Consider the following 72,089-nt stretch of genomic DNA (forward strand, 5'->3'; position numbering starts at 1 on the left):
ATTGTCTTCTGATAAAGAAATTACAAATTGGGTTAGTGCTTAGGCTAGATTCTATTGAAAGACTATTCTAATTCATAAATTCCATGAATCTAGTAAACTCTTGCAGTGAATTCATTATGTTATTTATTACAAGCCCAGAACTGAATTATGAAATGAGCATCATTAAATTTGTCATATCCTATTAAGAAGGACAAAAACAAAATGAACTTAAGGAAAAATATATGAATCTTGAATAATATTTCAGTTTAGTGAGTTTGATGTGGAAATGTTGGGGTTCAGAGCCAATGGCCAAAAAACAATTATTGATGCATCTTCTTTTCAAAAAGGTGATTTCATTAAAGGACCTATGGGCAGGGGCGCCTGGGTGGCTCAGTCCGTTAAGTGTCTGACTTCGGCTCAGGTCATGATCTCATGGTTCGTAGGTTCGAGCCCTGCATCAGGCTCTGCTGGCAGCTCAGAGCCTGGAGCCTGCTTCAGATTCTGTGTCTCCCTCTCTCTCTGACCCTCCCCTGCTCATGCTGTCTCTCTCTCTCTCTCAGAGATAAATAAAAAACATAAAAAATTTTTGTTAAAGGACCCATGGGCAGAAACAGCTCCACTGGGGTTTGTGAACGGAGACTGATTATATACTTTAAAGCTGGGAGGGATTAGGGACAGTATAAGCCTCCAAGGAATTTTGGAAACAAAGTTTCCTTTACTCTAAGGGGTCTACGTACTGTTAGGAAAAGGTCATTTATCATTGATTAGTAAGCCCTCGGTCATGAGACCTTTTAGATTTCTATCAGTGAGCCATATGCTTGGAGGACAATTACTAACATATATCTTAGGAGGTTAGAGATAAAGGAAGTTTCCAAAGGAATTTCTGTGTTTAAAGTAGACTCACAGGATGCTGAGATATCGGGATAATGTTAAGCTAAGACTGCCTTTTGCCCATAGCAAGGTGTCAACATGGAGGCAGCTTAGCTCCCAGAGAAAGGTCACTGCCTATTTCAAGGACTTGTCAGTGGCCTGTAGATAGTAAGGAAATTTATTTTTTTCTTTTGCCTTTGTTTCCCACTACAAGTTGATAAAGGGCTATAAGTATTGTTAATTCTGTCCTTTGTTTCTTCTTTCAACTCACTCAGGAAAGGTAAACACATATTTGACACTGAATTAGAATTTTGAATGAGTTTAGTCAGTTAAGATAATTAAACTGACCTGAAAAACAAAAACAAAAACAAAAACAACCCAGAACAACACAGATTTGAACTGTGTGGGTCTACTTCTATGTGGATTTTTTAAAACAGTATAGCACTCTGTAAATGTATTTTCTATTCCTTATGATTTTATTAACATCTTTTTTTACTCTAGCTTATTTATTGAAAGAATACAGTAAGCCATGCTTCCTTTTCCTTATATCTTATATATCTCTGTATTTTTATTGGATAAAAGATAATGTTTGGTATAAGAAAGTAACAAAAAAATACACAGAGAAAATACCAATCATCTGCTCTCTCTTTATTCCTCCAATCCTATCTCTTTCTGGTTAGAAGGGAAAAAAAAATGTCAATCTGGTATATTTACTTTGGAATTTTTCTCATGGTTTTATGTATGTATTATTAAATGCATGCACATACATATTTTTGTTGCAATTTTATTTCATTGTAATATGCTTTCATTTTAACATAATTTAACAAAACATCATAAACAAAATTTCAATTGGGTAGATACAGTGATAATTTAATTATTATTATATTAATTAATTATATTTATTTATTTATTTGAAGAGAGAAAGAGTAAGTGAGGGGGTACAAGTAGGGTGGAGAGAGGATCCAAAGCACTGCACTGACCGCAGAGAGCCCCATGCAGGGCTTGAACTCACCAATGGTGAGATCATGACCTGAACTGTGATATCATAACCTGAGCTCAAGTCAGATGCATAACCAATGGAGCCACTCAGGCATCCCTATATAATTTTTTAAAAAGACAAATATAATATTATTCAGATACAGTTCCTCAACAATCAGTTGTTCCTTTTTTCCCCACTGAAAAAAGTTCCATACTATGCTATTTCTGTTAGTCTGAATTCCAATATTGGGATTATTTGGTCATAGTATACGTGCCTTTCTAAATTCTTATTATGTCCATTTTGTTTACAAGTGTTTTAACTTTTTAATGAATCCACAAACACCTTTGCATAAGTCCATTTGCCCTTTTTTCTTCAATAGAACATATGGTAATCTGAAGCCAACAGAGAATTTGATAATGGAGCACCATGGTAAGCTTGAGCATACTATTTTTTTTTAATTTTTTTTTTTTTTTTTTTTTTACAAATAGTTTGTCAAATTAGTTTCTACATAACACTCAGTGCTCATCCCCAAAGTGCCCTCCTCCATGCCCATCCCCCCCCCCCCCCCCCCCCCCCCCCCCGTTTTTGTCAGCATTCAAGAGTCTCTCATGGTTTGCCTCTCTCCCTTTCCCCCACCATTTCCCCCCTTCTTCTCCCCCTTGGTCCTCCGTCAAGTTCCTCCTAATCCTCCTATATGTGCAAACATATGGTATTTGTCCTTCTCTGCCTGACTTATTTCGCTCAGCATAACACCCTCAAGGTCCATCCATGTTGCTACACATGGCCAGATTTCATTGTTTCTCATTGCCATGTAGTATTCCATGGTATAGATAAACCACATCTTTTTGATCCATTCGTCTGTTGATGGACACTTAGGCTCTTTCCATGTTTTAGCTATTGTGGAGAGTGCTGCTATGAACATTGGGGTCCATGTGCTCCTATGACTCAGCATTTCTGTATCCCTTGGGTAAATTCCTAGCAGTGCTATTGCTGGGTCGTAAGGGAGTTCTATTGTTAGTTTCCTGAGGAACCTCCACACTGTTTTCCAGAGGGGCTGTACCAGTTTACATTCCCACCAACAGTGCAGGAGGGTGCCCGTTTCTCCACATCCTCGCCAGCATCTAGAGTTCTCTGATTTGCTCATTTTAGCCACTCTGACTGGCGTGAGGTGGTATCTCAGTGTGGTTTTGATTTGTATTTCCCTGATGAAACGATGCTCAGCATCCCTCCTCATCAGGGAAATACAAATCAAATTTTTTTTTTTTTAATGTTTATTTCTGAGAGAGAGAGAGAGCGTGAGCAGGGGAGGGTCAGAGAGAGAGAGAGACACAGAATCTGAAGCAGGCTCCAGGCTGTGAGCTAGCTGTCAGCACAGAACCCGATGCAGGGCTCAAACCCCTCATGACCTGAGTCAAAGTCTGACGCTTAACTGACTGAGCCACCCAGGTGTCCCAATGAGCACACTATTTTTAATGCACCTTGCTGACATGGCTCGGGTTTAGATGTGAATTTCTGGATATGCTATCAGCTGGAACTATTTTCTCTTTAATTACTTTCTGTTATTCAAAAGCCTTGATAATGTCTTGCATGCAGCAGTTGCTCAATAAACTCCATTGAATTGCTGAAAATTGATCACTTGCCCTTATTGACCTTAGATTACAAACAGCCACAGTTTATTATGGCCAACTGACTAGGCTGTTTTGACTAAATGTATCTTGGTAATAAGTTGTAGGCTCTAAGTGCCTTTTTCAACGTGAAGGGCTACCTTGATCGATGAACCTTTTAGTTCATCTTGCTTTAGTCCTTTATATAAAATTGAGATTATCATTTTATTTCTATTTACTACCATATATTCTTGACTGGGAAATATAATCTTGAAATTTTATTTTGAGAAACTTAGATCATCTCTGTTTCACTTTACTTTTGTACGTTTGTTTTTCTCATTGACAATAATTAGTCACTGGCAAATTTTCTAAGTACATTGATGGGAGGAAATGATGATGACTATGTTAATAAGCACTTCATTGAATTTTTGAACCGGCAGAGCATTAGCACTTTATAGCCTATCTGTGGAAGAAATATGTCAAAACCACAGATTATTGGTGTCAAAAGTCAGCAAGTTTTGGTATTTGTTGGTTTGTTGTGGGGGATGGGAGGAGGGCATGAATAGGGATAAACCAGTTTACTACTCAAATGTGATTTACCACTGAGAGCGAAGCCTCCTGGATTCATGAATTTTCAGCCAAAGAGAAATGAACTCCTAAAATAGAGATGCTGTATCAGAACAAAAATGGCTCTGGACAGAATCTCCCTCCAGTAAATGTCTGACCTAAGGCAAATTATTGTGATAATTTTCCTCATTGTGATTCTGAGAGCCCTGTAGACCATTATAATTCTGAGTTACCTAAAATCAGTAATTACATTTTAAAAGTCATTTTCTAAAATAGACCTAGAGTAATTAAGCCTCTTTTAAGAGCAGGCATAGTTATGATTTATACAGAAACATTATGAACTAAAACTTTTTCAGGAGGTAAAATGTTATATTCTGTGAACCTGTTGGAACCCAAAAGCTGCAGGTGCTTCTTTGAAAAATGACATTTCCATCATTTACTTGACAAGCAGAGCTGAAATATCAAAGTTATAAACATTCTGCTTGCGTGCCAGCTACTGTTTCTGTGGAAACAGCCTGAGTTGCAAAAGGAAGGTAAATGTCCTTAACATAAAATCGTGAGGTTCTGAATATTTTACTAAATATGTATTTGGGTATATCTGACATTTCTGAGATAATTAAAAAATCCATTTTGATTATTCATATATATGTATATGTACATATATAATGTTATTAAACTATGAAATAATACTTGCATTTAACTTTAATCTTGCTTGATTTGATGTTCTAACTTCTAAAATGAATTATACTTATCACAAATGTTATGGTTATTATTTAAACATTAATGAATATTGATCAAAATCTTATAAAACAAAAAACAAGGACATGCATAATGTTTTATTTTTTTCATATTATCTAGCAACAACTAAACCAAAAGTGAACATTATTTATTAATCTAAAAGTAAACTAACTTTATTCTGTATTGTTGATAAACCTAGATTATTTTTATGAAGAAAGAATCAAATACATTGTTGGCATCATGTTAATGTATTCTAACATTTTTATCTTCTATCTCTCTGCCAATGAACAGTTTGATATAAGCAAAAAAGTTATGGCATGATGTCTGATGCAAAATAGCAGTTAAGTGTGGAGTAATCTTATATTTCTTAACCTGGTAATTTGTGCTATGTGATAAGTCAGTTAAAGACATTTGTCCTCTTCAACATATCTTCCTATACATGGTATTTATAAAGCCATAACTTTTATAACTTCAGGAAAGAGTATAACTTTATGATTCCCTTTAATTGTGTAAGAGCCAATGAGATTTAAAATAAACATATATTCTAACCTTTAAGGTCACAGCACTAAGTCATATTAAAAGATATGCTTTATTCTATATCAATAAGGCATTATTAAATATTGCTTCCACTATTGCAGTTACTTGGGAGATAAACTTTTTGAGTAGCAATGACAGTTATTGCAAGAGTTTCCTAAAGCCCAGTGGATTAAGTTGAATTTCAGAAATATGTAATCATAGACTGGCTGAGTCACTGGCAGAATCTCCACTATCATCGATTCTTACTTAACTTTTGTATAATCCAAATCTGTGATTTGATAAGACACTACATGTGTTTATCTCATAATATTTGGAAGCAAATTGGTTCTGTTGCCTCTTGGTAGGTAAACTAAAATATTGATCTTGGATTATATTCTATAAGAATGATTAAAAAGCAGATAATAGACATACACACATATAAACATTTTCACTACATATGGGTGATTTTTTTGTGGCTATGTTAAAGATATAGTTTAAAATAAAATGTTTAGGAACATCTGGGTGGCTCAGTTGGTTGAGTCTGACTCTTGATTTTGGCTCAGGTCATGATCTCATAGTTCCTGAGTTTGAGTCTGTGCTGACAGCGCAGAGTCTACCTGGGATTTTTCTCTCTTTCTTGCTCTCTTTCTGCCCCTCCCCTCCCCTCCCCTCTCCTCCCCTCCCCTCCCCTCCCCTCCCCTCCTCTCCCCTCCCCTCCTCTCCTCTCCCCTCCTCCCTTCTCTTTCTGTTTCTCTCTCTCTCTCAAAATAAATCTTTAAAAAACAAAATAAGGTGTTTAGATTAAGTACAGTTTATAAACTTTATACCAATGAGTTTTCTTATTCTTCAGGTTATCTATCATTCCACGTAATTCTGAAAGTGGTAGAAGTCAATGTTTCTGTATTAACTTTGATTCTTTTCTTTAGTACATTAACAAGTGGTAGCCTGGATCATAGGCTGAAAAATAAGAATTCTTTGTGGCTACAGCATATATGTCAGCAGTAGTATTAGAAACTCAGTCAGATTCTACATGGACTGTTATTTTTTTAAACCAACTTGAGTCTTCTTAGAAATAAATGTCACAGGGCGCCTGGGTGGCTTAATCAGTTAAGCGTCCGACTTTCGCTTAGGTCATGATCTCGCGGTTCGTGGGTTCGAGCCCCGCGTCGGGCTCTGTGCTGACTGCCAGCTCGGAGCCTGGAGCCTGTTTCAGTCTGTGACTCCCTCTCTCTCTGACCCTCCCCTGCTCACGCTGTCTCTCTCTCTCTCTCTCCTAGAAATAAATAAAAATATTTAAAAAAAAGAGAGAGAGAAATGTCACTACCTTTTTGACCATTTCCATGCTTTAAAATTAGCTAAGATCTATTTCTTCTCTTCCCTTTCACTTTTTTTGTATTTTCCCCCCCACATTATTCTTTGACCCTACTCTGAAAAAATAAAATAATACTACCCACTCTCAGTCTATTATATTTCATATTAATGATAAAAATAATTTATAAACCATAGAGCTGGTGGAATGTATAAATTGCAAGTCTTCATTATCATCCAGTGTTATTATATATTAAATATGTCACGTGGCTCAGTCAGTCACAAACTATTTTTTCCTGCTATGCCCCTCCTTCTCTAATATTACTCTGTATCATAACACAGAAAAGGTGTAGCTAGAGTGTAGATCCTGAGAGATTAACCCCTTGACCCTGATAACCTAGTTACTTAGAGATAGAGCTAAAACTCAAACTCAGTTTTATCTGTTGACCTTTATTAATGGCACATGATTTTGTACTGAAATTGTTTCAGGGTCCATGTTTGTTCTCTACAGTTAAGAGTCTGTTCCTTGCTTTGTCCCTCTCACATTCCTTTTTTTCCCCTTGCCCTTTTGTTTTGTTTCTTAAATTCCACACATGAATCAAATCATACGGTATTTGTTTTTTTCTTACTGACTTATTTTTTTAGGCTTACACTCTCTAGCTCAATCCATGTCCTTGCAAATGGCAGGATTTTATTCTTTTTTATGGGTGAAAAATATTTGTGTGTATATGTGTGTGTGTATACATACATACCACATCTTCTTTATCCATTATCTATTGACAGACACGGACGGGGCTGCTTCCATAATTTGACTATGGTAAAAAAAACAAAAAGAGGCTGAAATAAACACAGGGGTGCATGTATCCCTTTGAATTAGTGTTTTTATGTTTTTTAGGTAAATACCCAGCAGTACAATTACTGGATCATAGGATAGTTCTATTCTTAACTTTTTGAGGAAACTCCATGTAACTTACATGTGTATCCTTTCTTTTCAGTGAAACAACAAATTATTGAATTTGATGTGGACAGTCTAGGAAATCAAATTATAAAATTTAGATTTAAATAGCCAGAGGAATATTGATAGAGAGCAGTCTATTTTTGAGCCTATTGTGTCTTTTAAAGTAATTTTCTCATGTGATTGAAACTGTTTCTTCATTTTCCCGTGTCTCTAGTTAGTGGTAATGATAACAGCACATAGTTATGAATCACTATTCTGTAGCATGCATGGAAATTTCTATTAGACAGTATCTTTTAATTGTTAGCATATATTAAAAAAATAATCTAAAAACTCATAGGCTGGAATGGCATTTCCACATATTATTTCATATGCCTAGATCCTTATAAATGGCTATTTAAATAGTGTGAGAGTGTAATCCATGACAATTTGAGTTTCTGTTTGATATATTGAATATCATAGATACCAATGGAAACTACCAATAAACTCAGAAATTAAAAATAAATAATATATATTTATTTCTTTATTTCTTATTTCTTTATTATCTTCACCCTGAAGAGTGACTTCAGGGGTGATAGTGTGAGGAACTCCATGAACCCTCTCCCCAGTGAAACTAGTGAAAATAATTAAAAAGAAAAAAAAAAACATTGAAAGCCTAAATAGCCCTAAAGCTAAATAGCAAATGAAGAAAACCTATGAAAATTCAGTAAGAAAGTTTAATTGCTGGAATATGAACCAAGACCACTTACCCTCTACTTCAGCTCAGCAAGGCAGAGACTCCAAACTGGGGTGCAAAAAAATTGCACGGGACTTTCTTTCTCCTCATATCTCATTTGGAATCTTTCTTTTCATTGAGAGGATGATTTTAATGTTTCTTTTCATGCCTCCAGCTGTGTGTTGCTGAGGCTAAATCTTAGGTAAGTTCAGTTAAGAGGTGTTCTAGCCATCATTCAATGAATGTAGGCTCTTCCTTGGGTATGGTGCACTGAGATGCGGGGGGCTCTGATCTCTCTTGATCTTGCTTGTGAGACTGTGGTTCCATACCAGGTGAGGTGAACTAGCAGGACTGCAGACTAAAGGTTTCTCATCCTCCATTTAGCATTCAGCCCCTGGAGCAGAGGTGACACTCAGAGGGGAGCCTGCCATTGTTGCCAGCCCCAGTTCCAGAGCCCTGGCTTAGTGATTTTACTGGGAAGAGAAGAATGCCTTAAAAGAGAGAGTGCCTAATCTTTTACAAAAGGAACTGATTTCATTTTCATCAAAGTATGGTGAAGTGTAAGTTTAAGGGCACACTCAAGGATAGTTAAGATTACTGTGAAAGGCAATTGGGAAGGGTTTAAGAGTCCTGTGGTTCTCAAAAGAGAACTAGGGAGTATGACAACGGAGAGGAGCCCTTCTGTGTCAAAGCAAATATCAAACACTGACTTCAGAAATTGTATCTTCAAAGGAATCAGAACTTGATTGGATTACTTTTAAATCTATACCAGAAGGTATTGTTGAAATTATAGAGCAACCAGCTGGCCAGTAGTGGAGATTTGCAGCTGGTCAGGGTCAGAGAAATGGAAGAGGAGCCCTACCAAAATCACTGTCAACCAGGATGAACTAGGTCCACCAACAGGTCATCTCCCGAAGGGACGATACCAGAGGCTGTGTGTGGGGGGTAGGGTGGGATTGAATAATACTTCACTAAAACACTTCATCCAGTGACTAAACAAATAAAAAAGCAAATAACAGTAAAAATACTGGAGAGAATGACAGTCCAGTACCCAGAGTGACTACAGTGTCTTATCTAAAGTGACCTATTTCTGGGGGGAGGCACCTGGGTGGCTCAATTGATTAAGTGTTCAACGTCAGCTCAGGTCATGATCTTGCTGTTCATGAGTTCAAGCCCCACATTGGGCTCTATGCTGACAGCTCAGAACCTGGAGCCTGCTTCAAATTCTGTGTCTCACTCTCTGTCTGCCCCTCCCCAACTCATGTGCGGGCATGTTCACGCTCTCTCACTCTCTCTCCCAACTATAAATTTTCCTCTAGTACTGCTTTAGCTGCATTCTGTAAATTTTATATCTTCATTTCTACTCATCTCAAATGATTTTCCTTTGTTGTTTGTTTTTTTGTGTAATTAGCATACAGTGTAATATTAGTTTCAGATGTACAATATAATGATTTAACAATTCTGTACATTACTCAGTGGTCATCAAGATAATGTACGCGTAATCCCCTTTATCTATTTGATCCATCCTCCCATACATGTTCTCTGGCAACAACCAGTCTGGTTTTTGGTTTGTCTCTTTTATTTGTTCATTTCTTTTGCTAAAATTCTACATATGAGTGAAATCATATGGTATTTGTCTTTCTCTTTTGGTCTCATTTCACTTAGCAATATACTCTCTAAGTCCATCCATAGTGTTGCAAATGGCAAGATCTCATTCTTTCTAATGACTGAGTAATATTCGTGTGTGCGTGTGTGTGTGTATTTGTGTATATCATATCTTCCTTATCCAATCATCTACAGATGGACACTGGGTTGCTTCCATATCTTGACTATTATAAATAATACTATAATAAACATAGAGGTGTATATATATTTTCAAATTAGAGTTTTATTATTTTTTCTATTTGGTAGTGGGATTACTGGATCATGTGGTATTACATTTTTAATTTTTTGAGGCACATCTGTGTTATTTTCCACAATGGCTTGCACATATTTAGATTCCCACCAACAGTTAATGAGTGTCCCTTTTTCGCCACATCCTTGACAACACTTGCTATTTCTTATGTTTTTGGTTTTAGCCATTCTGACAGGTATAAGGTGATCTCATTGTAGTTATGATTTACATTTTCCTGATGATGAGTGATACTGAGCATTTTTTCATATGTCTGTTGTCTATCTGTATGTCTTCTTTGGAAAATAAATAACACTTGTTATTTCTTGTCTTTTTGATATTAGTTATTTAGACTGGTGTGAGTTGATACCTCATTAGGGTTTTGATTTGCATTTCCCTGATGATTAGATGCTTTTTATTATCCATTGACTGTCTCTATGTCTTATTTGGAAAAATGTCTTTTTAGGTCTTCCATTTTTAAATCAGATAATTATCTTTTGGTGTTGAGTTGTATGAGTTATTTATATATTTGATATTAACTCCTTATCAGATAGATCATTTTCAAATATCCTCTCCATGATAACTACACTTATTGTGGTAAGCATGGTATAATGTATAGAATGTCAAATCATTGTGTACTAAAAATGAAACTAACATTGTATGTCAACCATACTTCAACAAAAACAATGTTATTTATAGTTAAAAGAATAAGCAGAAAATAAATTTACAGTTTCCTACATACGCAAAAAGTATCCATTTCCAAAATGACTCCTCTCCTCTCTGTATAGATAGATGAGGATGAATGTTTTATGAAATTGGGGTCACGCTGTACACAATGTTTTATAATTTGGCATTTTGTTACAATGTAAGGTAGACATCTTTTGATGTCAAATATAGATTGGGCCAAGATAACACTTGTCATGGCTATATGCCTCTGCTATTAAATCTGGCTCTTGTTCTTAGCTGAATTACCAAAAGAGAAAGAATATCTCTTTGAAGGACCTATTTACTTTAAAAGAATATATTAACTATATCATTTAAAATATTTGAGGGGCACCTGGGTGGCTTAGTCGGTTAAGTGTCCGACTTTCGCTTAGGTCATGATCTCGCGGTTCGTGGGTTTGAGCCCCGCGTTGGGCTCTGTGCTGACTGCCAGCTCAGAGCCTGAAGCCTGTTTCAGAGTCTGTGTCTCCCTCTCTCTGACCCTCCCCTACTCTTACTGTCTTTCTCTCCTAGAAATAAATAAAAATTTAAAAAATAAATAAATAAAAATAAAATATTTAATTAAAAGCACTTCCAATGATATTAGCCCAATCTTCTTTGTTACTCAAGTTGATATTACTCTGTGTCTTTGAAAAAATTTAAGCTGATATAAAGCATTTTTAAAAATAGATATAATCTTTGTTGCAAGGATGCGGAAAAATTAGAACCCTCAGATTTTACTGGTGAGAATCTAAAATTTCACAGCTGCTTTTGAAAACCGTTTGGCAGAATGAATAAAAAATTCCACATGAATGTTAGTAGCAGCATTATTCATAATAGCTGGAAGGTGGAAACAACCCAAATGCCCATCAACTGATTAATGGATAAAGAAAATATTCCCTACAAAGGAATATAATTGCACATAGAATGAACTACTGATACATACTAAAATATGGATGATTATTAAAAATAACATATTTTTTAAAAATATATGTTAATTGAAGAAACCAGTCACATATATATATTTATATGATTTCATTCATATCAAATATCCAGAGCATGGAAATATATACAGTACATATGGAAATGTATATGCGATGTATATGGAATATATATAATATATATGATATATATATATTTGTGATATATATGGAATATATGATATATATTATACATAATACATGAATACGTGTATATATATATCCTCTCTATGTGTGCATAGTATGTATGTATATATGCGTGTGTATAGTGTGTGTGTGTATATATATATATATACAGAGAGAGAGAGAAGGTAGATTAGTGATGCTTAGGGTTGGATGGGGTGTGGGTATAAGCCAGGATAGATACAAAGTATGGGCTTTCATTTTGAGATAATGTAAAAGTTTTAAAATTGACTTGTGATGATTGTGAATGCAGTAACCCATTGAATTTTTCATTTTAAATGGATTAATGGTGTGTTATATGAATTCTATCTCAATAAAGCTGTTAAAAGTAAATAAATAATGTGCCAAACCAGTTTTGAAGAAAGTTTATGTCTAATTGTATGAAATACAATGTTATCTGTTTTCAGATAATTGACTGAATTCCTTATCTCAGTTTCTTGCTAATGACATGTATACAGAACTCACAACTATTCCTGAAAGTTCATAGACTTCTTGAATTCTGGGTCCTGGCCTAAGTCATTTGATTTTATGACCCCGACTCATTGTCTACTTGATGCCAAAATCTGCTTACTTGACTTATCAGGTTTCTCAAATACATCAGAGAAAATGAACAGACTAAGCTTGTTAAAAAAGAAATTATAGGGGCGCCTGGGTGGCTTAGTCGGTTAAGCGTCTGACTTTCGCTTAGGTCATGATCTCGCGGTTCATGGGTTCGAGCCCCGCGTTGGGCTCTGTGCTGACTGCCAGCTCAGGGCCTGGAGCCTGTTTCAGTCTGTGACTGCCTCTCTCTCTGACCCTCCCCTGCTCACGCTGTCTCTCTCTCTCTCTCCTAGAAATAAATAAAACATTTAAAAAAAATTTTTAAAGAAATTATAGCTGACTTATTTTAAACTGTTTCACTTCTCAAATTATTGAATCATGCATTCTTTTTCTGATTCGTACTACCATCAAGTAGGGTGATATAGGTAGCTGTAGTTCCATAACTTTTCCCAACATTTTGAAGATTCAGGAAAGAACAAAACCATACATATATAAATTAATATTAGGTGGTATTCAACACTAGTATTTTGCTAGTTGTAATGCTCATTATTAAAAATAACTGAAAAGGAAATAATTGCTATTTTACAAAATGATTATTCATGATGATTCTACTTACATCTTCTAATGGTTCATTGATCATAACTCCTGTTTAGGTAGTAATGTTTTAACTGGATGGACTGGTCTACGCTTGGAGAGGACATCCTACTCTAGGGTGTATAATATACATCCTATTTGGGGCCAAGAGCTAATGAGAAATTGATAGAGTGTAATGCAATGAGAAACTGATATAGAGTAACTGGATTTTCTCATGTACATAAGGAAATGTCAGAACACCTAGGTTGTTAGGAGTAAACCTAATGTATGAAGGAAGTTGAGATATCTGTAGGTATATTAAATTTATGAAGGAGCATAAATTAAGAGTAAATAGAAGCAGGGGTGCCTGGGTGGCTTAGTCGGTTGAGCATCCGACTTTCGCTCAGGTCATGATCTCACGGTTCGTGGGTTCGAGCCCCGTGTCGGGCTCTGTGCTGACTGCCAGCTCAGAGCCTGGAGCCTATCTTCGAATTCTGTGTCTCCCTCTCTCTCTGACCCTCCCCTTCTCATGCTGTGTCTCTCTCTCCCTCCTAGAAATAAATAAAACATTAAAAAAAAAAATTAAAAAAAAAAAGAGTAAATAGAAGCAAGCAGTATATAAAAAGAAGAACAAGGAAGATGGACAAGGGAAAGGAAAACTCAAAGTTCATGATGGGGAAGCCATATGACATCTGAAATAATTATAGCCAGATACATCTTGATACTATAAAGATTATCCATGTAAATCTTGACATTATTTGCACTTCAGAAATGAGCAATAGACTTCTTCATATAGAACCTTGACATTTACTAGGAAAAAAATCTTTGAGAATCATATTAAGTGAACTTCTCAATAAAAACATGTTAAAATTCCCTTTTAAGCTTTTCTGAGATAAATGGATCCAGAAGGTGTTTATTTCTTTAATAGCCTCTCTTTCAGAAGTCCCTAAACATCGCCATGTCATTTAACTTACTCTTGACATCTTGACCTTTTTCCCTTTAACAACTGTCTCTATTACCAGCAGCAGTTTCACATCAATGCATTCCTTGCCAGAATGCCAGAAAAGGTTTAAGCTGAAGTTTGATTGTTTTGAGAGTGATGGTTACAATTCTGTAAATGATACAGATCTTGAGCCTTCATTTATGAAATAACATTGTCCTTCTCAGGTGATATTTCTAGTTAAGTATATACAGTGTCAGTGTTCTCCATACATCTTGCTAATGTCAGAATCCTTGCATTTTTCCACCCATAGATTAAAGTAGTGCTTGAGAAACAAATCACTGTTTTTATGGAACAAAAATTAAAAATTGTCTTGTTCATAAATTTTAATAGAAAATTGATCAATTTGAGTGGTAATAATTTGACAAGATTACAATGTCTAATATATTTTCTCCCATTCTTACTAAAATATCTGGTAATGTATATATTAAAAACTAATGAAGTAAAAAATTGAATGATATGTGTAAAAATAGAAATATGGGCTTTAAAAGTAATATTAGCCTCAATATTTAGGCATTTGCATATTATATCATTTTTAAATTTATTTATCTTTTTACATTTTATTTTCTGATTTTTATTTATTTTAGAGAGAGAGAGAAAGAGGGAGAGAGATGAAGGTGAGTGGGGGAGGGGCAGAGAGAGAAGGAGACACAGAATCCAAAGCAGGCTCCAGGCTCTGAGCTGTCAGTATAGAGCTGCTGTGAGGCTTGAACCCTCTAACTGTAAGATCATGACTTGAGCCAAAGTCAGACACTTAACTGATTGAGCCACCCAAGCATCCCCATATTATTTTAACTCACAGTAGTGAAATATGAATACAGTGCACCTCAACCAGAGTAGCTGCAGGACAGCTGAGGATGGAGATGAACAACAGGAATAGACTAGAGACTTACTTACCCTTTCTTTTTCCAGTTCATGGATATAATACCTACCTATTTCAGAAACTAGGATATCAACTCTATAACTACAGTTAAGCTAAAAAATAAAAAGATCAACAGAATATTTACCATATCATCAATATATAAAGAACCATAAAATACATACATACTAGAGTGTCATATAAATGAAGGATAAGGAGAAAAAAATACTTTTCCAATTCCCATCCTGTACTTAATGGATCTTCAGAAAGTAGAAGAAAGGAAGAAGTAATAAAAATCTATAAAAACTATTTCCTAGGACAGAAAAATAAAAATTCAAGTTTACAAATGGAAATATTTGCTATATTGTGGGTTTTAAAGAGGAACAAATCTAGACTATTATTTGAACATTAGAAATTTAGAGTGAAGAATCATGACTTGGGGTCACCAGGGTGGCTCTGTCAGTTGAATGTCCAACTCCTGATTTCAGCTCAGGTTATGATCTTACTGTTTCATGAGTTTGAGCCCCATATCATGCTCTGCACACTGAACATGCAGAGCCTGCTTGAGATTTTCTCTCTTTTCCAAACACATGTGTTGTCTCTCTCTCTCAAAATAAATAAATACACTTAAAATTTAGAGTGAAGAAAACATGTCCCAGAAAATTTCCAGAGAATTGAAAATAAAAATGTAATGCCACCTATAAATGAAATTCAGTTTGACTACAGATTTCTCACAATTAACAAATTAGGAAAGAAAATAGTAAATTAATATCTTGAGGAAGATCTCTTATAGTCTAGAATCTAATACCCACCCAGGGTTACATCTCTGAAGAAGAGACAGAACTCCAAATGCAGCCTTATTAAAAAGCTGCAGCATAATCCCAGAATTATAGAATAGTCTCTCCTCCATATGTTAACCCCACACCATTAACCTCCACTTAATGATTGTGGGTTACATTGAAAGATTTATATCACATACACTCTCTCTAAGTAGCAATACATACATATGAGCATCTAAAAGCCTACAAGTGAAAGAAAAATACCATAGACAAATATGAAGCCTGTGGTACTTATAGCTGCAATAAATGTTAAACATGGCCCAAATTCTAGTCATATTATCATAAACCCTCACACTAAGGGTTCATTTACCTTAGTGTCTATTACCTTATATAACACAAATTACCTTTAATTTTAAAAATTATAATGGTATACCAAAAAGTAAGAAAAAATTACACTGAAGAGAAAAAGCAAACAGAACACAACTCAGATATCACATATATGTTAGAATTATTAACCGGGAATTTAAAATAATAATTCTTTTTATAGATGAATAATGAATGACACTAGAGAGATGGGAACTCTAAGAAAGAATTGAAATGAAATGCTAAAAATCAATAACATAGTAACCGAAATGAGCAATCCCTTTGAAGTGCTCATTAACCAAGTCAAATATCAGGGAACTTGAAGATTAGTCAATAGAAAACTCCCCAGCTGAAATGTAGAGTAAAATATGTATGAATGAAAAAAAAAGAATATCCAAGAACTTTGGAATAATATTAAAAAAATGAAATATGTTAATAATTAAAATCAGAGAAAATAGAGAGTGCCACAGAAGGAATATTTGAAGTAATAATGGCTGAAATATTTTCAGCATTAATGACAGGAACCAAAATATCCCAGAAGTTTAGAGTAGATAAAGAATAAATGTAAAAACAAAACAAAACAACACATAAAACACATACATTCTTAGGCATATCATAGTAAAATTGTGCAAAATTAAAGATGAAGGGAAAATATTGTTGAAGGAAGGCTGGTGAAAAAGAAACAAGTTAACTGTAGAGAAATCAAGATAAGAATTACAGTGGCCTTCTAATCATATCCCATGCAAATAAGAAAAGAGTGCAATAAAATATTTGTGTTAAGGAGAAGAAATGGCCACCTAAAAGTCTACAGCTAGTGAAATAATTCTTCAAAAATGGAGAAATAAATATCTTTTCAGAGAAACAAAACTTTATAAACAGACCAAAAATGTTAAACAATGTTATTTTTTCTAAATGTATTTATTTATTTTTGATAGAAAGAGAGAGAGAGAGAGAACAAACAAGCAGGGGGAGCACAGAGCCCAATGCAGGGCTCAAACTCATGATCCGTGATGTGAGGTCATGACCTGAACTGACGTTGGACACTTAACCGACTGAGTCACCCAGGTACCCCAAAAGAAGTTCTCTAGATGAGAGATAAATGATTTAGATCAGAAACATTCATCTACATAAAGTAAGAGTGTTGGATTCAAGTAAGCTTTTTTAAAATGTCATCAAATTGATTCTAAAATTTATATGGTGAGGCCAAAGATCTAGAACACCCAAAACAATTTTGGAAAAATGAGTATTTTTAATCCTCACATTATTGGACTTAACACTATAAAGGTATTATAATCAATACAGTATTGTATTGGTAAGAGACACATTGACCAATAGAATAGGTAATTCAGAAATAGACTCCTAAAAATATAGTGACCTGATTTTTTGCAAGGGCAATTCAGTTAAGAAAGGGTAATCTTTTCTACATTATACTGAAACAATTGGATGTCCATATGCAAAAGAAAATTTAAAAAAGAACTTGGATTTTATAACCTAGAAAAATATTAACTCAAAATGGAATAAAGATCTAAGTCCTTTTATTAAAATTTTTAAATGGTAAAATTACTTTTTAAATGTTTCAAGTTTTCCTTTAGAGATCTAAATTAAAATATAAATTCCTGAAACTTCTAGAATAAAATATATGAGCAATTTGTATAAACTTCTGTTCGGTGATGAACTTTCAGATGTAATGACAAATAAAAAATTGAGAGGAAGTTTTGAAAAGTTGCACTATATTAATATTGAAAACTTTTGCTGTGTTAAAGTTACTGTTAAGAGAATAAAAAGTACATCATATACTGGGAGAAATCACTTACAAAGTTTACGTCTCATAAAGGACTTGTCCTGAAAATAGACAAAAAGCTATAAAATCTCAACAATAAGAAGGGTGACTGGGTGGCTCAGTCCGTTAAGCGACTGACTTTGGCTCAGGTCATGATCTCGCAGTCTGTGGGTTCGAGCCCTGCATCGGGCTCTGTGCTGACAGCTCAGACCCTGGAGCTTGCTTTGGATTCTGTGTCTCCCTCTCTCTCTGTCCCTTCCCTGCTCATGCTCTGTCTCTCTCCGTCTGTCTAAAATAAATAAATGTTAAAAAAATTTAAAAATCTCAACAATAAGAAATGAAAGCCCAATTAAAATAGGGCCAAATGATCTGAACAACTCACTCATAAAGATAAATCAGTGGCAAAGAAGCATATTAAAAGGTACTCAACTATATTTGGGAAATGCAAATGTAAACAGCAGTGTGCTATTACTAGATGTCTATCAGAGTGGCTAAAAATTTTTTTTTAATGAAAATACAATTACTCACAAGGATACAAAGTACAAAAAATCTTTGTCATTGCTGGTGGGGACAAACAATGTTATCGTCACTCTGGAAGAAAGCATTCTTACAAAGCTAAACATAACATTACCAGTTGAACCAGCAATTGTGCACCCTGATATTTGCCCCACTTATCTGAAAAACTGCATTGGAAAGTTTATAGTAGTTTCATTCTTGATTGTTAAAAGCCAAACCAACCAAGACACCCTTAAGCAGGATGGATATATAGATGATGGTATGTCTATAGAATGAAATACCATTCAAAGATAAACATTAATGAACTATCGTCACATCATCAACACAGATGAAGCTCAAATGCATATAGCTGTGTGAAACAAACCTGTCTGAAATAGCTGCGTACTCTGGAAAAAAACAAAACAGACCAGTTGTTGCCAGGTGCTTGGTGATGGTTTGAATAGATGAAATTTGAATAAATGAAGCACAGAGGGAATAATTGTTGGTGTGGTGAAGTTACTGTGATACTGTAGTAGTGATTACAATGACACTATGCTTTTGTTAAAACTCACAGAAATTCACCGCCCAAAATAATAAAATTTATTATATGTGAATAAAGCAAAATTAATTAGGGAATTGAGAGACCTCAGGATAGAAGGTGGAAGATAACAAAAGAATTTAACTGCATTAAAAATATATGGAACAACCTCACTTAATAAGACTGTGGAAACATTTTTATCTAAGTTTGGAAATAACAATACTTTAAAGACAAGGAAATATGCATTAACAATGTACTCTAGTTGATAAGGTTATGTCTCATGGGGATATAGGTTTACATGTTATATGGATACTGAGATTTTAAGTGTAAGTAAATTGATGGAGGATGGTGGGAGCCACATTCCTCACTGGTGACATGGGAGGTAATAAACAATGTAGGAAAGCTAGAATGAACCATGTGATACTAGATTAGGGCTGGATAATTCCAGTATGAATTCATTCTAATTTAATTCTAGACTGAGATAAACATATATGGTAGCATATTAGATAGAAGCACACCCAGTGCCCAGATCTTGGTTTCTAATATCAGTATGAAAAGGGAGGAAAATTGTCAGAGACTGGCTCCAGCTGGGGTCCAAGAGTCCCTGAAGGATGGATGGTGTCGGTGAGGGAGGGGTGAGAGAGGCCCCAGAGTCTTTCTGGTCACCAGGCAGGCTTCTCCGCTATGACTGGGGCTCACCTTTTATTTATAAGTGTTTGGGGGACTGCACAGAAGTGGCATTTGCCTTAGACAATGATTTCTGATAACAAACTTCTTTGATATGTAAGAATTTCCCATAACATAGATTCATCTATAGTGATTGAGATGCTTATCCTATGGGAAAAAAGGTATCTTTAGCATACCAAAGTTTTTAGCATAAAAGGGTGAAGTTACTTCTCTAAGAGCAGGGGTCAAACAGGTCTTTCAGGAAACACCTCTGCTCCCATAATCACAAAAGAAGTTCCTCAATAGGTTCCTCCACAGGGAGCAATCAGCATATTCAAGGCCAGAATAAGTCACTCCAAATACTTGATAACAAATGCCTTGAGGTGGGGGGCTGCTAGTGCTCCAGGCAGAAACAATTGGTAGGGGTAGATATCTGCCCTTAACTCTAAATTAGGCTCTTTGTCTCAGGACCAGACTCAAGCCCCCTTGCCCTTAGGAAGAGCCTTTTAACAGTCATCCACAAAGTTTACATCTGAAGTCTCTTTGGAAAGGGCAGAGACATGCCTTTCCTTATGAGCAATCTGTGTGGGAAACATTGGTCTAACCTGGTATATTGTGAGGACTGGTCAATACCAGCAGGCTCATTTCCAACATGAGCCAGTAGTTGCAGAAGGAGATACCAGTTTTCATTTCTCATGGCAGAAGCTGTGCAAAAGCTACCATTTCCTCATTGTGACTGTCATCCAGTGAGGTGAGGGTGGCTCCCAGCAGAAAATGAATATGTGACAGTAGAATAACCTGATGAACACATCCTCCATCTGATCATAGAAGTGATTATTAGTAACCTATATACCAATACAATCATAAGAAAAACATTAGACAAACCCATATTGAAGGACAGTGTAAACATTACTTTACCATACTCCTCAAAATGGTCAATGTCACAAAAACAAGGAAAACCTTCAAAACTGTGACTGCTAAGGAGTCATGATGGCTATTTATAATATAGTAGACTGGATGGGATCCCATAACATAAAAGAAGTATTGACTAAAATTAAGGAACTCTGAATACAAAAGGGTTTAGTTAAGAATCATGTAGCAATAATCTCTATTTATGTCGGGAGCAGCACCGGCCTCTCTGGATGGCAGTCACAGCAAGGATATGGTAGTGTTTGCACAGCTCCTACCATGAGAAAAGAAAACTGGTATCTCCTTTTGCTACTGCTGGCTCATGTTGGAAATGAGGCTGCTGGTATTGACCAGGCCTCACAATATTCTAGATCAGACCGACATTCCCCACACAGATTGCTCATAAGGAAAGGCATGTCCCTGCCTTTTCCAAAGAGATTTCAGATAAAAACATCCTGGATGATCATTAAAAGTTCTTCCTAAGGGCCTTGCAGATCCAAGACTTAACATAACAAAAGGGGCTTGAGTCTGGCCCTGAGACAAAGAGCCTAATTTAGAATTAAGGGCAAATATCTACCCCCACCCATTTGTTTCTGCCTGGAGCATTTTCTGGCCTTGTATATGCTGATTACTCCTTGTGAAGGAAGCTATTGAGGAACTTCTTCTTTTGTGATTATGAGAGCAAAGGTATCTCCGGAAAGACCTGTTTGACCCCTGCTCACAGAGAAGTAACTTCACCCTCTTATGCTAAAAACATTGTCTGGTATGCTAAAGATGCCTTCCTTTCCCCATAAAATAAGCATCTAAATCCCCTACCTCAATCACTATTGATAAAGGTTATGCATGAGTCTTCTACAAATCTATGTTCTGGGAAATTCTTACATATCAAAGAAGTTTGTTGTTAGAAATCATTGCCTAAGGCAAATGCCACTTCTGGGCTGTCTCCAAAACACTTATAAAATAAAGTTGAGCCCCAGTCAGAGCAGAGATGCCTGCCTGGTGATCAGAAAGAATCTCAGGGCTCTCTCACTCTCTCTCTCGCCGACACCGTCCATCCTTCAGGGACCCCTGGACCTGCCGGAGCCGGCCTCCGACACATCTATGTGACAAATATACCATACTAATGTAAGACATTAACAAAGAGCAAACCAGTCATGGTGTGAAAGAGAACTCTCTGTATTATCTTTGCAATTTTCTGTAAATGTAATGCTAGTCTATAATTAAATGTTTATTTAAAAAGTAAAGATGACAGATGTTAGCTATGATTTTAAAATTTTTATATAAATGTAGTAAAACTCATTCCAATTTGTGTTTTTAAAAAAGCATGGTAAGTAGCAGACATAAATTAGTCAGGATTAAGATGTCCAAACCATATAAACAATTATAATAATAGTAAACTTTTAATGTTTATTTTTGAGAGAGAGAGAGAGCACGTGTGTGTGGTGTGTGTGTGGGAGTAGTGCAGACAGAGACAGATGATCCAAACAGGGCTCTTTGCTGAGAGCAGAGAGCCTGATGCGAGGCTCGAGCTAGTGAAAGTCAGATGCTTAACTGCCTGAGCCACCCAGGTGCCCAGTAACAGTAAACTTTTAAAAGAAGTTCTTAAAAGTGGACCCTTTGCAGATTCACTTTTTAAAAGTCAACTTAGTAGATATTCAAGGTTACTTTTGTATGCTATGAAGAGGGCTGTTGACTATCATTTCCAAATTTCAGGAAAATTTAGAGTAAAATTGACAAGGAAATACAAGCAAAGCCTTGGATTGTTAGTAATTTGTTTGCGAGTATTCCACAAGACAAGGAAACATGTCTAATAAATTTTAACTTGATAAATGAGTGATGTCTTGCAATACGAGTAGTATGTAATGCCAAACATCACATGATCACAACTGAGCGAAAGGTTCTTGAAATTTGCTTTGATATACAAGTGCTTTGAATTACAAGCCTGTTAGTAATTCAACGAGTTATGTTTGCAAACCAAGGTTTTACCGTATATTGGTCATTGTTAATGACAGTAGTAGTCTTAGCAGTAGCACTGTGGTATTGTTTTGTTTGGTATTTCATTTTATTTTGCCTGTATTTCTTCCTATTCCTCTCTGGTTTCAAATGTTTATTGCACAAAAAAAGCTATTTCTTCAATTATTACTGAAGAAAAGATGCTATATTTCTGTTTGATATATTTCCTCTTTTAGATCATTACCTTGATTCTCCATTACTCAGTAGTAAACCTCATATATAAACCTGAACTGTGCTTAAAGTTGACTTGAATGTAGGTTTACTTGTGAAGAAATTACTAATGCTAAGTCTTTAATGCGTTGTATCATGTTCTACTTGTCTTATATTGGTTGGATTATTCCAATTAGGTCTCAAACTTATTTTAAAAACATAATAGCCCTTTCCAGTTTGTGCATCCAGTTAAATTTTAGATTTTGGAGAAGAGGGAATGTATTTTAGTATAAAGCCCTCTTTGTACACATCACCTCTTTCTTAGAGCTATAGAAAAGACAGTAGAAACTTTTATTATAAGTAGATAAGTGTGTCATACTTCTGGCATGTAACAGACAAATGTATTAACTTTTCTGATTGGGCAAATCACAATGGAGTTAAAGTGCTGATTTGGGCCCACAACTAAAATGAAATCAGAAACAATGCAGAATATACACAGGTAGTATTCATACACATGTTATAGAAAATCACCACACCTAATAAAAGAATGGTAAAGTAGAGCTCTTTGAGAAGTTTAAAATCTAAAGGCCTATGCCTCACAAATGATGCTAGAATGCTGCTTTCGTTAGAGCAAAAGTTACCTAGAGATTAACTGCTCTGAAAGTTTTATTAACAGAGATCAGGCACCCAGGGGTAAGTTAATTTAAAGAAGCAAAAATACAACTTGGGAAAATTATAAAAGTTTTAATGCATTTGTTTTGCTCTATTTCTTTTCACTTTGTTATACATTTTATTTTTGTAGCTATCTTTATTAAAAAGTATCATTTGCTATCACTGTTATTGCTGTTTGCCTAGCATTAGTGGCTAAACAGAACATGAGAACATTCTAATTAATAATATGACTGATGTCCCATTTTATTATTCTCACTCTCTACCCCATCCTTAGAAAAATTTATCACATTGGCAAAATTGGCAGTTCCTCCATTGCCTATGGACATCCAGTCAGTCTATCTTCTCCATAGTGTCTGTTCATATTTATTCCATTCATTTCCATTCTCACTGATACAGTATTCATAGTCATCATTGAGTCTTTATCTGATGCTCCAGAAAAATAAATAAATAAAAACTAAGGCAAAGATGCTTGTTTGGAAGGTTAAAACTGAGGACAGTGAATATGAGGAAGAGAGAAAATGAGGTGTAAAGGGATAGGAAGCAATGTGAAGCGGTCCAATATAGTTATTTCTTTTGCTTCATAATGAGCTAAAAAGAAAGAAACCAATTTTTTTTTCTTACAGATGTGCATATTTTGTATTTCTTTACGTGGAATGCACAGAAAAACTATATTTCAGATTAGACCCAGGAAGCGGGAGAAATTCATTTGCCAGTCCCACTTCTGTATTCTATTCTCATTTTTCTCTCACTTCTTATAGCAATGTAGCCACTTGGTGGCCAAACCAGACTGCCAGGTCTCCTACTGTCTAATGCAGTGTTACATCTAGGCTGAGAAGGAGCAGGAGAAACTCTAATTTCTAGGTGTGAGGCTGGATGACTTGGCTGCAGAGGAGTCATTAAGGGTAATAGCCCAGCACCTGCACTTACCCAGATGTCATCACATGCACTGCAATCTGAGAGATGGGAAGAGATGTGGGAAGAAATTCAATTGTCAGAACAGTCAGGGCTAAATCAGGGAATCTACCCACAACTAGTATTATTATGGAAAATGGAAATTTATAGTAGGAATATGACCTTACACAATTGTGGGGAGCTTTGAGAAGCTAAAGAGTTTGTCAGAAGATTATAGAAAATGTATGTTAAAAAGACTTTCCATCAACCTGAAGCACTAGTGATGGCAGGCGAGTTGGTGCTTGTAAGGACATGTGGGAAGCCAGGCACCTGTAGCTGCCAGAGTGAGAATGGGAAGAGGAGCTGGGGGGAAAGCCCAGTAATATAGCTAGTGCCTGTGTCTGGTAGTGGGCCTGATGTCATGTTCCCTAGCAGAACTAGCGATCATGTAGAAGTGAACATGGAACAGCATTGGGTAGAGGAAAGCTAGAATATACTAAGACCTCTGTATCTGTCTCTCTTACCACTGCAGCCTTCAGAGATCAAGGACTTCTGTTTTACTTGCACTTTTCAAATCTCAGGCAAAGTCTCCTCAGACTGACTCTCACTCAGAAACATATTAGGAAAAGGGAATCACTAAGGTATACCAAGGAGATCTTCTAACTAATAGACATAGTATGTTTATACCCATTTTGTGGTAACAACCAAATGGATCTCCCCAATTAGTACAATAAGCTCCTGTTGGCTCACTTGCCATTGAATCAAGTAGTTTGGTGATGACTATGATCTCTAGTTTAATAGAATCATTCTGTCGGTTCCTTGGAAACCAAGACCTCTGTATTAGGTTTCTATTGTTGTATAACATATTATATTTAAATTTGTCAGCTTAAAATATTCATTTATTTTAATACACTTTTTGTAAATGACAAGTCCAGCAGGTATCAGCTAGGGTTCTCTGCTTGTATTCTCCAAAGGCCAAAATCAAGTTGTCAAGCTAGACTCTTATATGGAGGATTTAGCAAAGAATATACTTGCATGGTCTTTCGAGTTGTTGGCAGAATTCATTTTCTTATGCTGATTCCTAGCTGTTGGCCAGAGGCTCAGCCTATCCTCCAGAGGACACATGAATTTCTCATCATATGGTCCTCTCCATCCTCAAAGTCAGAAACAGTGCCTTGAAAATTCTTCCTGCTTCAAATATCCCTGACTTATTCTTTTGTTGCTAGCTTTTAAAGGTACACTTTACTGGATACAGTAAAAGCAGATAATCTTCACGTCTTAAGGCCAGCTGACTAGCAATTTTAAGTAAGAATAAAAATTATTCTTTCACTGAGTGCTCTAGTGTTTGCTTGAATAATAAGGGGATAAGAATGTTGTGGAGGGGGTGTCATTTTTATAATTCTGTCCACTATAACCTCTAATCCACTTAACAGAGGCCAAAGTTTAAAAATGAGAAAAAATTGCAGTATAAGGGATAATTATGGGAGGAAGTACTACCAATATTATCTCTCTGTTCACAGACCCATGAAACCAGGGTATGGAGAAAATAGCACAATATAATGATTCTTCGTGTGAAGGATATTGTCCTAGCCCCATCATGTTACTATCAAGCCAGCACCATGACTAAATCTGCAGAAGGTCATTCCAGTATTTATCAGGATGATGGGGAAAAATGGTAATACCAGTGAATTCTATGGGAAGAATTAAAACACTTCATTTTATGAACAATGAGTTCCTTGATAAGAAAAGCAGGGATGTTGGGAAAACACACAACGATCTTGACATAAACTTGATGAGATTTAGACATGCAATAACTATATTGATGATGTATTTTTTCTTTTTATCAGAAGCATTTGAAGCAGAGAATGCAAATTAAAATCCAAAGTAGGTGATATTCCAGTGAGAACAAATCGCTCCAACTTACATTACAGAATTAACCCAATATGGTCAGAAGTTCCTTTCAAGAAATGGTGACATATTGTGACATCAGTGTTAGTCTCTGCTGTTGTCATGTTTGTCACTCAGCAGTGACTGTAACCAGATGATTCTTGCTGAGTGGAAGTTCATGTGCTGAACTCATACCTAACTTCCATTTCTGCCCATGACTACATTACTCATGAGCCCATCAGGCAAGGAAAAATATGGGTTGGAGAGAGGCTGACTAACACTCAACAAACCATTTATCTTGTCCATCTGAATCTTAAGATTTTCATCTATTTCTGTTCTTTTCTTAGGTTGGCATGTGGCACAAGTATCTATTAGAAATGCCTGTCTGTATATCTCTTTTCCGTCCTCCTTGCCAACAGTTTTCCAGCCATGTTTCTTCCAAGTTCCTGACTCTCAAGCCAAACTGTTAACCACTGCCTACAGGTCAATGCAGACCTAAAATTCTAGTCATCTCTTTTGGGCCAAATTAACAAGATACACTGCTTGATAGAAGGATTTTGTCTAAAAATTTTGTTTCAAAGCTATCCCCAGGTAAGATGCTAATGCTGCTGATGTCCATTATTATGCAGAATTATTTGTAAGCCAGGCCAAAGGTTCTGTCTTCCAAAAAGTGTGCATGAAGAGTGCTTCATGGACCGTAAGTGTCAGTTGAGAAAGGGGAGGCAATACACTTGTAGGAGAAGTCATGGAAACATGAACACTTTCTTATGCAACTTACTTCTATTTTCAGTAACCACTTGAGCCTTATTTATTTATACTATCTCTATTTGAAAATTGAGTGCTATTGTGCACACCCAGCTTAAGACTTTATGGATCATTCAACACCCAGTTAATGATGGGCATATGGAATTTCATTGGGAATTGGTGGCCAAAGGTGAAGTGTTTAGTCTCTTATAGGGCCCCAAAATAAGCATGAGATTGTTTCTCCTCAGGAGAATAGTTATTTACAGAGGATGGAATAGCGTTGCTCCAAATTATGACAGTGTGTACTGTGATTTACTCACAGGGGCCTACCAAACATTCCAGTCTTCATCCCTAACTTTTAGTGCCATTAAATCTGCTGGGTCATATGAACAAGTGGCATAGCAATCTACACTGTAGCCTGGACTTACTGTACAACCCACTCTTCTGCTGCATCCCACTCAAAACTGGCATACCCCAGCTCATTAGGTAAATGGGTTGGAATTGCAAACCCAAATGAAGCATATATTATTTTTTAAATCCAAAGAGGCCTAGGAGACACTGCTTCTCTATTAAAGGTAGAAATTGTTGTTTTTAGTTAGATGTACAAGTTCAATTGATACATATTTCTATTTTCTGTATTGTTTTGCAGGAAAGAATGCTGCCAGAATTCCCAACACAGGGTACCTTTTTCTCTAGCCTCCACTAACAATTCCCTCATTTCCCTTTCAGTCTTTGCTAATATTCTCCTCAGGGCCCTTCCAGCTTGCACCTGACAGCTGGTCCCAAAGCTGATCACATTTCAGTGTTTTGTCACAACTGCAACCCACTTCTGGAACCAATATTTGTGTAGGTTATCTATGCTGCATGACAAATCCATTTTAAAACTTGCTAGAAGAAACAACAGTGATTTTTTTTTTTCTATCTCTCATGATTCTGTTTGTTGATTGTAGCTCAGCTGGATGGTTCTTTTGCTTCATGTCATTGTCATCAGGTGCCACAGTCATCTGGATACTATATTGGGCTGGAATGTTCAAGACATTTAACTCATGTGGTTCTAATTAATGCTGGCTGGGAACTCTTTCATAGATGTTGATGAGAACAACACAGTTTCCTCAACGTGACCCCTCCATGTGGCTTGGATGTCAAACAGCATGGTTATTAGTTTTTAAGAGGGAATTTTCCAATACATGAAAGTAGGCACTTCAGATCTTCTAAGGACTTTGGAAGTTACACAATCACTTCAACTACACCTTGCTGATTAAAGATAATAAACAGGGAAAGCCCAGATTCAGTAAGGGGAGACTACACTATTTGTGAATACTAGAAAGTTTCATTCATGGGAGGCCATCACTGTGGGTGAACTATAGTAGAAGAGTTTCAGAACATTTGTTGCCAAATATATACAATTTTAATACCTAAGATCCCTTCACCTTTAAGCATTACAATATGCTCTGCTTATCTGATTTTCTCTTTAGTTTTTTACACTCTGATCAGGTGTAATCTCCCAGATTGTTCTGTATAAAAACAGATCATAGATATCTTTCCAGTGTGCAGTACAATTTAATGACTCCTTCATACTTAGAATAAAGTTTATGCTCCATATCTTATAGTGTTTATGGTTTTAGCTCTTAGAACATGGGTGGGCAGGTAGTCAATGCAAATACAGTTTTATAAACGAATGAATAAATGATGAATAAAGTACCATTTAGTGCAAGACCCTCTAAATTGCAATTCCAATTTTCAAAACCAAGAAGGCATATTTAATTCCTCTACTCTATTAGAATAAGATATGATCAGTATCCTCAAATTCAGGGTTTAGTAAGAAAAACAGATATAGAAAGTGATAAGAAAAGTACTATATGAGTACTATATGGTAAATGACATAAAAATACATTTAAAAAGTGCTTTAAGAGAGAAATAAGAATGTACTTTAAAAGAATATGTAAAAAGACATGTATACATGCAAAACATTTTATTCTCAAAAATATTAAGTGTCCCTTTGATGACATAAATCTTTGCTTTTTCTATAAGATTCTAATTTATATAAAACTGTGTGTGTATAAAGACATGAACTGGAAAAATGAATTAATAGATAAAGAAAATATGGCATATATACTCCTTTTTAAAATGAAAGATTGATAGTTGCATAAGCAGGACTGGCTTATTTCTGTATTGTGCACTCAAGCACTCATATATAATACAGAAATCAATTAGATTAATTTTCATCTTGTTTTGTAAAATGTGTAAATAGTAGAACAAGTCACATGTGTTAGCTCCTGGTAGCAAAGTAATAATAATAATAATAATAATAATAATAAAATATTTTGGTATTTCATTGTATGCATTTTGTTCTAATTACTTCAACACTAATCAAAAAATAAGATGTTGATTTAATCTTATTTTAAGGTATTACAAGTGCATAATAGGAACCAGATTCCAAAAATTCCACCCTAACTTCAACAAATTCATTCTTTAGATTAATGTCTTTAGCAAATATATTTGTAAATATATTACTTACTGTCATTTGCACATTTTTAAATCTTCTGCATTCTTGTTTTACTTATCATGTGAAAATGATATGACTTCTTGATCTAGACATGCTCATGTAGACATCATTTTTGATGGTGTCAAAAATAATCTGTTCTGCATCCTGCTTTCTGGATTAGTTATAAAAATCTTTTCTCCAAGACAAAGTCCACATATTTTAGCTATATTAAATGTTGGTGTAAGCAGTAGGTAATAAGGATATATTAAATGTTGGTGTTAGAGAGTTAAGACAATACTTTCCATCCAGATGCTTAATTTTTATTTTTTAAATTATATTATGTAGAAGTACTTTCTTATCCCCCAACCCTATGTAAGCCTCCCTTTCCATCAAGCATTTGTATCAACAACTGACTATGTATTCTTTCATATTTTTTTCTTTATGGTCATAGGATCAGGAAAGGAAAGATAAACAATAAGGGCATGTCATCAAGCAAGTTAAGCCGTTAAGCCACTGGAGTTAAATGCCCATTGTGGAATTCTAAGGATCAGTGTAGCACACGCACCTCAAATTATCTTCCCAAAAGGGACATGAGAAATGGGGTTCTTATTCACCAGCTTCCATCTGTTATTTGTTGGCAGCTGTTATTGAGGGGCATGCATTACTGAGCAGCACTGCCATCCTGCAGTGTCTGCAGACAAAGTGGGTTCATATTGTCCAAGAAAGCTCTCAGGCAAGTAATGCAAATGCTGGTGGTTGGAGAGTAAGCTGAAATGTACTTCACTGGTAGGTTCCCTGAGGCTGTGCACAAGATAATGCCAACAGTTAAAGAATGGAGACTAGGGGTTTATGTGTTAGAGCAGCTGATGCTAATAAATATCTGATGCTTTTCTGACTCTGAAAGACTCTAAAAATGAAGAATCATATTTTTCAGGCACCTCAATCCTTTGTTTGAATTCAGGATACCATCACCTCTATTTCAAATATTTTATTTAAAATTCTTCAAAGGGGTACTGAAATCTCTTTGCTTTTTTTTTTTTTTTTTTTTTTTAATGCTTATTCTTTAAGAGAGACAGAGACAGAGTAGGAGTAGGGAAAGAGCAAAGAGAGCAAGGAAACGTAGAATCCAAAGCAGCTCCAGGCTCTGAATTGTCAGCACAGAGCCTGACACAGGGCTGGAACTCATGAACCGTGAGATCATGACCGGAGCTAAAATCAGATGCTTAACCAACAGAGCCACCGAGGCACCCCTAAAATCTCTTTGTAATCCTCATACTATATGGAGTAATGCATAAGACATTATATATGACTTGTTTTGAACATGACAATATCTTGTCTGCTAATATGTTATGAGAATCATCAGAACTTTTGAACCTGACTATATTTTCACTAATGATAAAGATATCTATAGACCTCATCATCAATCAATTAAACAGAAACTCTTCATTCTCTATTGTTTTACCATTTCTTTTAAAATCACTTTAACAAGAAATTTTTAGCACCTTCTAGGCATAATGGTAAGAACAAACAGGAAAATAAAGATTTTTAGATCTTAAAATATTGAGAAAAATCCTTAATGATTTACTCTCACTTGGATTTTTAGTGATTTCTGATTTCTTGCCTGCTGTTTCGGCTTGTAGGCTTACCATAGCTAGTCATTTTCAGTGTTAAATTCCCCCTTTGGGTCTCAAGTTGTATAAATGAGTTAAAACTCAGTATACTTTTATTATTCTATTAGCAACTAGCTTTATTGTATTTATAAGACTTGTCTGCTTGTTAAGCATAAATAACTCAGAACAACAGTTTATGTATATTGTACATTTTAGTTATACAAATACACTGAAGAATAGGCACTACTATTTTGATTGATAGATGAAAATACCAAAGTTGTTGTTGAATATTTCAGACCTGTAAAGTGGCAAGACCAAATTTAATTCAAATATGGCTAAGCTAATATATTCACTTTTGGGTGCCTCTTCTCTTACTAGATTTATTGTCTATTGTATCTGATGCCCAATGTTATAGTAACAGAAAAAAAAAAGATTAAGATTCCATAATATAAAACATTTTTTGAGATATATAGTATTGAATTAAAGGATTAAGAATATTTCCTAATATTGAGGTTGCATGGGTGGCTCAGTCAGTTAAGCATCTTACTTTGGCTCAGGTCATATCTCATAGTTCGTGAATTCAAGTCAGCACAGAGCCTGGAGCCTGCTTCAGATTCTGTGTCTCCTCTCTCTGACCTCCTCCCCTGCTTGGACTCTCCCTCTCTCTCTCAAAAGTGAATAAATTTTTAAAAAGTTTTAAAAAATATTTCCTAATATTGAAAATATTTGTGGAAATACCTGTTCACTTGTAACGCTTATCTTAGGTAGCTTTAAAATACAAATGAACTAGACATAATTTTAAAAAAGTATTATCATGTACATTGTTCCCAGCTTATAAAAAGATATTGTCAATTGCCTTTAGTAATTTATTCTAGGTGCGTGTCTCTGGTTCAGAAAACCCACATACATATATTTGGCAGAGTTCTTTATTTGTTGTTATCTGAAGAAATCTATTAATTTTAAATGTGTGGCATATTTGAGCAAAGTAAGAGAAAATAATTGAAGTGGTATAAAAACATTGTGTGGGATTTACTTATGTTACTGCCAAAATTTGAGCAGAATGTAAGAAATTAGCATTGATCATCAGTGCTTCACAATTTCTTTCATCAAGCTAAATCACAGTCACATCTGGAGTCTTTAATTGTGCCTCACAATAAGTTTAGCATACTGTAAGTGCTAATTAAAAGAACTGAAAAAGGCAACATGAGGGCAAGCAATTTCATGAAATAATATATTTCTTTTAAGCTACTACAAGCATATACAATTAGTTATAGAATTACCCTTTTATTTCCATTGTTTCATACTTAGAAACTTTAAGGTAATGAAGCACTTTAGTAAATAGATATGTTCTTACTCTTCCTTTTTTTTTTGGTGCTTCTGTCTGATTTGCTTTCAAATTCTTATTCTTAAACTTAAAATTTCTATTTACAATGAATTATTTTATTTAAACATTTTTTTCCTTCTCAGAGTAAAGATGGTAATTTGTTAGGGGATATGTATGTCATTTTTGAAAAAAAAAAAAAAAAAAGTAGGATGTAGCTCCTCTTAGGAAAATACCATAAATAAGTTCCAAAGAAAATAATTCCCCTAAGGGCAGTACAACATAGGGCAGTGATTTCCAAATTTTCCAAGAGTCACATGGACTATTTTGAAAATTCTGTTTTGAACCCTATTTTATTTTCATAGGTGGAGAGGGGAAGCAGGAAAGTGCATTTTAATAAATACATTGATGGATCTGATTCAGGTGGTCTGGTAATAGAGAATCATTTATGTAGAACCTAAGAATAAAAGATCTGATACAAATATATTTGAGGAAGCCTTTGGTTATCAGTCTTTATTTGTTTCTGGGAGGGAGGCATGTAATGCCTACACCCCCATGTTTCCTTGTGCTTCAGTGGGTCTGATAATAATGTGCAACCACTGCTAGGAAATCTTTCCTATTGCTGGAACTTTAGGACAGACAATATTTAGATCTAGCCATAATATGTCAATAATTCCAGGAGGCTTTCCACTGGTCTTGCAGCCTGTCTCATCTCCCTCTGAAATCCAGTGCTGAAGGATAGTAGAGCTGTATAGCTTGCCTAAAGCAAAAAGACAGACAACTCAACTCTCCAGTACCCTCCTCCGAGTGAGTGGCAGAACATTCAAGCTAAAGGGTCAAGTATACTGAAAGCAGAACATGGAAATTAGTTTTTCCTGCTCATAATCTAATAACCTTTCCTGTGTGTGATACTATCCTGGTTGTCGATTTTAACAGTAATCCTAGTTAAAATGGTCACATTTAATTTGATTATGTTACAAGCTTCTTGCTTCTTACCTGAAATAATTTTATTTCTATTTAATGAAATTTTCTTTTTGAGAGGAAAAAAATGAATAATTTTCTGAAATATATAGACTTTGCACAAAATGAGAGAACTTCACATCTGCATTAGATTGTTCATTTATACTTTATTTACTTAATCATGACCACTGATCAAAAGAACCATTTAGTGGCCACACTAGAACCTCTCATTAAACTCCCTGTTAATAGATCATAATTTCTTCAAAATCTCTCAGGACATCTTTAATATATATGAAAAAATGTGTTTGGCAAATATATGAAAACATTGTTAATATGGACTTATATTTTAGAATTTATTATACTTGGATAGTATTCTATTAAAAATGTAGCATGAAAGGTGGGTTTATTACATAAGTTTATTGCTTTTAAAAGCAATAAGGTGTTGGGGCTCTTTGGTGGCTCAGTCTCTTAAGCATCCAACTCTTGATTTCGGCTCAGGTCACAATTCCAGGATTATGGGATTAAGCCCAATGTCTCTCCCTGACTTATTTTGCTTAGCATAATATACTCTAGCTCCATCCATGTCACTGAAAATAGCAAGATTTCATTCTTTTTGATGGCTGAGTAATATTCCAGTGTGTGTATCTGTGTGTGTGTGTGTGTGTGTGTGTGTGTGTGTGTAAAATAGGTAAAAATATGTGGTATATGTATAATACCACATATATATTTTATATATACCACATATTTCTTACCCATTCATCAGTTGATGAACATTTGTGCTCCTTCCATAATTTGTTGTTAGTGCTGCTATAAAGATTGAGGGTACATGTGGCCCTTCAATCGATACTTTTGTATCCTTTGGGTAAATACATAATAGTACAATTGGTGGATCATAGGGTATTTTTATTTTTAACTTTTTGAAGAAAATCTATACTGTTTACCAGAGTGGCTGCACCAATTTGCATTCCTACCAACTGTGTAAGAGGGTTCCCCTGTCTCCACATACTCACCAACATCTGTTGTTTCCTGTATTGTTAAATATAGTGATTCTGATCAATGTGAGGTGGTGTCTCATATGGTTTTGATTTGTATTTCCCTGATGATGAGTGATGTTGAGCATTTTTTCATGTATCTGTTGGCCATATGGTTGTCTTCTTTGGAGAAATGTCTATTCACGTCTTCTACTACTCATTTCTAACTGGATTATTTATTTTTTGGGTGTTGAGTTTGATACTCCTTTATAGATTTTAGATACTAACCCTTTATCAGATATATCATTTACAAATATCATCTCCCATTCTTTTGGTTGCCTTTTAGTTTTGTTGATTGTTTCCTTTGCTGTGCAGAACCATTTTATCTTGATGAAGTCCCAATAGTTCATTTTTGCTTTTGTTTCCCTGCCTCCAGTGATGTGTCTGATAAGAAGTTGCTCCAGCCAGGGTGAAAGAGGTTATTGCCTGTTTGCTCCTCTAGCATTTTGATGGTTTTCCGTCTCACATTTAGGTCTTTCATCCATTTTTAGTTTATTTTTGTGTATGGTGTAAAGATGTGGTCCAGGTTCATTCTTCTGCATGTTGCTGTCCAGGTTTCCCAATTCCCTTTGTTGAAGAGACTATTTTTTCCTTTGGATATTCTTCCCTGCTTTGTCAAATATTAGTTGAGCATGTAGTTGTGGGTCCATTTCTGGGTTGTCTATTCTGTTTCAGTGGTCTGTGTGTCTGTTTTTGTCCCAATGCCATACTGTCTTGATGATTACAGCTTTGTAAATAGCTTAATGTCTGGAATTGTGATGCCTCTTGCTTTGTTTTTCTTTTTCAAGATTGCTTTGGCTATTTGTAGTCTTTTGTGGTTCCATACAAATTTTAGGATTGTTCATGCTAGCACTGTGAAAAAAATGCTTGTGGTATTTTGATAGGGATTACATTAAATGTGTAGATTTCCTTTGGGTAGTGTTGACATTTTAAAAATATTTGTTTTTCCAGTCCATGAGCATAGAATGTTTTTCTTCCCATATTTTATGTGTCATCTTCAATTTCTTTCATCAATGTTTTATAGTTTTCAGAGTATAGGTCTTTCACCATTTTGGTTAGGATTATTCCTAGGTATTTGATAGTTTTTGGTGCAATTATGTAAATGAAATTGATTCTTTGATTTCTCTTTCTGCTGTTTCATTATTGATGCATAAGAATGAAATAGTACCTGAGTTGCTCATCAGTTAAGTATCTGACTTTGGCTCAGATCATGTTTTTGTGGTTCATGAGTTTAAGCCTGCATTGGGGTCTCTTCTATCAGCACAGAGCCAGCTTTGGATCCTCTACTCTCTCCTCTGACCACCCCCACCCCCACCTTGTACTCCCTCTAATTCTCTATCTCTCTCAAAAATAACTAAACATTAAAAACTCATCCAGGGGCACCTGGGTGCTTAGTCAGTTAAGTGTCCAACTCTTGACTTCAGCTCAGGTCATGATATCATGGTTTGAGTTCAAACACTGCATTGGGCTCTATGCTAACAGTTCTTGGGATTCTCTCCTCACTCTGCTCCCCTCATTTCTCTCAAAATAAATAAACTTTAAAAAATCACCTAAAAATAAATGCAACAGATCTGTACCTTGATTTTATATCCTGTAACTTTGCTGAATTCATGTATCAGTTCTAGCAATGTTTTGGTGGAGCCTTTTTGGGTTTTCTACAAAGAGCATCATTTTATCTGTGAATAGTGAAAGTTTGACTTCTTCCTTGCTGATTTGGACACCTTTTATTCCTTTTTGTTGTATGACTGCTGAGGCTAGGACTTGCAATACTATGTTAAGTTAACAGAAGTAAAAGTAGATCACTGTCTTTTTCCTGACCTTAGAGGAAAAGCTCTCAATTTTTCTCCATTGAGGCTGTGGTTTCTTCGTATATGGCCCTACTCTTTTGAGGGTGTTTTTTTGTTTGTTTGTTTGCTTGCTTGTTTTTATCAAGAATAGATGCTGTATTTTGTCAAATACTTTTTCTGTGTCTACTGAGATGATCATATGGTTCTTATCCTTTCTTTTATTAATGTGGTCTTTCACATTGATTGATTTGGAAATATTGAAGCACCCTTCAATTCCTTCATATTGCTTCATATTGAAGTGTTTCTTCTCCTAGGAATAAGACCCATAACCAGCAAAGAAATGGAAACAATAATCAAAAATATGCCAACAAACAAAAGTCCAGGGCTATATGGCTTCCCAGGAAAATTCTACCAAACATAAACCAGTTTATACCTAGTCTCAAACTGTTGCAAAAAAAAAAAGAAAAAGAAAGAAAAGAAAAGAAACAGAAGGAAAACTTCCAAACTCATTCTACGAGACCAGTGTTATCATGATTCAAAAACCAGGCAACCTACTAAAAAAGAGAATTAGGGCCAATATCTCAGATGAACATGGGTGCAAAAATTTTCAACAAGATATTAGCAAATAAATTTCAACAGTACATTGAAAGAATCATTTCCTTAATTTTGATCCAAGACTTTTAAGGTTTATATTATATGTTTCTTGCTCAAGCCCTAGAATAGCTAGTTTTTACAAGATTCCAAGGAGTCTCAGGTTAATTATACTAGTGAACAATATTTTACAAACACATATCTGGGTCTTGATTGTGGTCATTGCAACTTGGTTGTTATTGCTCCAGTGCTCTTTAGGTGGACAAAGAAAAGAAATTAAAGTATCAGTTCAGCCAGATGTGAGGATACTTCTAATTCCAACCCAGTGCAAACATTTTTTTTTATGTATTTCTCAAAAGCATGCTATATACATCATTTTTCCAGCAAAAGGAACCAGAATCCCAAGAGCTTCTCAAAAGTTATTCGTTTGCTGTCTCACAAAATAATTTCAGCCTGACTATACCCTACCAATTCAAAAATCAAACATACCCATCAAGTTTTAGATCCTTTCACAGTTATTTTGACTTTTAAATACAACATATGATGGAAGTACTGTTTTAAGAGATTCATGGGTTATTTATTTTTTATCTAGTGTAGTTATTTTAATCTTTTAAAGTATGGTTGTATTTGATTTCCTTTTTCCCATTTTTATTAACTTAAATTTTTTGAATATGTATAAATTTTGATTTAGTTTCCCAAGTCAAAACAATATAAAAGAAAAGCTAAACATGTCACCCTCTTTATCTTATTCTTGGTACTCCAGTTTCACACAGCTCATGTAATAACAGAATTCATTATTTTCATATATACCTTTCCTGTGTTTCCATTTGCAAAAATAAGAACATATTGTACATTTTATTTTCCTTATTTTAGCTAAAATACCATTTTGTATATAAATGTAAAAATAAATATGTATTTAGTTGCGCTTTTTTTTATCTTAATAAAACCTAGAAATCCCTCCATTTCACTTCCTGGAGATCTCCCTTACTATTTTTACAGATGCATAAGTTATATGATTAAACCAGAGGTCGTTCAAATGATTTCTTATACTTAGGAACTTAAGTTACTTTCATTTATTTTTCATTACAGTCACCATTGCAAAGGATAACTCTGTACATATGCATTTTTATATAATTGAAAGTGTATCTCTGAGATAAATACCTAGAAAGGAGATCCCTCAAAGAATAAATGCATATATGATTTTATAATTTTTAGAGATTATCAAATGCTCTTGCTTAAGAGTTGAATATGAAGTCTATTATGAGTAATGATTAATAAATTTACATAGGACAATTTTTTCATGTTTCTTTTTTAATGAATGGATTATTCATGCCCCTTGCTCAAGTCTATTTTCCCTGAGATTTTTACTTTTTTTAATCAAAATATATTTATTCATTTTTTCGGGAATATTATTGAGTGGTTTATCACATACATATAACCCCAGTGCTCTTCCCAACCAGTGTCCTCCTTAATGCCCCTCACACCAATAGCCCTTACCTCCACCAGCAACCCTCAATTTGTTCTCTGTATTTAAGAGTCTCTTATGGTTTGTCTCCCTCTCTGTTTTTATACTATTTTTACTTCCCTTACCTTATGTTCATCTGTTTTGTATCTTAAATCCATATGAATGAAATCATATATTTGTCTTTTTCTGACGGACTTATTTCACTTAGCATAATACACTCTAGTTCCAGCCACATTGTAAATGCAAGATTTCTTTTTTTTTTTTTTTTTTTTGATCAATGAACAGTATTCTGGGGTGTGTGTGTGTGTGTGTGTGTGTATTTACATACCACATCTTTATCCATTCATCAGTTGATGGATATTTGGGCTCTTTCCATACTTCGGCTATTGTCATTATTCCTGCTATAAACATTGGGGTGCATGTGTCCCTTTGAATCAGCATTTTTGTATCCTTTGGATAAATGCCTAGTAGTGTAATTGCTGGGTCATAAAGTAGTTCTATTTTTAATTTTTTGAGGAACCTCCATACTATTTTCCAGAGTGGCTGCACCAATTTGCATTCCCACCAGCATTGCAAAAGTGTTCCCCTTTCTCCATATCCTTGCCAACACCTGTTGTTGCCTGAGTTGTTAATTTTATCCATTCTGACAGATGTGAAGTGGTATCACATTGTAGTTCTGATTTGTATTTCTCTGATGATGAATGATGTTGAGCATTATTTTCATGTGTTTGTTAGCCATCTCGATATCTTCTTTGGAAAAGCATCTATTCATTTCTTTTGCCCATTTCTTCACTGTATTATTTGTTTCTTTGGGTGTTGAGTTCTTTATTGATTTTGATCCTAATCCTTATCTGATATGTCATTTGCAGATATCTTCTCCCATTTCATCTGTTGCATTTTAATTTTGTTGATTGTTTCCTCTGCTGTGCTAAAACTTTTTATCTTGATGAGGTCCCAATACATTTTTGCTTTCGTTTCTCTTGCTCTGGAGAGAAGTTGCTGTAGCTGCAGTCAAAGAGGTTGCTGACTGTTTTCTCCTCTAGGACTTTGGTGGCTTCCTGTCTCACATTTAGGTCTTTCATCCATTTTGTGTTATATTTTGTGTATGGTATAAGGAAGTGGTCCAGGTTCATTCTGCATGTTGCTGTTCAGTTTTTCCAATACCATTTGCTGAAGAGACTTTTTTTTTCCATTGGATATTCTTTCCTGCTTTGTCAAAGATTAGTTGGCTATACATTTGTGGGTCCATTTCTGGATTTTCTATTCTGTTCCACTGATCTTAGTGTCTGTTTTTCCAGTGCCAACTGTCTTGATGATTATAGCTTTGTAATATATCTTAAAGACCAGAATTGTGATTCCTCCAGCTTTGATTTTATTTTTCAGGATTGCTTTGGCTATTCAGGATCCTTTCTCATTCCATATAAATTTTAGGATAGTTTGTGCTAGCTGTGAGGAATGTCAGTGTTATTTTGATAGGGATTGCTTGAATATGTAGATTGCTTGGATAGTATCAACATGTTAACAATATTTGTTTTTCCTATCCAGGAGCATGAAATAGTCTTCCATTTCTTGCATCTTCTTCAATTTCTTTCATAAGCTTTCTATAGTTTTCAGTGTATAGATGTTCTACCTCTTTGGTTTGGTTTGTTTATAAGTATTTTATGATTTTTGGTGCAATTGTGAATGGGATCAATTCCTTGATTTCTATTTCTGCTTCTTGTATAGAATTGCAACCAATTTCTGTACATTGATTTTATATCCTGTGACTTTGCTGAATTCATGAATCAGTGCTAGCAGTTTTTTGGTGGAGTCTTTTGGATTTTCCACAAAGAGTATCATGTTGTTTGCAAAGAATGAATGTTTGACTTGCTCCTTGTCAATTTGGATGCCTTTTATTTTTTTGTGTTGTTTGATTTTGAGGCTAGGACTTCCAACACTATATTGAATAACAGTGGTAAGAGTGGACTTTCTTGTCATATTCCTGACCTTAAGGGGAAAGCTCTCAGTTTTCCCCCATTGAGGTGATATTAAGAAGTGGGTCTTTCATATTTGGACTTTATGATCTTGAGGTATAATCCTTCTATCCCTCAAGAACTACTTTCTTGAAAGTTTTTATCGAGAAAGGATGCTGTATTTTGTCAAATGCTTTTTCAGCATCTCTTGAGAGGATCATGTGGTTCTTATCATTTCTGTTATTAATATGATGTATCACATTGATTGATTTACAGATATTGAACCGGGCCCACATCCCAGGAATAAATCCCAGTTGATCATGGTGAATAATTCTTTTAATGTATTGTTAGACCTAGTTGGTTAGTATTTTGTTGAGAATCTTTTTATTCATGTTCATCAAGTAAATTGGTCTGTAGTTCTCCTTTTTGGTGGGGCCTTTGTCTGGTTTTGGAATCAAGGTACTCTGGCCTCGTAGAATGAATTTGGAAGTTTTCCTTCTATTTCTATTTTTTTGAAACAGCTTAAAAAAATAGGTGTTAACTCTTCTATAAGTGTTTGGAATTCCCCTGGAAGCCATCTGGCTCTGGACTCTTGTTTGCTGGGAGATTTTTGATTACTGATTCAATTTCTTTACTGGTTATCAGTCTTCAAATTTTCTATTTCTTCCTGTTTCAGTTTTGGTAGTTTGTATGTTTCTAGAAATTTGCCCATTTCTTCCAGATTCCTCAATTTTTTGGCATATAATTCTTCATAATATTCTTATTGCTTGTATTTCTGCAATACAAGATTTCTCCAATTTTTCTTAAGACCTTTACTTTATATTTCCCTTTATTTTAAATTCTTTAATATTATTTTGTTATTCTTTTTATATTAGAAATATTGGCTCTATGTTGGATTTATTTATTATTTATCTTTGCCATGCAAATATTTTGTTTATATTTCTTTTAATCAAGCTAAGTAAGCCTATTTTCATATTCAGTTTGTAGGGTAATTGATAATAGATTGCTTCTAGTATTTGTATAGCTTTACAATTAACATTTATATTTCTGACCCATATTGAAATTTTCTTTTGTGTAATTCAATTTTATCTATTTTTGCTGTATGAATTTACACTTCCTGAGTCATATTTTTAAAGTCCATTTTTGCCTATTGATATGTGATGCCACCCTTATCATAAGTTTCCTTAGGAGCCTAAATAATTTTTAGATTTTCGATTTTATTCTATTGGTATTTCTTTTTATCCATGTCCTAGTACCACATTGTTAATTAGAAGAGTTCTTGAGTATGATTTAATATTAATATTTAATATTAATATATAGTATTTCACTTTTGAATATTCCATAATTTATTCTTAGTTTCCATTCTACCATTAGGTGTACATCTGGATTATTTCTATTTTCTAGCCATTGCTTGGATATCCCATGGATATTCTTCTATATGATGACTAAGGCAAATGAATTTTATTGGGTACATATCTAATTTCTTCAGTCACTAAGAGTTTACTCTCCTGGTTCATCTCTCAGATAAGTATAAGTATTTTATGTTTTCCTTCTATGAGATAACCTATACTTATGAAAGTAGATGCTGTGAGCATAAGAATGATATCTTTGGAGTTATATGTATTATATCAATGTATTTATTTCATTCAGGTTATAATCTTTTGATGACTTGATACTGTGTTTGTCCTACAATATTTGCATGGCTAGATTTGTGATTAAGACCTTATTTTTCTTCCTTTGATAATCACACGTAAATATTTTTCCTGACATTGGTTTGAAGGAGGTAAAGATATCTAAAACATAAATTATAGTTTAACATAAATTAAGTTGATCTTTAATGCTTTGAAGGGATTCTAGATTAGCAAAGTGGCAAAAAATTTGATCAAAATATAATCCCAAATCAAGATGGAAGGCATGGTTGTGTCAAAGAATCTTATAAACTTGCTCTAAGCCTCTAGGAGTGTCCAAAATTCATTGTTCTTCTTTTAGGATACATACATATATAAAAAAGGATATATATATATTTTTTAATTTTATATTATATATATATATATATATATATATAAGCACATACCAAAATTATGCAATTAGTTAGCATACATGCATATGTAGACCAGAAAGATGTCCAGAGATACCAGCTGGTACCACTTGCTCCTACTTTTTGGACAAAATTTACCAGAATTATATTACTAATTAAATTTAAAACAGTATATAACTCACTATATAATGAAGAAGTTTAAAGATTTTATTCAAATCATATATTACCAAAAAAAGCCTTTGAGTCTCACAGTTCATGAGTTGGAACCCTGCATCGGTCTCTGTGCTGACAACTCAGAGGCTGGAGTCTACTCCAGATTCTGTGTCTCCCTCTCTGCCCCTCCTCCTGCTCATTCTCTGTCTGTCTCTGTCTAGAATAAATAAAGATTAAAAAATTTAGAAAACATCAATGGAGTTCATAAATTTTGATTATTAGTTATATAATTATTTTTAGAAAACAAAACTGAAAATTATAAAAACCATTGACATATAAAATTCACTCATAGAGGATAATGTCTACTGTCTTCCCCTTTCAATTGAGAACAAAAATTCTGAAGAAATCTACAGTCATTGCTTATACTGGGGCCCCTGGGTGGCTTAGTCGGTTAAGTGTCCGACTTCGGCTTAGGTCATGATCTCACGGTTCGTGGATTCGAACCCCGCATCGGGCTCTGTGCTGACTGCCAGCTCAGAGCCTGGAGCCTGTTCCAGATTCTGTATCTTCCTCTCTCTCTGACCCTCCCCTGCTCACACTGTCTCTCTCTCTCTCTCTCAGAAATAAAACATTTAAAAAAAAAAGTTTCTAAAAAGAGTCATTGCTTATACTAAACAGCATGAATAGAAAATCATCATTGTAACTCATATAAATGATTCCATGTGTTTATTTAAAAATTTTTTCATATATGTATTCAGCTTTATTGATATATAATTATATATAATATTATAAAACTTATGATTTGCTATATATATATGTATGTCTTGTGAAATGATTACCATAGTAAGTTTAGTTTACCATTACCTCCCATAGTTACAGTTTTTTTCCTTGTGATGAGAACTTTTAAGGTTTACACTCTTAGCAAATATCAAATATACACTATGGTTTTGTAAACTATAGTCATCAAGTTGTAAATGACATCCTCAGTACTTATTTATTTTATAACTGGAAGTTTGTACCTCTAGATTACCTTCACCCAGTTCCCTCTCCCCCCCACCCTCTGCTTTTGGCAATCACAAATCTGATTTTCATTTCTATGATTGTAGTTTCCACATATAAATGAGATCATACAGTATTTATCTTTCTCTGTCTGACTTATTTTCCTTAGCATAATGCATTCAAGTTCCATTTCTGTTGTTGAAAATGGCAGGATTTGCTTCTTCTGATAGCTGAATAGTAATGCATTGTGTGTATGCACATTTTCTTTGTCCATTTTATCTGTTGATGGACACTTAGGTTGTTTCCATGTCTTGACTATTGTAAATAATGCTGCAGTGAGCATGAAGGTACAGATCTCACTTCAGGATAGTGGTTTCATTTTCTTTGAATATATACCAAAAGTGGAATTGCTGGGTCACATATTTGTTCTAATTTTCATTTTTTTGAGGAACCTCCATAGTGTATCCCATAGTGGCATAAGGAATTATATTTCCACCAGCAGTGCACAAGCGTTCCCTTGTCTCTGTATCCTTGACAGCATCTGTTATCTTTTGTCTTTTTGATGATTGCCATTCTAATAAGTGTGAGGGTTTTTTTTTTGTTTTTTATTTCCTCATTGAATTCATTTTATTCATGTATTTTTTCCTAATTTCATTTAGTTGTCTGTGTGTTTTTATAGTTAACTAAATATTAAAAACTATTATTCTGAAGTATGTGTCAAGTTGTTCATAGATCTCAAATTTTTTAGAATGAGTTATTGGAGCTTTATTAGTTTCCTTTGTTGGTGTCATGTTCATGTTTTTTTTTTTCCTCATGATTCTAGGTTCCTTACATTGGTATCTGCACATTTGAGTAAGCAGTTTCCTCTTCCAGATTTTACAAGTTCACTTTGTCAAATAGCCCTTCACCAATCAGCTAAAGTTGGGGCTCTGGCCTGATCAGTTGGTAGCATCCTTGAGCAAGTAGGGATTGATGTTGGGGTCTGTTTTGGAAAAGACAAGTGGCAGAGCTCTGAGGTTAAGAGGGTTCCTGCTGGCTGTGAACAGGTGGATATGACTGGTAGTTTGGTTCCTTGCCAAAGTTTGGCTACAGGATTGGCATTGTAACTGACTGGATTCTCTGGTCAGGCTTCCTAGCCACATGAAACAGAGTTCAATACTCAGCAATAAGTGGGGCTGTGAATTAGCATCACTGGGTAGGATGGCAGAGTGGATCCCAAGGCCATTATGGTTTGTTCTTTGGGACCCAAATCAGACAGAACTTCACACCAGTTCTCTGGCCAAATGGAGCTGTCACCTGGGCTCTTCAGAAGGGCAGAGTTACTTCCTGGGCTCTTTGCTCAAGTGCTGCTAAGATAAGTAACTCTGCAAGTGCTGGAACCAGATTTCCTGGTTAGCAGAGACCAGAGAGAAATATATTCAACAATTAGCAGGGTTATGAATTAGCTTTCCTACTGGGGTAGGGTGATAAAATAGACTCTAGACTGGCAAGGCTTGCTGGTTCGGGTCTTCATTCAGGCAGAACTGAGCACCAAACTGAGTCCCTGATCAGACAGGACTACCATCTTGGCTATGAAGATAGGCAGAATTATATAATGAGATTTCCATGTGGGCAGTACTGCAAATCAGAACTGTCAGCCAAGAATTGAGTCCTGGCTGCTGTAAGTCCTGTCGCCTTTCTGCATCACATCTCCAGTAGTCAAGCTCCTCAGATACCCACTGTGATCCCCATAATATGTTACTTGGGTGGACTTCCCAAGAAATGACCCATATCACTAAGAGTGGGGTTAGATGTTCACCTCATGCTTTCTTTTTTCTCACTGAAGACACTAGCCCCAAGTGGACCCCCTTGGTGCAATGCTGTGTCAGCCTAGAGATGGGATAATGCAGTCAAAGTTTAGCTACTGCTCTTACCCTTCTAATCTGGTTCTTTGATCTCTTTGGTCCAGTGGGTCTTCATTCTTACTTTCCTGATCTAGGATCTTTACAAAACATCTTTAGTGATGTTGTTACCTAATATATCCAAGAGATCGTGATTTTCCACTAACTCATAATTACAGTAGAGGAAACCTTGAGCGCAAGCTAATTGGAGAATAGGAAATAAAACTTCTTGATTAAGCTGTCATCCTGAAAGGGCTACATGTTTTTTAAAAGAGTACGCCAGACACAAGCAAAATCTTTCCTCCCTGTGGCAAAGAATGAAAACAAATCAGGCTGTCTTGACCTGTTTTTGAGTAAGGATGAAAAGTCTTGCTTGTGAACTTGTAACCACTTATTTTCCTTCAGATATGGCTGGGGTTTGAACTGAAACTCCAAGATAATGAATTAACATGAACTATTTCCCAAACAATATATAATATGCCTAAGGTGATAGGAAAAAGGAAACACAAACTTACTGATGAGGGCCAAACCTTTACATCTCAAGAACCTTTGATTTCTATATTAAAATGAATGCAAATTCCAGAATCACAAGATTCACAATTAAAATAATTCACCATGAGTTAGAATGAGCAAAAACAAAAGGTCGGAATTAGGATTGTAAATATAATTTACATCTAATAGTACATCTAATAATTGTTTTATAAAGTATATAGCAGAGAATTACTGAGGATCATTTATAATGATAGAATCTTCCATCCTTCAGGAAGATATAATAGCTTTAAATGTTTAAACAATAATACAGATTCAAAATATGTTAGTAGACAAATTCACAAACATAGTATGAGATTATAACACTACTCAAGAAAAGTGAGAAAAAAAGAAAGAAAATACACATCCATACTTTATTGTAGCAATAAAATGGGTTATCACTAAAGAAACTACAGTCATGAAAAAGTTAAAGAGAATGCTATTAAAACTTTATGCCAGTGTATCTAAAACTTTAGATGCATTGGACTAATTCTTAAAAAGATAAACCATCAAAAACCAGCACAAAAGAAAAAAAAGACAGAAGGAATCATCTGTTCCTGCAAACAATGAATATGTAGAATAACTAGTTAAAAATATTTTTCTACCAAAAAGTCTAAGAATCCAGGAAGGCTTGCAAAGCTTTTCTCATAATTGTTTTACAACCATGAAGGGAAACATTTTTCTACTCATATTCAAACTATTCTAGAAAACTGAAACTAGAACTTTTTCCTATTTCTTTATGTGAAGGAAGAGTATCTTTGACATCATAAGTCAAAATGAGAGTTGACAAAAACAAAATTATAGATGTAACATTCATAAACAACAAAATAAAACAAACAAAAAAACCTTGCAAACCAAATGCAGAAGTCAATAAAAAGACAAAAGCAATAGTGCAGATTTTTAACGACTGATAAAAAAAACTTTCAATACTTTGCATTTCATATCAACTACTTTGCATTTCATATTCTATTGCTTCATATTTGTAAACTACAGAAAAATACTGACAGAAAGACCTTTCTGAATTAAAATCAATTTGAGACACTTTAAAAGATTTTAATAATTGTAAAGTATGAGAGAAAGCTTAGCAAAATTGATTTTAACCAAATTTGTAAGTATAAAAACAAAGTTTCATTTATTTATTTATTTTTTTTAATTTATTTCTAGGAGACATAGAGAGAGACAGCGTGAGCAGGGGAGGGTCTGAGAGAGAGGGAGTCACAGACTGAAACAGGCTCCAGGCTCTGAGCTGGCAGTCAGCACAGAGCCTGACGTGGGGCTCGAACCCACAAACTGCAAGATCATGACCTAAGCGAAAGTCGGATGCTTAACCGACTAAGCCACCCAGGTGCCCCACAAAGTTTCATTTTTGTTCGAGATGTGACTATAATATGTTTCTTTAAAGTTGGGAGTATATAAAATTAATTGAAAAATAATGTTGATATTTCACTTTCAGAGTGTAAACTATGTGTAGTGACTATATGTATATGTCAAAGTTTAAGTTCTGAGCTGTTTAGCATTTACATCTTCTAAATTGGGGAGACCTCAGGTTTACAGTTATATTCTGGTGAGCTTGAAAAAAAATGTTAAGCTTTACTTTTACTCATTCCCTTAGAAAAAAGAGAAGAATATGTAAGTTTGTATTACTCTCTATCAAAGGAAATTGAGAGATATAATTTGTAATGCTATTAATATATAATATGGAAATATTCTTCACTTTATTTCATTTATGGCTATACATATATCATTTTATTGAATAATTTAAAAGTTATTACAAAATTCTTACTGGATATTATGAACATATTACAATTTTGGTTTTTTTGGTTACAGAATTTGTTAAAAGAATGGTATGAATATTACAGTATAATTGTAATATTTCATATGTTCTGAAAGTTGTAGCAGAATAGTGTATTTTCAATTTTATCTGTTTGATTTTTGAGTAAATTTGTACCTTTTATTTATAATATCAATATCCTAGAAATTAGCAATCATCAAAAAATAAGATAACAAAAATTATATATATTTTTTGTCAGTCTTCTCGGCTGAGAGTCACTCTTTAGGTTTTAATATAGTTAATGGACTTTTAAAGAAAGAAAACAAAATGCAGATCTATATAAACCAACTGGGTTTTGAACTACTCTATAGAAGTTTTGAAAGTAGTCCATATTTGGTGGAAAAAAATCTATATTTCTAATGCTGTGTTTAGTCACGACTTTGAATGCAAATAGGTGACTTTGAGTGTGTGTGTGTGTGTGTGTGTGTGTATGTGTTTTATTGAACAAAAATCAATGACATTAATTATTTATAGTCATTGGTAAATATGTCTGCTTTACAATTTAGAATTAATTCAATTTATTCATATAATCAGGAATTACTTAAAATTGGTATTTTAAATTTTAAAATTAAGTATATCCTTGGAAATATGTCCAGATAGCACAAAAACATATATAATTACTATAAATTATCTAGTTCACTTGAAAGCAAACTTTCCAGAGAAACTACATTCTTACAGAAATTTACTATGCACATGCAAGCAATTTTCTAAGTTAAAAAAATATTTTTTGTTTATTTGGTTTTCTAAATTTATTAATATTTGTGACAAAATTGGTGTTGAATTAAAAGTTCACAGTTTAAAAGAGCACAATAGAATTAATTTTCACCAAAATGAACACACTGAAGTAAAGTATGAAGAAAGAATATTACTAGCGTTTAGAAGGTATTCTCCTAAAGCTCTGAGACAGCAGTTTTTTTGGAGAGCTGTTCTATTTAACTAAAATGTAGTCATTTGAACTCCATACACCAATACCAAAGAATCAAAAACAAAACTCAAAAGTTTATGGCATTCCCCAGCTAGAATGATGGTAAACATAAGGGAAAATAAGGTTAATGCTACGCACAGAGGAGAAGGGGAAGTAGGGATGTAACTTGGAATGAATCCCTTTATACTGTCTTTGTTAAGCTTAGATTGCTTCTCAGCACTTATTGTATGTTAAAATAGAACAAAAACAAAATAAAACAAAAAACTCATTGAAAAAACTGAAAACTGAAAGGCAGCATATTTATTCATATTAATTATGAAATCTTCCTGTAGCAAGTAACCTAAATTAGAGTTGTTTATTTGTAGTAGTAACTTGTAAGGCTCTTTTCAGAGAAAAATAGGCATAGATTCTTTTTCAGGATGTGTAATTATGTTCAATTTTGCATGTGTAGTCATATAGACCATTATTTCAAACTGCTTTATATTTCCTGTCTCTTAGTCTTGTAGTTCACGTACGTCTTTTCAGTGAAATAGTAGGAAATCTTGATTCCTATTATGTAAAAGGAAAATGAACACTTTCAATATGTACTTCATATTTATGTCATATTTACATTTAACCATGACAATCAACAATTCTGGTGAAACTAATATAATAAAAGATTTTCTAAAAGAGTATACATTATATAGAATTACAATTAAATGGTGAACAATTTCATCTGGCAGCTGTTATAAAACTTTTTTGTGTCCTATAAAAATTGCCTTACTCAGTTTGTCAACAGATTATAAAACATGTAACTATAAAAGATTTTTCATTTTTAGGTAAATACCAGAAAAAATAATAATACAGTACTTGGCAAAAATTAACTGTGCTTTATTTTATCTTCCTTGCATAATATGCATGATATTTAATCAAGACTTTGTATCTTTAGCAATTTATGAATACATGGTTTGATACTCATTATAAAATATATCTTTTCTGAGCATTTCAATACCTGGGGTGAATTATGATAATTAAGTACTATATCATTATGTTCTTACTTTTCCTTTCCGGCCCCTACTGTGAAAATTCAATTTCCAGATGCTTTTGATGTTTCCAGTTTAAAAGTGTAAAAGAGATGTCTTTTCTAAGCTCTCAGGTTTGTCATATTGGAGATTCATTTTATAGCACTCTTTCAGTAGTTTCTTGCTTCTCTAGCCAAATTAGGACATATATTTTTAAGGGGAAAGAAGGATTCTTCATGGTTAGGTTGGGTTTTATTGAATGAATTTTAATATTTCAAATTATTCTAATTTGTAATTTTTGAGAAGACAGGAAAGGGAAGTATAATTAAAATTACATTGAATTTGTTGTTCAAAAACATATAATCAAATTCCAGCTCAGGTCTGTAATCTTGAATGTGTCATTTAGTAATCTGCTCAGTTTTTCCCCTTCATTCAATCAAACGGATAGAACCCCTATCTAATGTAAATGCAGTAAACATTAAATGAAATAACCAGTATATTGCATCAGATAAACCATATACCTCTATGTAAGAAATTAAGGCAGTATTGTTGCTGTTGCATTGATCATGATTTTCCTTAGATACATATTCCTAGATTTGATCCTTGATGTAGAGAAATACTATGTAGGGGTTTTATTGTTGCAAAAGAAAGGTAATTACTGGTAGAGAGCCATGGAAAGGCAAACTGTACAACATTCTGAGATGTTTAAATTAACGTAAAAGGGTTACACAGTTTTCTTTATCTATTCCTTACCTTACATGCCAAATTTTAATGGTAAATTATTTAATATTATTTTTTCTTAATATTCTATAGAGGTTTACATAAAAATAATTAAAATGTAACTGCATCAGGAAATTTTGAATAGTTGTGTGTGTATCAATTTGCATATCATATATAATTATTTTTTCCTTGTTTTAGTAATCTGTATATATTATGACTGAAACTGTCTCAGAATTGGCAAGTGGCATTTCTGAAAATAAAAAAGGAGATAAACTAGAAATAATGAGAGATTTGAAAAGTGGATAATTTGATGCAACTGTCACATATATTCAAATGTGTTTTAAGATACTATAGATGAGACTCAATAAAAAAAAAGCAGAACACTAGTATATTTTATTTTGTTATATTTAAGGAAGCCATTAGTGTGACTTGCATTCTACAATTTTAGCAGTTGTAATATGTTTTTTAACTTGTAAATGTAATTTTGATGTTTATGACAAAGTAAGGTACACTATTGAAAAATACAATTGGTGAATTATAATTATTAAATATTGTGGGACTTTGAAATAAGACAGAAGATAAAAAAGAAAAGAGATCTGTAGCAAATGTTAGTAAATCACTCTTCCAGATAAGTGTTTATACTAGAAAGGTAGGACAACAAAATGGTTAGGACTTTGGGGCCAGGATGGTATTAAAATCCTAATTTTACTATTTTCTGTTTTGTGACTTTGGACACGAAATCTCTTTGTGTATTAGTTATTGATTAGGAAACAAGGGTTAATTCAAACACATTTAAATAGTCCCTGTCCAAGATAACTTAGGTTTTCAATCTTTCAGACTTTAGCCTATTGTGACCCAATGGAAATAAAGATTATTTTAGGTATCTATCAAACTATGTTAATCTTATAGTTTATATAGTAAAATGGATCGGTCATAGTAGTAACCAAAATATCTATTTTTGTAGGTTGTAAATAAACACTGGGGCTTAACCAATGATTTCACAAAATGTCAAACATACTATGCTCTGAACCTGATGTGTGAGTTAGATCTCTAATACTCAGAAATGTGATTTTTAACAACTTTATTATTTTTTAATTTGAGAGAGAGAGAACATGAGTCAGGGAGAGGAGTGGAAGGAACAAGAAAGGGAGAGAGAATCTTAAACAGGTTCTATGTTCTCTGCAAGAGCCTGACATGGGCTTGAACCCACGACCTTGGGATCATGACCTGAGGCAAAATCAAGAATTGGACACTTAACCAACTGATCCACCCACGTGCCACAGAAATGTGATTATTGATTAAATCTTTAGGGGGTTCACATGGGAGAGAAGACAGAAAAGACAAAACCTGAAATTCAGAAAAATCTGCACCTAAATGAAACCAGGGCACCTGTAAACTGAAGTAGAAACACCACCAAGAAGAATAAAAACCTGACACGTAGGCATTGCATGTTTCACTCTAATTTAGTCCTAGGGCTATTTTGGCTCTAGAATTTATCATTTTTGAGGGACCAACACTCCCAACTTTAAATTACATTTTTATATAGTTCTATTTGACTCACTTAGTGATGTTAAGATTAATCAGTGAATTCAGAGGGTAGCCCTTGATCCTCACATTTCATAGTTTTGTTTTCCTTCAGGATAACATAAAACAGTGGGTTGCATTAGTCACCTTGTAACCATATGGTTTCCCATTAACTTTAACTGTTCAGCTAAAGTTTCTTGTCATTTACTGATGATCATTGACTTAAAAATTATAATACATTACAAAATAGTAATATTGTCAAATTAAAAAAAAATTTCAATTGAATGTGAAGGTATATTAGCTTTAAACTGCATTTTCCTAATAACACAGTCTCAATACACACATCAAGAGAATTACAAGAAGAAACTGAAAAAAATATATAACACTTGGAGATTTTTATATACTTTCTTGGCAATTGATATTGCATGAAAACAACAAACAAAAAAAAGCTTTGAAGGATCTGAAGAGCATAGTCCCTACTATGACCATGGGCATTAGAGAACCATTTAATTGAATAGTTTAAGAATATTCTTTCCTTTCAAGCACATGTGGAATACTTACAAATATTGATCATATTTTTGGCCACAAAGGTGTTTTCAACAAACTCAAAGGATTAATATCATACAGCTACATTCTTTGACCAAAATGTGATTTTTAGAAGTCAATGACAGAATTATAATTAAGCCAATCATATATATTTCCAACTTAAAAAATGCATTTCTCCAAACTCATTGACTTAATAAAAAGTAGGATATGGTTAGAAACAAACAAATGAAAAATTGTAATTATTTTCATTTCTATTTCCCCTTCTGTTCTTGATGGGTAGTGTTCCTCCCACCCCTATTCCATGAGTTAACAATATTGGGCTTGCTTTGACCAATAGGATGTTTCACAGATGCAAGTAGGAACTTGAAACATGACCATGAACTTGTGGTTTACCTTTTGAACTTTTGTCATTACAATGAGAAGAGAGCTCCCTACCCCAAATTTCCATCTTTCTCAATACAGCATCCAGAATAAATGCATTTGGAGCAGACCTGAGTTCAATCCACAGTGAAGATCCAAGCCTGAGTCTGGTCTACAGAATATAACAAATGCACCCAACTAAGTTGATCTAGATCAGCTGAATTAGCACAACTGAAATAGATAGCTTTCCTAGTAGCCACAGAGACACATAAGAATGTATTATTTATTATTTTAATCCACTGAAATGTTTGTTTTTTGATAAGCAGTATTATTTTACCAGTACTTAAGCACTTTTTAACTAGTACAGATTGTTTTTAAGTAATGCATATAAAAACATGATAATCTGAAAGAGTAATACTAAGAAGCAATTTTAGACACACATTTGAACTAGAAAGAAAAGTCTCTAAATGAGCTTACATTTTAAATAAATTAGAATTAGAAAAACAGTTTAAGCCTTAAAAAAGGTAGAATGCAGAAATTAATAAATCAAAGAACAAATACAGAGTTGTGATATCTTCAATTATGTGTCAACTTGACTGGACCATGAAGTGCCAGTGACATTTGGTCAGACGTTAGTTATTCTTAGTGTGTCTGGAAGGAGGTTTCTGGATATGATTAACATTTGAAGTGGTAGATTGTGATGACCCTCATCCAATCTATTGAAGGTCTGAATAGAACAAAAGTCTGATCCTCGAAGGAGTAAAAAGGAATTCTTTCTGCCTGACTGTTTTCCAACCGGCACATTGGGTTTTTGGGTCTCTGGACTGGAATTATATACGCCATTGACTCTCCTGGTTCTCAGGCCTTCAGACTTAGTCTGAAACCACATCATAGACTCTTCTGGGTCTCTAGCTTGGTGAATGCAGAAATTGGGATTTATTAGCCTCTATAATTGTGTGAGAAAATTCCTTTTAATAAATTTCTTTACATATATGTATATGTATTTTATATATGTATACACACATCCTTTTGGTTCTGTTTCTCTGAAGAACACTATACAGGAGTATATCAACAGAAATAAAATACTTTTTTTATAGAAAACAATAGTGGGACACCTGAATGGCTCAGTCAGTTAAGTGTCTGACTTTAGCTCAGGTCATGATCTCACGGTTTGTGAGTTCTAGCCCCACATCAGGCTCTGTGCTGACAGCTCAGAGCCTGGAGCCTGCTTGGGATTCTGTGTGTCTCTCTCTCTGCTTCTCTCTCTCTCTCTTTCAAAAATAAATAATTATTTAAGGGAAAAAAACAATAGCAACAACAAAATAGCAAACCTCTGGCAGAAATAATAAATAAGAAAGTATACATAATTATGTAATGAAAGATATATAGGTTTTATAGATATATAGGATTACATCAATGCAACTAGCAGACACTAAAAATATAGAGGATGACTTTTAGAAAAACCTTTTATATACAATTTTAATATAATTATCTGAAATTTCTGATTTACTAGAAAAATGTAAGTAATAAAATTAACAGGTTAAAACCAAAACCTAATTACTGTTGTAATCATTATACTTTGCATGACTAATTAAATATCTTCCAACTAGGAAAACACCAGACCCATTTGGATTAAGAAACTACTTCTACCAAATAATCCAGACATAGATAATATAGTAATTAATTCAGAGATGAGATAAAGACCACTCATCCCTCAAATTATTTTATGAGTTGATGTTAATTAGATCTCAAAACAGGATAAGGACAGAATTGAAAACTAAAATATGTGTCAAGCATTTTTTTGTCAACTCAAATGAGAAAATGCTAACAAAATATTAGTGTATTTCATAAGTGGATCTTCACTAAATTCAGTTTATTTTAGGAATTTGAGCTTATTTCTGTATTATTTTTCTTATTAGCTGATTTATTATATTAACTGATTAGAAGATAAATGCAAATAATTATCTCAATGGGTACAGTAAAATATTTAGAAAATTTAAAAAAAACTATTCATGGAGAAAAACATTCAGTAAAATAAGGATTGAAGAACATTTACATACTCTGAATAAATTGAAAGGAACCACAAAACCTACACAGAGTGCTCAATGAAGTCTCATTAGATGTATACTTTTAAAATCAATACAAGGATGTCCAAACTTACTGTTAATATTTTTCTGAAGTCTCTCCAGGCAATGAAATATAAAAATATACAACTTTTTAAGTGTTGGAAAGAGAGTTTAAGAATATTTCTCTCTCTCTCTCTCTCTCTCACACACACACACACACACACATAAAGAAAGAATTTTAAAAAAATACCTATTACTTGATCTACTACTAGGATTATCAAAAGAAATTGGCAAGGTGTTTGAATTAAAGAAATCAATATATAAAATTATTGTTAATTTCAACAAGCAATAGAAAATGTAACTTAAGAGGAGATGCATTTAAATTGCAAAAGGAAAATGCAAGGGTTCTAAAAACGTATCATATAAAAGACAGACAAGTGATACATTGTTGGAGAAAATAAAGTCCTTTTTCATGATAGGGAAAAACATAATATTCTAAAAATATTGACCTTTAGGGGCGCCTGGATGGCTCAGTCGGTTAAGCGTCCGACTTTGGCTCAGGTCATCATTTCACAGTTCATGGGTTCAAGCCCCGCATCGAGCTTTGTGCTGACAGCTAGCTCAGAGCCTGGAGCCTGTTTCAGATTCTGTATCTCCCTCTCTCTCTGACCCTCCCCTGCTCACGCTGTTTCCCTTTCTCTTTCTCTCTCTCAGAAATAAATAAAACATTAAAAAATGTTTAAAAAATATTGACCTTTAGATACCATAAAATTTCATTAAAATGTCTTCCATTTTTTATTTTCATGGAATTTAATAAAAATTTCCCAAAGGATATTTCAGTTTCTAAATAACCAGGAATACCCAAGTCATTACTTTTAGAGTATCCTTCTTCCATTTGATAACTAGATTTATTAAAAATATAGACTATTTTAGAGGAAATAGCTAATATTTTAGTTTAATATTTTAATACATTTTCCAAAGAGTTTAACACAATATAATATTTTTCATTTTAATATTATTTTATGTCAAAGTAAAATGTTTCCTCATTAATATATTAAAAGTTAATTTAGAGGCACCTGAGTGGCTCAGTCAGTTAAGTGTCCAACTTCAGCTCAGGTCATGGTCTCACAGTTTGTGGGTTCCAGCTGTGTGTTGGGCTCTGTGCTGACAGCTCAGAGCCTGGAGCCTGTTTCAGATTGTGTCTCCCTCTCTCTCTTTCTCTCCCTAGCCATGTGTCTCTCTGTCTCTCAAATATAAATAAACATTAAAATTTTTTTTTGTTAATTTAAAAATGTTATTCATTTTGTATATAGCTTTAAAGAAAGTGTCTCATAATTTAAATCTTTTAACTTTTTATTTGAATTCCAGTTAGTTAATATATAGTGTAATATTAGTTTCAGGTGTACAATATAATGATTCAACACTTTCATACAATACCTGGTGCCCATCATGAGTGCACTCCTTAAATCCCATCACCTATTTAACCTATCCAGCAATTTCACTATTAAGTAGTAACAAAGAATACAAAAATACTAATTCAAAGTGATATGTGTACCCCAATGTTTATAGCAGTATTATTTACAATAGCCAGATCATGGAAACAGCCCAAGTGTCCATCTACTGAAGAATAGTCAAAGAAGAGGTGACCTGTGTATACAGTAGAGTATTACTCAGCCATAAAAAGGGATGAAATCTTGCCATTTGCAATGACATGGATGGAGCTAGAGAGTATTATGTAAACAGAATAGAATTACTGTATTTTTATAAAAATGGAGAGAGTTTTTTTATGTTTCATGCTCTAATTATATTTAGTTTCTATGAACATTCAATTAAAATTATTTACTTTAAGGGGTGCCTTGGTGGCTCAGTGAATTAAGCATGTGACTTTGGCTTAGGTCATGATCTCATACTTGTGGGTTCGAGCCCTGCATTGGGCTCTGTGCTGACAGTTCAGAGCCTGGAGCTTGCTTCAGATTCTGTGTCTCCCTCTCCGTCTGCCCTTTCCCCATTCATGCTCTGTCTCTGTCTCTCTTTCAAAAAATAAATGAACATTTAAGAAAAATTTTTTAAATAAAATATAATTATTTACCTCGAAAGATTTATTCTCCAGTTTACTCCAAATAGCAGATAGCAAAGTATAAATAATTTGATTTTATTATTTTGTAAAGTAAATCACACAAAATCATTGAAATTAGCACTAATAGATGTCACATCTAAGAAGATGTCTCTAAAAATGTTACACACCTACTACCTGTCAGTTTAAAATCCAATACTTGCCATTAATCAAGTGTCATTTAAAATCAACATGATATTCAGTTAAGCCTCTCCTCTACCATCCCCTGGTAACCATCATTTTATTCTCTATTTTTATTAATTCACCTTTTTTAGATCCACATATAAATGATATGATACAGTGTACTTTTCTGTCTTACTTATCTGTAAGTGTCCATCAACTAGTGAATGGACAAAAAAGATGTATATATGTATACACACACACACACACACACACACAATGGAGTAATATTCAGCTATGATAAAGAGGTAAATCCTGACGTTTTCAACAACACGGTGGACCTTGAGGGCATTACACTTAAAATCAGTTTGTGTGTGAACTTAGAACTTGAACTTGAAATTTTTTTCTCTTAATGCCAAAAATATAAAGATTAGACTTTCACTGATATTATATAAGTAATACATAGTTTAATGAATTTGAATTCATACAAATTGATTATTCATAGATAAGATCATATTATATGTGTATGTGCATGTATGTGTGTGTATAAAGCATTTTATTCCCCAGTCTCAATAAATTGGAAGTCATGCAAATGCATGACATTAGAATAAAACGGATTTATTATCAAAGACATTCTTTTCTTCCAACTGTGTATACAAATATGTTTTGGTCAGAGCAATTATGCAAATTCATGTAGTGAAATTATTGCATTAAGTGATTTAGTCATCAAAACACTAATTTTTGTTATCACAATATAAATATGAAATCAATTACAAATTATCCAAGTAAAGCTATTTGCAATGGAAATATAATTGAGGTGATAAGACAAGGAAATTAATGTTGAGGTAAATGAGGTTATTTAAAACACCTTCAGTTGTGATTACATTATTTTAAATTTCGCTTTCATTTGAAGAATTTAAATATGCAACAAGATGATACTTAAGACATGTGATTTTCATTTGTTGTGATATTTCTACAATTTTAAATAAACCCATCTCTAATCAATTCCTTTTTAAGAAACATATGCAAGTCTCAATTTGTGAAGAAAATTTGCATTTAGAGTATTTGTTGCTCTGGTGTTTCTCCTCCCTGGTGAGCTGTATACTGCCTTCCCAGGCAACTTGAGAAAAATGTAAGCACTCCCACGATCACAACTCAATGTATTACTATAGAATAAAGCCAAAGTGTTTTAGTATGGCCTACAAACTTTATAAGTTAAACTTTTCTTACATTTTTACTTGATTCAACCTCTTGTCCCTTTACATTAGATTGTGTACTTACTGATTCGTTCATTCATTACATACGTACTAAATGTCTACTCTATGCTGTGAATGCTAGAATGTATTTATTATTATTTTGAAGCACATATTGAATCACTATTAACTGCCTCAATCCCTGAATATATCATGGCATTTCATACCTTAATGCATTTGTTTTCTCTAGTAGCACACTCTTTACTCTTTACCACCGTGGTGATTTGGCAGACTTTCTGTAAATTATTCAGAACTTTAACCAGGCTTAATTACTGGTGCTTTCTATAACAGAGTTCATTATTCATAGGCATGTATAATTATTTAGTTTTACATATGCATCCAGTACAAATGTTTCAGTTTGCAAGTATAAAATCTACTTAAAAGAAAAAAATCTATTATAAGACTGAATTTCTTCTACTTAAGGAAATGTGCAGTCTAAACAAAGCCTCAAACTTTTAGAGCAAAGAGGAAAAAGCCCCAGCATCTGTCATTCTATTTCAGTAGCTGCTACTCTTTCTTCTTACTGACATACAGTATTGCTATTTTATGTGTCTTCAAACATTTGGACAGCAAATCAGAGATATACCAGAACTAAACCCTGCAGATCCAGCTATCAGCACAGATCAATATGATTTAAAGGAGAGAAAAAAAAATCACTAAAGATGCTTCTCTCTCAGTATTACACTCCACATACTGTGCTCTAACCTGGGTTTTTCAGTGCATAGCTCTTAAGTTCCATATAATCTTTTAGGTAACTCTTACAGACACTGTCTTTTGAGCCATAATATCAGAGGTACAGTCTCTAAAGTAATTTAGATGTCCACTTCTATTAGAACTAATAAAAATTTTTCCTGGTTCCAGGACCTGGATCCCACCAGGTTTCCTTTTGAGCCCATTAAACACAGTAGGATCTTACAACATTTCTCCTTGTCACAGTATTTGATTACTCCAATAGGGCAAAACTTTGGAATACCAAAGTATTGTATTGAGTAAATAAATACCTGTATTTACTGAATATGTGGCTTTTCTACTCAATTCTTCTACCACCTCTCACTCCAACACACAATCTAATTTGTGGTTTGGAGAAGACTTCTATAAATCTATGATGACATGACATCCTATAGGTGACCAAGTTTACAGTTTTGATAGAGCAGAAAGCAATAAAAGACAAAATCCGTCAATGTATAATGTAGAGAGCTCCAATTTCCTAAATATATTTTTGTTTTGTACTTAATATTTTATAATAATGTCTTTATTTGCCTCACAGTCTTTCTACGTGAAGTCTTTCAAGCCATGAGCCATGTTTATTTATCATTGTGTCCCAATTTATAATGATTTGGGTATTTGGGATTTAACTTTCTTTTTCTTCTATTAATATTTTATTTAATTTATAGGTAGTCTACTGTTATAATTTCTTTAGAAATTAAGTTGTATAACTCATTATAGAAGCTTATATTTGAAACATGCATTTCAGAATCATAGTAAGGCATATATAGTTTGAATCTATGAATATTGATAAGATCACACATGGTGATAGGTACTGTAAAAAGAGACCAAATATAGACTGCTGATAAACAACAACATCAGTGGAGTGGCCAAGGACAAGTTTCTTGTGGAAGAATAGATGTGAACAGAGGTTAAGAACCAGAAGAAAATACCAGCACACTAATCTTACAAAACATCAAGTTTAACACTGTTTCATTAGTAGAAAATACTGCAAATTTTTAAGTAGGATCAAAGGTGTTGTTAGATTTGGCACTTAGGTTGATGTTGTAAATATTTAGAAGTATATGAGGGAAGCATTGGAAACTATAGTAGGATGAGTTAAAGAATTATTGGAAATAGTGAAATAGAACAAGCAAAGAGGAGCACCAGACAAATAATTTTAGGCAAGTATTTCAATAAGTAGAAATAGCTGGTAAACGTTCTCAGAATGCCTACAAAACCCAGTTCATACATGGAAGATTTCCAAATCTAAGTCCTTAACCAATATGGAGCAATGTTTCATACATTGCCCTAACCATTCCCATGCTGTATCTGATTATATCACAGGTAGGCATCTTACACGGAGCATGTTGGTTCTTTTAATTGTGTAGAGAATTTGCACTTGGCCATATTTATAAAAAACTTGACCAAATAGATTATTACTTTCTTGATTTTGAATTAAGACACAGAGAAAGAGACTGGGACTGTAGGTCACAGGCTGAAAAGATGACATGTATCACAGGCTGAAAAGATGACATGTGAAGTAAAACCTGTGTGACAGCAAGCTGAAACAATATGCAGGATGGAGATATAGGTATATAGAAACAATAAGAAAATAGTGGATGCCTATCAGCAAGGAGAAAAAAAAAGAGAAGCAATGTTGTAAGCTGTAGTGAAAGTAATCCATGAAAGAGTGTTATGGATGACTTTAGAAGTCAGGATAATGGAGGCTCTAATGATGAAGAGAAGGAAGACCTATTCCGAGAATCTGGTAATACATGAATTACACTGGTGTCTTCAAATTCGTAATAATTCATGATCTCTACACTTATGATCTGTGCATTTTCTGAATGCATATACTACTTCATTAAAAATTTTAAAATGCAGGATGCCTGGTTGGTTCAGTTGGAAGAACATGTAACTCTTGATCTTGGGGTTGTGAGTTTGAGCCCCATGTTTGGTGTAGAGATTACTTAAAACAAAAAGCCAAACTTTAAAATGTTTTAAGTTTGCATATATATTTTATACACTTTTCTGTATTTGTATGATTTTTAATAACAAACCTTAACAGAATAAAAGAGGGAACTGCAAACAGGTTTTGTGATATAAGAAGAGAGAGATTACCATTGGATTTGACAACAAATCGTCAGTGATCTTAATAAAGAATATCTTGCTTGTAGTGGTTACATATTGGCCTAATCCAAGAAAACTAGGGAGAAAATGAGGGATGGGCAGGTCGAAGATGTGAGTTAAAAAAACTAAGAATTTTCCTGTGAAGAGAAATTAAGGAATTTTGTGAAATGCCTTTGTGTCAAGGCAGTGATTTCTCTCAAGTGCTCTCAGTAATTTGGTATGCTAAAGAGAATGATGTAGCACAGAGGAAGAAGGTGGTAACATATGAAACAAAGGCTTATTTTGTTGGAAATGTTCTACAAAATGCCTAAAGGAAAGGGATCTGGACTTCAGGTTAGAGATTATCTTTTCATAGAAGTGGGAAACATTAGGTATAACACAAAGTGAAAGCAAATATTATGGGCACACTTGGGAAAAGATTGGTAGTTTGGGGGATTAAAAAAAGATGGGGGGGAGAGTATTACAGATATATTTATAAAGCTTTCTCTGGGCACCTGGGTGGCTCAGTCAGTTAAGTGTCCAACTTCAGCACAGGTCATGATCTCACAGTTCCTGAGTTTGAGCCCAACACTGGGCTGTGTGCTGACAGCTCAGGTCCTGCAGCCTGCCTCAATTTCCTTGTCTCCCTCTCTCTGCCCCTGCCTTGCTCATGCTCTGTCTCTGTCTCTATCAAAAAAAAAATTAAAAAATTATAATGCCTTCCCTACAATATACAAGATAAAACCATCAGTCAATGGAGGAACTTAAAATAGGCAGATTAAAGAGAGAAGGAAATAGGAAATTTTCATTTGAAAGAATAGAAGAGCAGACATCATAATGAATTATGGTACTATTCCTTTTCTTTCCCTTGACCATGGAGAAAATGGAGGTTTTATGGGGGTTCCTCAAAAAATTAAAAATTAACTTGCATATTATCCAGCAACTGTACTTATAGGTATATAGCCAAAGGAAACAAAATCATTATATTGAAGATATATCTGCACTCTTATGTTCATTGAAGCATTATTCACAATAATCAAGACATGGAAATAACCTGTGTCCATCAACAGGTGAATACAAAAAGAAAATGTGGGATATATATATATATATATATATATATATATATATAAAATTTAGCCATAAAAAGGAAATCCTGCCATTTGTGGCAACACGGATGGACTTTGAAGGCTTTTATGCCAAGTGAAATAAGTCTGAGAAGGACAAAGACATACTATATGATCTCACTTGTGTGTGGAATCTAAAAAAAAATTAAAAAATAAAATATAAAACAAGCTTATACCAAAAAACATCAAATTTGTGGTTATTAGAGGTGGAAGAATTGGATGAGGATGATCAAAAAGTACAAATTTCCAGTTGTAAGATCATTAAGTTCCAAGGATGCAATGTACATCATGATAATTATAATTAACATTGCTGCATGGTATTTTTGAAGCTCCTATAAGAAAGTAGATCTTAAAAGTTCTATTTACAAGAAAAACAACTATATGAAGAGATGAATGCTTACTAAATTTATTATAATAATCACTTTGCAATATATGTATGTCACGTCATTATGCAGCACACCTTAACCTTACACAGAGCTGTATTTCAGATATATCTCAATAAAACTGGGGGAAAAAAAGTGCCAACAGGGCTGCATACCTTCTGGAGACCACAGGCGAATGGATTCCTTGCCTTTTCTAGTTTCTACAGGCTGCATGCATTACTTAGCTCATGGACCCCTTCCAGCATTGTTTTGTTCTTGTTTTTCTTTTTTATTTTAATCTCTGCTGCTATGATCTCTTTCACCAGTTCAGATCCTCTTGCCTTCCACTTACACGGACTCTTATGATTACATTCTGCCCACCAAGATAATCCAGGACAAGATGCCTATCTCAAGATCCTCAATTTAATAGCATTTTCAAAGTCTCTCTTGTCATTTAATTTTGGGGATTAAGATATGAACATCTTTTGAGAGGAATTAATCTACTTGCCACATCAATATCCAAATGTAAGAAACTAGGGGAAAAGAGCACAATAAACTGAAAATAAGTACAAGTAAATAAATAAATGATGATGATAGCAAAATCCATTTAACTATTAGCAATTAATAATTCCCTGAAGGACCATGGGGGAGAAGAAGGGGAAAAATAGTGGGGGAGTCGGAGGGAGGCAAACCATGAGAGACTCTTGAATGCCGAGAACAAACTGAGGGCAGATGAAGTGGGGGGAGCGGGAGGTGGTTGATGGGCATAGAGGAGGGCACTTGTGGGGATGAGCACTGGGTGTTATATGGAAACCAAATTGACAATAAACTATTTAAAATTTAAAAAAAAAATTCCTTTAGTTGACCAACAAAATAGACAAACTTCTAACTGGATTGATCAAAAAAATCAAGAGAGAACCAATTCACCAATATCAGGAATAAAAATAGGGATCTTACATCACAAATTCCATTGCCATTAAAATGATAAAATAATGGGAAAAAGTTGCCAACAAATTCAACCACTTAGGTGAATTGAACATTTCCTAAAAGTACAACTCACTAAGGAAAATTTTTTCAGAAAATAGAAAAGAAACTATCTCTGTGTAATCTGTTTTATGAGGCCAACATTTACACTAAAATCTAACAAAAATATAGCATGCTAGAAATGTTACAATGACATAAACAAAGTTACACCCAGAATAAAGAACAGAAATAAGTAACCAAAATGAAAGTTAAGAATGGGTTTTTTATGTCACAAGTCTGTTTACAATTATTTTCCTTTTGTATGCTCCCATAAACATCTTTATTTAATTTAAAAATTCTTTATTTAATGGCTTCATGTAATTTTTAAGAGATAACATTACAAGTCTTTTAATTAATTGAGATATGTAACAACAGGAGAGCTCATAGAATTGGATAGAGCAAGGAAACCAGTATGACTTGACATAGAGACAAAGGTATTTAACATTCAACAAAAATATATTATCTCCTCTATACCTCCCTGCACCCTAATTTGTGTGGGGTGATATGACTGTTTCTGGCTAATAAATTCAATCTGAAATGATTTCTGTTACTGAGCCAATAAAAAGCACCCATATGGCCAGGTAGGTCTCAATGTCCTTATTGTGTTAATATAGTACTCACAGATTGAGATGATGACATCACAAGATGGAGGTAGTCTGGGTGACTGAGTCTGACACTGAGCTGGCCCACACAACTTTTCCTTAGTCAAATCAGCTGCCCAAATAGTCTCGGGGTCCTCCCTCTACTTCTGAACTTGGATAGAGCACCACTCTCCAAGACATTGGATCTGGTTTCATTAGAGTTTGCTCAAATGGCCAAGAGGATGACTTTCAAGCAATGGAAATTAGGAGGTAAGATACAGCCAATATACTAACGCACCAACTTTTTTTGCATTAACTATTCCCAACCTCAGTTTCCCAATACTGTTTTTCTGGAGATGTCACACATGCATAACCAGACAATATTTCATATCTATTTAGGCCTTGTCATGAAGTGGCACTCAGCAAGGAAATGCATCATAATCATTCCTTATTCATCTCTGTCTCCCATGCTTTTTCCATCACTCTGTCTGCCCTGGGATTGCACTTTACAGATACATCTTCATCAATTAATTCTTACTCCAGGTTTCTTTTTTCCCCTAGTAAAATAAGAAAGGCTACTGACATTGAAAAGTGTTCTAGAAACCTACTTTCATATAGGATTTTTTTAAAGTTCATTTTATTTACTTTGAGGGGGGCCATGCAGAGAGACAGGAAGAGAGAGAATTCCAAGCAAGCTTTGTACTGTCAGCACAGAGCCCAGTGTGGAGCTCAAACTCACAAACTGTGAGATCATAACCGAAGCCAAAGTCAAGTCAGACAATTAACTGACTGAGCCACCCAGGCACCCCAGGGTAGGATTTTTTATTGTATTGTGCAAAATATCAAGAAGTTGATATTCTGGTGGTAGGTGGAGTACTAATAACCCCTGTCAGACAGTAGCATTATTCTTACTTAAGCTTTCCTCTGTTGTTATTGGGGATGAAGCTCAAGCAGAAGGCAAGGTATTAAGAGATAAGATTATATAGTTATTAATATAATGGGAGCCAAGTAAATTATACATATTTGGACAGAAAATCTGATTAATAGTAATAAAGACCATAAAGAGAAGGAAAGGTTAGACTCAGAGCAATTGATTGGTAACTGACAGCATGATCTGAAACCCAGAGAATGACAATAGAGCTTTTGAAAGTAACTTTACCTTGTGTAGTCATAAGGCAGACTGTGTTGAAAATCAGAAAAAAATCTACCAAAAAGATTAAAGAGGTGAAAAGGTGAATAATTACATAGGCTTGACATACTTCCTAGGTTAAACTAAGGACCTTTATGGGAAAATAATGGAACTTTAATACTGGAATTAATATAATTTTGAGACTTTTATGGCTCACACTTTACAATAAAGAAACAGCCTCCTTTTTTTGGCAGGGGAATATTTTATTTTTATTCAAGAACATTAAATGACCTTACCTAAAGCAGGTACCCCAAAAGTTGAGTCATTAATATTTTAAGAAGAAACTCCCATCACCTGTCAATGCAACCAAGTTGTTAACTGGCATTCATTTTCACAGAAAAGAACTATATCACAGAAAAAAATAACCTAATGATAAAGATTTGAAATAGGTAGGTAGGTAGGTAGGTAGGTAGGTAGATGATAGATAGATAGATAGATAGATAGATAGATAGATAGATAGATAGATGCTACACAATGGATGATGGAGTAATATAAACCATAAGAGGGCATAATCTATTGAACAAAGGGGCACTTATCTTTAACTTGACATTTGATATTTTCTCAAGTACACTTGGTGCTTGAAGTTGTTCTAATATTTTGTGATGGCTTTTTAAACTCTTAATTTGATGATGGTCTATAGGAGACATTCTTAAATTTTAGTATAAAAAAGCATTATTTGGAAATCTTATTAAAACACAAATTCCTGGAACCTCTTTACAGAGGTTCTGATCCAGTAGGCATGGGTTGGGGCCAAAATTATGCATTTCTAACAAGATCCTGGTTCTACTGATGCCGGTTCTGGTATCATAGTTTGAAAGCCACAGGCTTACAGTAAAAAGAGTATATATACTAGAATTTCCTTTTAAAATTCTGTGATAACTTTTTGGAAGCTCAGATAAGATCCATTCTATTTGAATGAACTGAGTATATATGACTAGAGAACCCAGAAGATAATGCCTCCTGAAGATAATCCCCAAGAGAGCCTACAGGACAACTTCTTTAATAAAAAGTAAGAAATGTTCCAGTGATGAAAACACAAGCGTAATTGAGAAGCTCAGTAGCCCTTAATAGTGGCTAGGGTTGAGATTAGGAATGCTGCCATGCATGAAACGTGAGCTCTTTAGTATCTACAATAATGCAATCCTAGAGAAACAAAAGCAGAGTGGCCATATTTAAGCATTGAAGTAAGAGAGGACATAATTCCACTTATAAGCAAAGTGGTAATCAAAATGCCATCTGATTATTTAGATATCTATAGTAGATGCACTTTGTTGGGCATTTAGCTGTACTGATTCTGAAATGCCCATCTAAATATGTCTGACATAGACTTTGTCACCAACTTCCCAATCCTGTTACTTCTAAGGTTTTGGACATAAAGCCAAACTATTACCAATTTCTTATAAATTGGTGGAGAACCATATTGATGACCATTTCTTACTTCAAACTATAAGAAGACATCTGAAGGTACTATGGATGGAAGTATTTTTCATCATCATCTTTTTGTTGTTGTTGTTGTTTGTTTGTTTTTTTTCAAATTTATCCCTGAGTGGGGGTTTCCTGCTTAAAGCATCCCACTTGTTCGGATTATGCCAGCATATAATGTGTAGTAATCCCTAATCCACATTTAAATTTGTTTCTCCTAAGTCATCTAGTCATTAGGAACTCCCCAGGATTGTAGAAACATGGATTGAAAGGGAAGAGGCAAGGCAATAAGAATAAATGTCAAGAGTGTGAGCCATTTGCTCATGCAACTTACTTTCATTTCTGAATCTGCCTGAACTCATTCTCTTATAAATCATTTTCATTTGATGATACACTGCTGCTGCACATGTTCCACTTTATGGTAAGTTCAATCAGACAATGCTCAGTTCATGATGTGAAGCTTAGACCTCATGATTACTAGATTTTTTTATGGTTAGGCATTGTCTCTACTTGAGTACATTAGCAAGCCAGATTTATTTGTGAAAAGAATAGATACCTGCAGAATAAGGAAGGTATACTAGAGTTTTGTGCTATGATTTTCCTATTGATCTTTCCAGAGACTTCATATACACCAGTGCTTGAAGTACCCTATTCAGCTCAATTGTAAGGCTTAAGTGCTAGAGCAGCTGTGATGCAAGCTGGATTCACCACAGAGCCTTCTCTTGCTCTGTCCCCCTAGAAACTGACAGCCAAACAGGTAAATTTGTAAATAGGTTAATATAGGCCACACAACTTTGATAAATTTAGCCTCCCAAACCCAAAAAGACCTAAAATTATTCTTCTTTTTTCAGGGTGAGTGATGTCAGGCTCAAAAGCTTGTCTTTGGTGGGGATATCTGAATATGCTCAAAATCACAGAGCTGTTAGAAACTACTTTATTGAGGTAGGGGCACCTGGGGGCTCAGTAGGTTAAGTGTCTGACAGGCTCAGGTCATGATCTCACATCCCCTGGGTTCCAGCCCTGCATCAGGTTCTGTGCTGACAGTTCAAAGTCTAGAGTCTATTTCAGATTCTCTGTCTCCCTTTCTGTCTGCCCATCCCATACTTGTGCTCTGTCTCTCTCTCAAAAAACAAACAAAAAAACCACATATTTATTTTTTTTAAAAAGAACTTTATTCAAGTAAAATGTACTCTTGTTTTTTTTTCAGTTTTATATCCCATACATCTCTTATTAAAACATCTTCAGTACTTGCTACTTTCTGTTCACTAATCAAATCAGCAGAATATTAATACAGCAGACTGGTATGATACTTTATAACACATCAAGATTATAAAGATCTCAAAAAAAGATTATAAAGATCTCTCTGGAGACCATTTCTGCCTTAGAACCAAATGAAGTAACGTTAATCTTACTTACATCTCACAATAAACAACTGAACTCCCAAAATATAGAAATATCTGTTTTCAGATGTTAGGTATCAAACATCCCAGTCAAGGACCCTTAAAAAAAAAGAAAGAAATGACTGAGTTCTGTTATTGCCACAAATTACAGCTGGAAGAGAGTTTTTTGGCTATAGCAAACAAAAGGGGAACCCAGTCAAAATACATCAGTATTCCTGAGTTGAGGATATGGAGTCATAATCCTTGGGAGTTCAAGGAACATAGTTAGCAGAACAGAGTGTCTGAGAATAGAGAACTCCAATGCCCTGTTATTCCATCATGGCTGGAAGAAATTTGGTGATAGATTTTTTTTTATAAAAATATTATTGAGCTTTGTGCTGGAATGTATTGAATCTTCTTAGAAACAGTTTGATCCCTTCACAGGTTATTAGGTAGAAACAGAATAGCCTTAATCTGGGGTTCATTCTTCTTCTTGCATAACAGCCAAAATCTTGGTGAAATATATGAAAGAATACATCGAAAGGACAGTGGTTCTTGGGAGACAGAAAACAAATGCTGTAACACAAAATTGCCCAAGCTTATTGTTGGAAGAAATACAGGGTTGGGAATAATCCCTATCTCTACCAGCTAGAATGAAAAAACTTCATTATTGGAATATATGGAATATTGGGTAAAGTGTTCAAAAAGAATTTTGCCTCAGTAGAGAAGAAAATTATTCCTTGAGTAGGTACTGCACTAATCTCACCTAACAGAGACTCATATTAATCTATTTCAAATCCTTGGGCAAAAAGCCATTCATATGAAATTTATAGAATAATTTTAAAATTCCTTTTTTTCCTATTTTTACTTAATATGAAAATATGGTCATTGTTAATACATGGTTTTTTTTAATCCTATAAAACCTTTTGTTTCCACAACACATAACAGGAATTCTTGCTGAAACAACTTATTTACGTATTGTACAAGTCTTAGAGAAAAAGCATGTTTTCAGTTCAAATATTATTAACTTTAATATATATTAGTTAACGAAGATTACTGTTTTCACCTACAATTAATATATCCAATCATTGTAATTAGGTTATGCTGTTTTATTTGGATAATGAGTTCAAATATTTTGCTGATGATACATGAATATTGAAGTAAATATTCTGTCAAACTTTAAAACTCAACTCCACTGTACCATGTAATTTTTTTTAATTTTTTAATGTTTTATTTCTGAGAGAGAGAGAGACAGAGAGAGAGCGAGTGAGCGAGCGTGTGCAGGGGAGGGTCAGAAAGAGCAGGAGACGTAGAATCCGAAGCAGGCTTCAGACTCTGAGCTAGCCATCAGCACTGAGCCCAACACGGGGCTCCAACACAATGAACCGTGAGATCATGACCTGAGCGGAAGTCGGAAGTTTAACCAACTGAATCACCCAGGCGCCCCTGTACCATGGCATTTGGAATCTACTTACTAACAAAGATTTCATACAGTCAAGTAAAAAATAATAATAAGTTATAAGTTATATTTAACTTATTATTGAAAATATAGAATCTCTTCTCTTTGAAATGTTCAAAGCATTTAAATTAAATTTGTATATATTCATTTGACTTATTTTACATTTATTTTCTAGAACTAACTGACAATATTTACCTTGAGAATATAATTTTATATTCTATGTCTGTAAAAGAAATGTATTTTCAATGAATAAAACAACAAATATTTTAACATTTTTCTCTGTGGTAAGGAACCATTGCTTTCTTTCAATTTTACATTATAGGTGTGCCTGGGAAGCTCAGTCTGTTAAGTGTCTCACTTCAGGTCCAGTCATGATCTCACAGTTTTTGAGTTTGAGCCCTACATCAGGCTCTGTGCTGATAGCTCAGAGCCTGGACCCTGCTTTGGATTCTGTCTCTCTCTTTCTCTCTCCCTCTCTCTCATTCTCTCTCTCTCTCTGCCCCTCCCCTACTCATGCTCTGTCTGTCTCCCTCTCTCAAAAATAAATAAACATTAAAAAAATTTAAATAGATTCTCACACTATATATTATACCCAGATTACATTCTTTTGAATACTCCTAAATAGCCACATATAGCACATGATTAAATTAACTCTCTGAGGCTATAGTCAATTGTTTTCAATGGGAGTAAATGAGTTCCTATATTTTATAAGTCTTTAGAATAGATACTACATGCCATACATTTTGAATGTATGCCATGTGCATTGCCATAGAGCAAATTGAGTAAGGATGATGAAAGTAACATTGATGACTACAAAAGAAGACAAAATACTATAGGAAGGTTTAAAAGTGTTCAAAGAATGATACCATAGCAAAAGGACACAGAAACAAGTTACCATTGGTCAATTCTGGGACAATTTAAGCTAAAAAATAAATAGGCATCTTAAAAAGTTATAATTCATTGCATAAAATATAAAGACATTCTGATATAAATAATAAATTAAATAAATAAATTATAATGAATAAATTAAAGCTTGATGAGGGACAAAATATTATACAATTACATGTTTTCTTTTCACAAAATAATTGATTACAAAAGGGAAATAAGAACAACTTCATAATGGAAAAGTATGTCAGCCTCCACCTTAATGAAGATATCAAAGTGAATTTCATTAGTACAGGGACAAATTGAAACTGTTCACCATCTGTTGGAATGCAGTTGAGAACACAGCATAACTGCTGTGATATTCCTGCCAAGTGTACACAACCTGAATCAAGTCAGAAGAAAACATCAAACACGTTTAAGTTGATTAGCATTCAAAATAAATGGCTTGGAAGCTTAAAAAGGTCATGAAAGTCCAAGGAAAAATAGGACCCTATTTCCTTAAGGGTAATGTTTATGTTATAACTTTGTTTAATTGTGTTATAGCTGATAATGTTCTAAATAGTCCCTCTATATTAAGTCTCTTCCTTCTAAAATTCATAATTTTATGAAATTGATCTGGCAAAAGCATAGCTTTTTCATTTTAATAGAATAAATCTAAAAACTTCAACATCATTATATATCATTCTGGTCTGGAACCTTGTCTCACTGTCTTCTCTAGCCTTTATTTTCTTTATTTTATTTTTGAGAGAGAGAGAGAACAAGGGGAGGAGGGGAAGACAGGAGGGAGACACAGAATCCAAAGCAGGCACAGAGCCCTATGTGGGGCTTGAACCCATGAACCATGAGGTCATGACCTGGGCCAAAGTTAGGCACTTAACCAAACTGAGCCACCCAATCACCCTAGCCTCTACTTCTTACTTACAAGAAAATTATTTCAAATTGAATTACTTTCTCATTATAAAATAGAGCTCTCTTTCATTTCATTCCATTTTTTTCTCTCAAAATGTTATTCTTCAGGACTACTTCATCTTTCATCGTTTTTATGAATTTTTTGATTCCTTATATAAATATAGCTTCCCATTTCTCCAAAATCATATTTGTCGTACTTAAATAAATATACTCTATGGGGCACCTAAGTGGCTCAGTAGGTTGAGCATCTGACTTTGGCTCAGGTCATGATTTCATTCTTCGTGAGTTCAAGCCCTACACTGGGCTCACCATTGCCAGCCCAAAGCCCACTTCAGATCCTCTGTTCCCTTCTCTCTCTGACCCTTTCCTGCTCAAGCTCTCTCTTTCTCAGAAATAAACATTAAAAAAATAAAAATAAATCTACCCTGCAGTATTGATATGTGTAAACACGTATTTTTCCCAATTTTATGTATATTCCTCATTAGTAGAAATTCTGTTTTATTCTCCACACTAGCAAAAATTGGTGATTATGAAATTGTTGAAATTGTGAATTATTGCTGTTCACACACTTGATTGAGAAAAGTCATAGGGCATATAAACATAGCTATATGTGAAACAGACATATCATACTTTGTATAAAGAGACCCTTGCTATTTGGATAAGCACAAGTAATCTTCTTGGAATGATGAATGAAAGTGATCGTTGATATTTTAAATACAAAACTAAGTGGGAATTTTATGAATTAGTTTTAAATACTGGATTTACTTATTCCAAACCTTCTAGCACCAAAGAATTAACACCCTATGCTATTCTTTGTAAGTAAAATAAATGCAG

This window comes from Hyaena hyaena, unplaced genomic scaffold, assembly GCF_003009895.1.
Source record: "Hyaena hyaena isolate Hyena2069 unplaced genomic scaffold, ASM300989v1 scaffold_719, whole genome shotgun sequence".
Taxonomy (NCBI): domain Eukaryota; kingdom Metazoa; phylum Chordata; class Mammalia; order Carnivora; family Hyaenidae; genus Hyaena; species Hyaena hyaena.